At 35.5% G+C, this 57199-nt stretch overlaps 4 protein-coding genes across 7 annotated transcripts; 3 read left to right on the forward strand and 1 right to left on the reverse strand.

The window, feature by feature from the left end:
* Positions 1-2507: 2507 nt before the first annotated feature.
* On the reverse strand, positions 2508-4319 carry LOC131658475 (uncharacterized). The gene is made up of 3 exons (XM_058927764.1): positions 3533-4319; positions 3269-3405; positions 2508-3188 (listed from the first exon to the last, which is right to left on the reverse strand). Exons 1-3 carry the CDS (start codon positions 4317-4319, stop codon positions 2508-2510), a joined length of 1605 nt encoding a protein of 534 aa, XP_058783747.1.
* A 229-nt stretch (positions 4320-4548) lies between these two features.
* Positions 4549-27699, forward strand: LOC131662133 (uncharacterized). 4 transcript variants are annotated; one of them, XM_058931829.1, is made up of 22 exons: positions 4549-4848; positions 4934-4977; positions 5157-5220; positions 5651-5765; positions 5851-5927; positions 6017-6114; positions 6190-6361; positions 7197-7416; positions 9001-9112; positions 9568-9677; positions 9805-9900; positions 13047-13175; positions 13328-13461; positions 13800-13889; positions 14010-14083; positions 23584-23713; positions 23820-23891; positions 25231-25270; positions 25769-26055; positions 26617-26794; positions 26865-27076; positions 27191-27699. In XM_058931829.1, the coding sequence occupies exons 1-22, from the start codon at positions 4750-4752 to the stop codon at positions 27485-27487; spliced, it is 2850 nt and encodes a 949-aa protein (XP_058787812.1). In that variant the 5' UTR covers positions 4549-4749; the 3' UTR covers positions 27488-27699. The 4 variants fall into 4 exon arrangements, with proteins under 4 accessions (XP_058787812.1, XP_058787813.1, XP_058787814.1 ...); XM_058931830.1 differs by having other exon boundaries at positions 9808-9900; XM_058931831.1 differs by having other exon boundaries at positions 5860-5927.
* Positions 27700-37684: 9985 nt separating this feature from the next.
* Positions 37685-38269, forward strand: LOC131658476 (uncharacterized). Its single transcript, XM_058927765.1, has one exon. The coding sequence runs from the start codon at positions 37685-37687 to the stop codon at positions 38267-38269; it is 585 nt and encodes a 194-aa protein (XP_058783748.1).
* LOC131658477 (uncharacterized) lies at positions 38269-38772 on the forward strand. The gene has a single exon (XM_058927766.1). It carries the CDS (start codon positions 38269-38271, stop codon positions 38770-38772), a length of 504 nt encoding a protein of 167 aa, XP_058783749.1.
* Positions 38773-57199: the final 18427 nt, after the last annotated feature.

A 57199-nucleotide genomic window follows, 5' to 3' on the forward strand; every position in this document is an offset into this window, starting at 1 on the left:
TGTGTTTAGAAGACTAAACAAATGACAAAAGCAACACGCTGTTTACAGTAATGTTTCATAATACTTGTGCTACACCATTACAAATATTTTATTTTAACCATTTTCAAACATGGATCCTCTCTAACTTTCCACGCATCTTCGACTGGTCATATGAGGATGAATACAATGAGGTTCGGCCACATGCTTGCTCTTTCATCTCGCTCAGAGGGAATCAGATGATCAAGCTATTTCAGATATTTCTTGATCATATTGTAGCAGATGATATACGCTACATACCGTACAATGGTCACCGTCAGACACGTCCCTTGGATGATATAACCTTCTACCATGGATGATTGGCTTGTGGGTCATACTTAAATTATTCGCATATGCTTGAGCGATTCATGAGCTACTTCGGGTTTCTACAAAGTATTCCAAAAGACTCTACCATATATGCTCCTCCCACACTCTTCCACATATATGTTAACGCGATGTTAGATGATTTCTTTAATCATTTGGTACTAGAAGAAGCACGAATATGCCAGCTCCTCAACTATGATGTAGTGTGTTATGCTATATTCAATGGTATTTCAGAGTGTCATATCCTTACATGATAGTAGATGCTCAGGGAGATCCACCTAGGCTACCTCGTCTAGAGATATTAGAGGATTAATATGCTATGGCAGATCATGTCGTTGATGTGTTACCTACACATCAATGTATTATGGCTATTGTGCAAGCATGTAGAAAGAGAGGAGAGTTCCAGGAAGACACTCTTGTGAGGGCCATTATAGAGGTTGTTTTAGTCGAGGCACAAAACGCCTTGCAATACAGGAGGTAGAGAAGGAACCAAAGGGGTCAAATATACTCGATAGCTCACTTTTACTTATATTTTGATAATATTTGTATTATGATTTCTATTTTTTAACAATTGATATTCAATCGAAGATTTAATTGAATAAATATATGATATTTTAATTAAATCACATTAATGTATGATTTAATTGAATAAATATATGATATTTTAATTAAATTACATTAATGTATGATTTAATTGAATAACAATTATGTATACTTAGTATAATAGACATAAAATATACGGTTTGTTAAAAAATGTCAAATTTATAACAAATATACTGTCTGAGGATTATTATGGAAGTATACTTTCTAATTATTCTCTAAGTTGTGAAATAACCATACTACCACGAGTTCAAAATATGTCAATGGATTATTACCGAAGTGCACATACGAATTCACCCTTCCATCAGTACGGTGATACACTTCCAGACTAGTTTTTGGCAAAATGGAGCAGGTGACTCACTTACAAATGAATGTGATGTATTTTGGGTACGTACAGAAGTATACTTTTGGATTTGGAGAGGACAAATTTGATTTTTACAAGGGCTACTCTTCGCCACTAAGACTAAGTTTGGATTGATGAAACATAATAAAGCGGCAAAGAATTTAACATAACAAAGTGGAATAAAGCGAAGTGAAATGAAATATAGATCCCACTCCATTATTTGATTATTTTATTAAAAATGTCTCATTCCATTGCATACACCCCAAATTGTATGGAACAAAAAAAATGGAGAATTAGATGAAATGAATTATATCTAATTCCATTTCACTCCATCCATTATTTACATATACAAATAATAAAATCTCATTAGATATCACTCCATTCCATTTCATTCCATCTCATACCACCAATCAAAACCTACCCTACGCTAGAAATTTTCTCAATTTTCTAAAAGAAATTAAGAACTCCATTATTATAGTTTTATGTGTATAAAGTCAGATAAATATTAATTATATGTCGCATGTCTTAGATATACGTGTTTTATACACATAAAACTATAATAATGGAGAGACAAAAAAATAAAGAGGATCTTAACCCCATACGAGTCATGTTTGAATATTATAAAATGAACAAAGCAGAATAAAGCAAAGTGAAGTAGTATGGAAGAGAGCAAAACAAAGACAAAATAAAACAAGTTCCGACCAAAGGAAAGAGAATGAATATTATGATAAATGATAAAATATAAAGAAATTGATACCACTTTATTCTACTTCGCTCAATCTCATTTTAAATGATCCAAACAATAAAATATTCCATTTATGTTCTAGGATAAAGCTAGCACGTGCCCTTGGGGCACATGTTAAGAAACTTAAATATAGAATTTTTTTTATTGAAAAATGTAATAAACATATTAATTATTAACTTTTAATTAAAATAAGGAAAAAATGGATATGCCCTGACAGTGTAAAATAGTTTTACACTGTCAACCAATGACAATCATGAATCAGGACAAGTCAGATTGAAAATTTAAAAAAATTTGTATGACATGACAGAATGTTATATTCTTACACTGAGTGCATAACCATTAGCTCTTAACCTATGCCATAAAGACACATGTTAATATTGTTCTATTCCACTCGCTTCCATTAATTCAAATAAAAGGATGTGAGAATTTTCACCATTTTAATTTCATTTATGTTACTTTTTTTTTTGACAGAATAAACACTTACTTCATTTCATTAATAATAAGAGAAAGAATACATGTTGGTATATCGGTAAAAACCTGAAAACTAGCAAAAAATGTAGCCGCCCGAGCTAAGACATGAGCAACTTCATTAGCTTGTCTTCTAACGAACTTAACATGAGAGTTCCTAAAAGAAGATACTAGAACGCGCTTACATTCTGAGGTAATAGCACCACAATCCGTATTATTAGGACTGCTCCTATTCACATTATCCACAACGCTTTTTGCATCCAATTCAAAATCCATATTATCGTAACCAAGCTCATTCACCCATTTGATAGAAGAAAGAAGTCCCAAAGCTTCACCTACGGCAACTTCGGTAATAGGTGAGAACCACTCTGTTCTGGCTGCAATAAAGGAGCCTTTGTCATCTCTAATGCAAGCACCAATACCCACTTTATTGTTGGAAAAGGAGGCATCAATATTACATTTGAGGCGACCAATTGCCGGCTTTCTCCAAGTCGTATCAGCAGAAGAATTAGATTGAGGATTGGGCGGGTTTCTTGTCGTCTGGGCCTTTCTCCAACCGACTAAGAGGTTCATAGCTCGATTACATATGTGGTATTTGGATTCTTCTGTTTGATTCCATATCAGATTATTCCTGCACTTCCATAGGCTCCATAAAATTGTGGAGAAAGTGGCTTGTTCCTCTTGGTTAGCAACCTGCAAAAAGGAGAAAACAGTCGAAGCTACAGAATTTTGATTATCCTGTATAGGATTTAATTTCGGCCATAACCCCACACTTTCCCAACACTCCACGCTTTTAGAGCACTTGAAGAAGAGGTGATGGTAGCTCTCTTCCTCCAAACCGCAGATACCACACGTATTCGGGCAATCAATACCTTTATCTCTAAGTCAAGCTCTAGTGGGTACAGAGTTTCTGCAAAGCCGCCATATAAAATTTTTAACTCTTGGCGGAATCTTTATACTCCAGAGCAACATCCAATTCCCATCCACTACGAGGTGAGAGGTATCAATAACTTCGTTGATACAGTAGCGGTACGCACTTCTCACAGAGTAATTGCCATTTCCGTCAAGCTTCCAAATCATTCTATCCGCGTGGACCGCTTCGAATAAAGGAGTATTTAAGATTTTGTTCGCAACATCCCTCCCTACTAACGGTAGAATCAGATCGGGGGACCAGGACTTTGAGTTTGGGCTCATTAAGTCCGCAACTTTCAGCCTAGTAATAACTGGGTTGTTTGGCCACGGATTAATCAGAGAAGAGCTGTCATGTAACCAATTTTGTCCCCAGACGGGAATATTATCTCCCGACCCAATGCTCCCCTTATGCCCACTTCGAATCACAAATTTAGAACTCCATAAACTCCTCCAGACATAGCTTGGATTATGCCCAATACCTGAATCCATAAAAACGCGATTGGGAAAATATCTTGCTTTAAACAATTTGGTAACAAGTTTATCAGGATTTGTCATGATACTCCAAGCCTGTTTACCTAACATAGCATAGTTGAAAGCACTGAGATTTCTAAAGCCCATACCGCCGTCTCTCTTAGGAATTGACAATTTATCCCAAGACAGCCAATTTAAACCTTTGCCTCTAATTCGGTTATGACCCCACCAAAAGGAATTCATCATTTTCTCAATTTCGTCACTTAAGGATGAAGGAAGTAAGAAAATACTCATAATGTATGAAGGAATAGCTTGTAGCACAGACTTGATGAGAGTTTCTCTACCTGCTTGAGAAAGACTTCTGCTACTCCAAGAATTTATCTTTTTCCAAACTCTATCTTTGATATACTTGAAGGTGTCTTTCCTGCTTCTACCAATCATGGAAGGGACACCAAGATAGTTACCTGTCCCTAACACTTGACGAACCCCTAAGGTATCGGCCAACGTATTTTTAATATCCGTTGGAACGTTCAAATAATTCAGATTTTTGCAAATTATAATAAATTGCATTTATGTTACTAAAAAAATGCAATTTATAATAAATTGTCTAACTTGACAATTTTTATTTTATTTTGCTTAAAAAATAAAAATAATTTTATTTGATTTGATGGTTTCACATTCGGATCTGAACTCTCAAGGATGATTGCGGTATTTTGATCACATCGGAAAAGAAAAAGGAAGAAAAAAAAAAGTGAAAGTGAAAAATCAAAAAGTTTTTCATCTTCATAACATAACATATCAATCAATAACAATACAGAGTACAGATTCATGATTTTGCTCATTGCGTGAACGTTTTCATATCTCGGATTCGATGGCGTCTTCCTCCAACACTAGCAAGAAGATCCAAGCTGATTCTACTGATGAAGAACACACCGAAGTAGAAGACGAGGATGAAGAAGAAGAAGACGACGTAGGTTTTAAATTAACACACAATTAATATCGAATCGAATTTTGATTTTGATTTCACTTTACAACTGATTTTGTTGATGATGCAGCTCGAGCATTTTGACGATTTCACCCTTGCCTCGTCGTGGGAACGGTGTGTGATGTTTCTTCGATTTTCCTTTTTCACATTGTGTTCTTAAGTTTGTTTTGAATTTAATTTTGATTAATTTAGTTTAGTTTAGATGGATTTAGTTTATATTTTGATTTTAATTTTTTGATGAAATTAGTTTTATGTAAGTTTTATTTTTGGTGTTAATTGTGTATTTTTTGTAGGTTTATTTCTGAAATAGAGGCTGTTTGTCGGCTTTGGATGTCTGATGGTCCAAAGAATTTAATGGTAATTATTGAAACTCACTGAATTTGGCATAATTGGAATGCTGATGCTCTACGTAGCACCGACACCTCTGAAAAGAGACGTTATGTGTCAGACACTAGATACTGGCCAAGACACTCGTGATTACGTTTAATTAATTTATTTTTTGAATTATTACCGGTGTTGCTGTGTCAGTGTCAGATGTCGTGTTTGGGGTGTCCGTGATTCTCATGCAAGAAAATCTTACTTAAACAGTGTAAACACGTTTGTTTTTGACGTGGTTTCTTCAATTGTGTTTTTGCTGCACGGTTATGACATTGTGTTGGTGGAAAGAGTGTGGGTGTTGTGTTTCAAGCTAACCTTTTGTTCCTGTTGAAACTTGAAAAATGATGATTTTGTGCCATTTCTTTTTGGACTGGAATGAACAATAACATCCTCTGTAATTTTGTTCTAGGTAAAAGGTGCGGTTCTCTTGGATGATTCTGGCAATTTGTACAAGGTGACATCTGAGACGAAGTATGCCATGAAAAGTTACAGCATGGAGTATTACTTTGAGACCAACTCTGCTGGTACTTTTTGTTTTGGGTAGAAGATGATTTATAGATTCAGATAAATTCAGGAAATTTTTCATTTTTAATTTATTGTGGTATTTAGTTGATGCAGGCAAGCCTGCGAATTGGAATTTTGATTTGCACGATCTCCAGTTATGTTTCGGTGTAAAGGAGTTTTTGGTATGGTTTAATGTTGTGTTTTGACTTTCACTGAAAGTTTATTACTTTCACAAAGGATAAGAAATCACTTCTGTCTTGTATATCATTAGGTGATTGCTCCTCAGAGTGCAAGCGGCGTGGTTCTTGATGCGCCAGAGGCTAGCAAGCTGTTGAGTGCTGTTGCAATTGCTTTGTCAAATTGTTCAAGGTAACTATTGCTTGTTGTTTATGAATAGAACATAATGAAACAGTATATTATTTATTAATAACTTTGGCTTCAAAGTTTGTGGCCAGCATTTGTTCCAGTTCACGATCCTTCGCGAAAAGCTTATATTGGAATTCAGAGCATGGGCACTGTATTTACTAGAAGGTTTGAAGCTGATCGAATTGGTAGTCAGGTTCCAATAAAACTTATGCATTTGGAGGGGCTGTACGAGTTATTTGTATCTAAGTTTGTGAGTTCATGTCTCTAGTTGCTTAATTTAAACTTCATTTAATTTTCAGATGTTAGGACTATACATACATTTTTCATGTGATATCCCCTTGTTGCTTTATGCTTCCTTACTTTGCTTTCTTTTACAAAACTGGTGCATTAATGCTAACATGCAATGATACAATTGGTTTACCAGTTAGTCTTATCTTACCTCTTCCCCCATTAGTCTTACCTTACCTTACGGGAAGGGAGATCTTGAGATAAAATATATAAGTGGATATATGAATGACCACAATATTTGTCGCATTTGACCATTTCACACAGATTAAGAAAAAATGATAAATATAAGAGAAAGATAATTTTACCCATCTGCCCATTCAACTATTGATCTATACCATATCATGGGTTGGTAGTGATGCTCATACCATTAATTTGAGGGTACAATTGGAAAGTAGGCAATTAAAGTTGCATTGGAAACTAAAAGTTACAATCATTTTGGAACAAATTCTTTTTACAAATGTGATAGTTATTATGGGACCAAGGGAGTATGTATTACTATGGAGAATGCAAGTATGCAACAGCTTTTTATTTTATTGTTGCGTTAATATTTGTATAAAGAATTGGAATTTTATTCCGAGCTCTCTTTATTCTTTAAGAACGTTATGTGTGTGATATATTCTTTTTTGTTTTCCATATTCACTTTTCCCAAATATGTTGGTTGATTCCTTGCAATTGCATCCATAATGACCTCTTCTTAATAATTTGTTAGAACCAGTTGTTCGCCTATGTAAATTTTTGACTTGTCTGCACTGTTCTTTAAACTTCTGCCTGTAATTAATTTTCATTTGATAATGAAGGCATACTCCACACTGGATCTATCTGTTCATAATTTCAAAGTCCGAATTGCAATGAAGCTTACATTCAGAACACTTCCCTTTGACGATGACTATATGAAAGACTTTGATGCTAAAATGATCAAATCAAGAGAAAATCTTTCTGGGGAAACATCCAATGGGACACAGTGGGATGACGATTGTTCTTGGAGCGAGTGGTATTCTGCAGAAGATCCTGTTAAAGGTAATTGTTATGATAAAGGAATTTGTTGGTAGTAATGGCTTTAGGTAATTAGGTACTTGCTTCGATGCTTTAATTAGAAAGTACAAGTTTTAAGACTTGGAGATTCCTTATAAATATGTTTGTATATCCTTATGTATTCATTCAGGCATGTAGAAGACTAGTTTGGGATGGACAATGATTTACAAAAAATGGAAAATAGGGGTCCGTTTGCATGCATGATCAGAGAATTTTGATACATCAAGTGCTTTTAGCTCTTTTCAGTATAATGTGAATTTTATTAAATTTTTATCATGGCATCAGTATTTATTATACGATATTAAAACTCACGCGTTGCAAGTTTAAAATACAACACCCCTTGCCCCCTAAAAAATTTGAAGTTGAGGCAATTTTCAAAGTTTATGCTGTAACACAATTCGTCTGTCAACTTAGGTTAATCATGGAACTGTTGAATTTTAACTTTAATGGTTTGCTGGCTACATGTCACTCCTGTCATCTTTCCTTTCTTCTATTTTATCCTTTAAAAACTGCGAGACAGGCCTTAGTTCCTGTACCAGTAGCATGTGATTCATTGTATTATACAAGCAACATAAAGTCATGCTAACATATTGGCTTTTTTACCATTGAGAAGAATTGTATAAACATAGAGGTAACTTCAGACTTTTGTTTTATGAAGTATACTCAAGTAACTCGAATACAATCATCAATAGATGTTACAAACCAGCGGCCACCTGATATATTTTAAATATTAGAGGGACCCTATAAATCAGTATGAATTAAACAAAACGGAGAGGTTTGAGTAGGCTAAGAGGATCTCAAAAGGGCCTGAATGATGGCAGAAAAACAATAAAAACCACAATGAAGGCTTAAAAACAAAAGAAACCCCAAAGACAATGGCTAGGGTTTATGCGGAAGCAAGGCCCCTTAAAATCGGGCACTCTAATGCCATGTGAAAACTGAATATATTTCGAAGTTATGAATTGTGTACAAACACTAAACTGTTTAAATAGGCAATTATAAACCTAATGGGCCTAACCAGTGAACTGATGGACTAATGAACCAAATGCAAATTACTAATCATTATAAAAATACATTATTTACAACACCTCATTGATTTTTGGACCTTTCTTGTATATATTTTAAATTTACAGCAAAAAGAAGATATAAAAACCTTTGCAAGAGTGTCCTGAAGATATTGAGAAAGAGACACCGACAGCCCCCCACCCCTCTTGATGCATTTGGGTGGCAGAAACACAATTTTGCTCCAGAAAAAAAAACCTATTGCTCATTTTGTCTATGGGTAACAAAGGATTTGCAAAAGTTTAACCAATATTTGGAAAATAGAGGACACTGTATATACTTATTACTTAGTCCATTCTGTATGTCTAGCCTTTCTGAATTCAGATAGACCTTAATTCCTTTACTTTCATTTGTCTTTTTGAGAGCTTTGTTTAATGACCTGGGACATTTCTGGTGATTTCAGATTTTATTTTTTAATTAATAAAAGCTCTTCAAACTTTGCTATTTTCATGAATCTTTCTAGTTTCAGTTCCAGTTCTGTTTAATTTATATATAGGTTGCATGCAGGTTTTGAACTGATCGCAACATGGTCAGAGAAGATGGTTGAAAGTTCTATGGAAATGGCTGAACTGGAAAATGCTTCACCTCATGAAGCTGAGAAGTGGTCAATCTCTCTAAGGTTTACCCCAAACATTAACTTTTAACCCCGGTAGAATCAAAAGCAAACATGATGACTTGATGCTATTGATTGAATCAAAACTTAACATTAAGTATGTAATGATTATCTTCTGCTTAAAGTATATGATTGAATAATAATCAGGTTTAGTATGTGGGTCACATCAGTGGTCAATTTATAGCTGTTACCCAGAAATGTCATTTTCATCAGTGTCAAACTGAATGTTTATAACATGTAATGGTTAGGTAGGCTATACATCTACTTAACTGTTGTCCTTTCATTTACACTTTTAAAGCACCTACCGAGAGTCCTTGTATAATAACATGATTTAAAAAAGCTTCATTATTTTAATGCTAGCGGAAATACATTTAATTTGTTGTATATTTCATATACAATTACTATGAAAACTCGTAACCAAGTTTGACATACGCTTCTTAATCTTATTGTTATGCATATAGACTTGAAGGTTCTAAAGAGAGTCGGATTGGATTTGCATCCCAGTTGCATCTTCTTGTTGATGCATTGCAAATGTCATTCGAGGCACAATTTATAGAAGATTTTGTTTCAGGTTCAAATTTGTTTTCGTACATTATATAGTAAATTCCAATTATAAATGCAGCCTTTATGTTTCATAGTTAGTATAACTTTTCAAGTTCGGTATATAATTCAGCATTTTCCCTTGTTGTGTCCTGTAGCAGCTGAAAATCCAGGTTCCGATAATCTGAGATCCTCGTTGGTTATACCTTCACCGACTGTTAGAGATCGTGTGCTGAAAGAACTGTTTATTGAAGGTACGTAGATCTTCAGCCTCTTATATTGTCTTTAATTTTAAGTGTATGCTCTAGTACTCACACTGTTGATGATAGTTTATTAACCATTAGTCTGCTCTTACATTTACATCCTGTTGGAGTTTTCGCCTTAATTGCGGTTCGCCCTAGTCGCCTTAATTGCGGCACTTTGGCTTGCCTTTATTGCAGCCTCCAACACCTTCATTGTGTTGGATTTGAAGGGGTGAATTTAGTCCCACATTGTTTAGAGATATGGCCTGTGTTGTGTTTGTAAGTGGGGGACAATCCTCACCCTACAAGCCGGTTTTGTAGGAATGAGTTAGGCCCAACCCAAATTCTGAGATGGTATTAGAGCCTATCCTAGATCCATTGTTGGGCTTCTCGCATCGTCCATGCTTCGGGCTCATTGAGGCCCAAGCGCGAGGGGGTGTTGAATTTCCGCCTTAATTGCGGCACTTTGGCTTGCCTCCATTGCAGCCTCCAACACCTTCATTTTATTGGGTTTGAAGGGGTGAATTTAGCCCCTCATTGCTTAGAGATATGGCCTATGTTGTGTTTATAAGTGGGGGCAATCCTCACCCTACTACAAGCCGGTTTTGTAGGAATGAATTAGGCTTAGCCCAAACCCAAATTCTGAGACATCCTATATATGGTCAATGAATCTGCCACAGGGACAAAATGCTGGAGTCTTAGGGCACCAAAGAGTGAAATGAAATATAAATGATTTTTGTCCGAGGCACCGAAGAATGAAACATAAATTATTTTGGACAGTGGAAAAATAGCATGGCTTGAAAACGAGATAATTGCACAGGCAGATATTGTTCCTTGGGGGATTGGTTACTCTTTAGAGTTTAGGTTCAGCTTAATTCAATCCAAAAATGACCTGTGAGGTAAAAGATGTCCACCATATTAACATTATTTCAAGCCATTTCACATTGAATATGGGACTCTTCAAGTCTCAATACACCTTCGTCACACCTAGAACTGGACATTTGAAACTTGGCCCAAGTGGTTTGATAACGAGTGGCCCAATAGATCTATGATAGACTTTAACACCATAACAGAATTTGGGGTGGGTCTAACTCAAAACCTGCTTGTAACGTAAATGGTGCCTACTACTTATAATTACATTTTTAGGGTATATCACATCTAATGTGCTCTCAACATCTATATCCACACCATGACAAATTCGCTGAATCACCCTTTCAAGTCATAATATGAGGCGCATTCTAGTATGTGGTATACTTTTGTTTCAGTTCATTGAGGAACACAAATTTGGACAGAAACAGCCAATCATGTTCCGACTACGTATTTTCATTTTATGAAAGAGACTGTTCTCTCCAACCAATACAAATAAAAGAGGGGATATGGGGCAGGGGAGTTTACAGATATTAGTGGAACTTAGGCGAGGGCGTGGTTTTATTATTTTAACCATTAGGCGAGGGTGTGATAGATTAGACATTTTGGAACGTACACTAATTATAGGTAATAGCTTATAGCTTACATATTAGTTTATAGGGTTAAATAAGTTTTTTGTCCCTATAAATAAACCAACATTTAATTTTAGTCCCTAAAAAATTTTCCCTCAATGAATGGTCCTTCTAAAAATTTTTTTCATGCATTTTTAGTCCCTGCTATTTTTTAAAATTTTAAAAATTGTTTAATTACCCTTTAATTTTTAAATTTTTGAATAATTTTTTGTATACATGTTTAGAATACTGTAAAATATTTATTTACCAAATTTTAGAATTTTTTAGAATGTCATGAATTAAATATGAATTTTTTAAATTTAAAAAAATAATAATAAAAGTAATGAAAAATCTCGACTTAAAAATTAAATTTTGAGTTTATTTTTTTCAAGGAACTTTTTAAAACGTTCTTAACATATCTCCAAAAGAATCATTCAAAAATACACATTGGTTTAACAATAGAGACTAAAACTACGTGCATAATAATTTTGTAGGGACCAAAACATGTCATTTGTTTTTATAGGGACTAAAAGATACTTGCTTGTTAGCTATCATTTTCTTACAAGCTTATATCTTATTTTTCTTGGTTTATTGTGTTTTTTGATAAGCTAATTCAAGTAGCTTATAACTTGTCATTTTCTCTCTCAATTTTACCCTTGTTATCTTAATTGAAAATATTAAATATTAATTTAACATACATTTTTTATGCTATTTCAAATTTATAAGCTAGTTCAACTGTTAATTTTACTACCAATTTTACCGTACTTTACAAATTAAATCAGCTAGCTTATCCGCCATCAGCTAGCTTATCAGCTATCAGCTATCTGCTATTAGCTAGCTTATTTGATATCCACTATTTTTTACCAAACATAACATGGAAAAACAGTGGGAAGTGGACCTTTGTCCATCACGGGGATACTAGAAAGGAAAAAGTGCAACAAATGAGAACTAGCACTTGTACATATATTGTTAGTATTACTTCAAAAATCATTAGTTTTTATTTTTATTTGATTATTCAGTTATATTATTATTAAAATTATTATATTTAACCATATTATATTATTTTTTTCTATGATAAAAATTTAAATTATTAATAGAATATTTTTTGAGTTTATCATATCAATAGAATATTCTAAATTGTTCTATTTTCCATTTTTTAGTATTTGTTAATTTTGAAAATTTCTGAATACACACATACTTATATAAATATTTGTTGTTGACGATCTTGCTGTTGTTGTTATTGCTATTATTATTATTATGCTATGTGGCATTTTCTAAAATATATATTGTGTACCTTTTGATATTTCAAAAGCATACCACTAACTCAAAGAATACCAAATATGGATACATGTGCTCGCATTGGTTACTGAGAACAGTAGGTACCGTTTAACTCCAAGAAGAACAATTATGAGCACTCTTTTCACATTCTTGAAAAGAAAATTTGCTTTTGTCTTGAACGTAAATAAAAAAATTGGGGAACATTTCTAATAATTTTAAAATCACTCCTTTATCAAATCTAAGTCTAAAACTTAAGGTCTGGTATTTACTAACTTAGTGAATAATTTTGATTTCAAGTTTCCTCGTCATTCCTGGCTGGACATGCTGATATATTTTGCTGGTTAGAATTCGGTTTTGATGTCTTACATTATTTTTGTGTAACCAGTGATGTAATCTCTGCAGGTGTAAAATTCTCAGATTTCTCTGATGGGGGATATAAGACTTCGCGAGCTGTAAAAGGCGCACCTCTTGAATCGCTCTTTGCACAATTTTGTTTACATTCTCTTTGGTTTGGCAACTGCAATATACGTGGTATAAACCAAAAGTAATTAGGGTTTGTTTGTTCTGTAACCTCAACCTAGAGTAGGAGAGAACTGATCACCTATGTGTAATTGATTTTCTTAGACATCACTTTTGTATTGTACTAATCATTTTGTATCATTTAATTTTATTCTCTTTGACAGCTATATCTGTGCTATGGATAGAGTTTGTTCGAGAGGTTAGGTGGTGTTGGGAAGAGTCACAACCATTACCTAGGATGCCACCTAACGGATCAATCGACCTTTCTACTTGTTTGATTAATCAGAAACTTCATATGGTAATTTTTTGTCTTGAGAGGATGTTTGCTAAAATTTTCTCATTGTATGCTTGTAGGCTATACATATTTTACATGAAATTTTATGTTAAAATTGATTTTTGTGCGTGTTTTCTAGAACATTTTAACATACTTTTTAGCTAAAAGAAAAATAAATCTTAACTTTTTTTTCCTCATTTTGGAATGACTTATTCTTTTTTCATTAGTGTATTGAATACACATATATTGTTGGTAATTTTGTTATGTAATTTCCCCTTCCTTTGATGTCTTGGTCTCTGTATACTGTAGAATACATAATGATATGGCTAATTGGTGATACAATTTTATCCTTTGGTATTCAGCTTGCAATATGCCTCGAGAGGAAGTGTCAGCTGGTTGATGATTTTCAAGATTGTATTGGAAGTAATGATCATATAGATTCTATATCTGAGGTGACATACCATTTTCTCCTTTTGTTTTTAGGGATTAAGTCGATTGGTGTTTTGTTGCTGTTACTATTTCAACAGTATGCTTTGTATTATTTTTGTAAATTGGTCTTATTTGAATTGCAGGAAGAAAGTGTGGTTGGGGATGACTTGTTGAATACACAGACACCCAGTGAGAATTTTTCTGGGAAAGTTGACAGGTGAACTTAGCAAGTGAGAACCTGCTCGGTTGATAAAAATTATAACTTAAATCTAGCTGCTTAGTCTTATTAGATAAGAGCTGCCTCTCTTATGGCTATTTCATCCATTACTATGATTCATATTACCAATTATCTCCAATCTTAGTTGTTGAATCAAACTTCTATAGTTTTTTATTATGTTAGAAACTAGAGTAGGTGAAGATGAGATTTTCATTTCTCTAAGGCTTTGTTTGCGAGTTTGGAGGAGAGGGGAGGGGAAGGCTTCCGAAAACGAAAATTTTAAAAAATATAGGAAAATATTTAACTTTTTTTGAAAAAATGATTTTGTTTAGAATGATAAAAGAGTCATTATCATTACTATATTTTTAATTTTCAGAGTAATATAACAATCTAAAAGATATTTAGAAAATTTATGGAAGCCCTCTAAAACCCTCATTCAATACAATTTTTTAGTTCCCCCATTTTAGGGGGTTTTTGGTGATAAATAAAATCAAACCCTCCAAAACCCTCCTACTCAAAATCTTTCTATTCTTTCTCCCCAATCCTTCATATTTTCCAAAGCCCTTCCCCCCCTTTCCCTCCAAACTCGCAAACAAAGCCTAACTGATAACTGAATTCTGTTACAGTGGAAGTCAGTTACATATGAGGTGGCACCTTGTTACTGTGGGTGATATTTCTCTATACTGACAGCTGTCAATTGCAGTATATAAGAGGACTACCCTTTTTACTGCTACCCAATAAGCTTCAAGTAGATGTGCCGTGAATTGTCACACCTTATTCACTGCATAAGCAATGTCAGGCCGTGTAAGTGTGGCTTATTGGAGGGCACCAACTACAAATCTATACATGTAGGGGTCGACAAGTTCAGGATAGCCAACTTTGATGAGCTTGCATGTAGATTGAGAGTTCACCCTTTTAACTTGAATGCCAAGGAAATAGTCAAGCATGTTGGTCTTTTGAAGAAGATCCTTAGCATACTTGGAGTGAGTATGCAGTAGATTGAGAGTTCACCCTTTTAACTTGAATGCCAAGGAAATAGTCCAAATCACCTAAATGCTTGAGAGAGAAAGCCACATTGAGTTTGATGATTATGGACTATAGGAGTGATGTAGAACTGCCAGTGATAATAATATCATCTATATAGACCATTAGATAAACAGTGTAACCTTCTGAAAAATAGGCAAACAAGGAAGGATCACATTTACTTGGTTTGAACTTAAGCTGTACAAGAGCAACTTGCAACCTTTCAAACCATTGCCTTGGAGCCTGCTTAAGACCATAAATAGCCTTATTGAGTTTACACACCAGATTAGGATTAGGACTTTCAAACCCTTGAGGTTGGACTATATACACTTCTTCATCTAGCAATCCATTGAGGAATGCGTTGTTCATACCAAGCTGTTGAATGGACCACCTATAGGTTAGGGTAAGGGAAAAAATAGTCCTGATGGTGATTGGCTTGACAACTAGAGATAAGGTTTCATTGAAATCAAATCCTTCCCTTTGGTGGAATCCCTTGGCCACAAGTCTGGCCTTATATTTGTTTACTGTGTCATCTGGATTTTCTTTTATCGAAATCCCACTTGCTCCCAATGGCTTGTCTGTGAGGAGGAAAAGGCATAAGTGTCCAAGTCTTGTCGGACATAAGAGCATCATATTCAGTTTGCATTGCTGCCTTCCACTTTGAGTCACAGAGAGCCTGTTTAGCATTCTTAGGCTCAGAAGCAGCTAGTAGTAATCTAGGTTCCAGCCTTGGCTGAGTGAAGCCAGATTTGGCCCTAGTTTGCATAGAGTGGCTATTGACAGGTCTGGCATCAACTGGAATCGCTTTAAGGGGAATATAGACAGATATGGAAGCATCTGAATTCTGAATTATAAGGGCCACTAGATTCACCATGAGATAGTGGAGCTGTGCCACTGACATAAGTAGTGGATGTTGAGGCCTGAGGAGTGTTGGACACGTGAGAATTGCTATTGGAATTGACAGTATTAGAGAGAACAGGTGAAGCACTAACTGGTGCAGATAAGCTGATATTGCTGGAAGACTCAGGAAAAACTGGGACTTCTGCAGATGGTGGAGAAGAACTGTCATGAGGTGAAGCTGAGTCAAGAAATGAAGTAGAAGCTGAGGGTGTGCAGGAGAAAATTGGTAAGGGAGAAAGAGAGATAGTAAATGAAAAATTATGAGTGACGGTAGGTTTGGGAGATTGAAAAAGTTCAGGGTATGGAAACCTTGACTCATTGAACAGTACATCTTTAGAGATGTACAGTCTACCACAAGGAGACAAGCACCTATCACTTTTGTGAGAAGTGGAATATCCCAGAAAAATGCATTCATGGGATCTAAAGTTAACTTTTTGGGTAGAATAAGGCCTTAATAAAGTGAAGCATGCACTCCCAAACACTTTAAAAAAGGAATAGTCAGGCATGGTGCCAAACAAAAGTGAGTCAGACACCAAATTAACAGAGGCTGAAGGAAGTCTGTTAATGAAATAGGCAACAGTGGAAAAAAGCAAAGTTCCAATATGGCAGGGGTAAGGAAGCTTGGCTAAGCAAGGTTAGAATTGTATCCACTATGTGCCTATGCTTTCTCTCTATAACATCATTCTGATGGTGTGTATGAGGGCAAATGATCCTATGCATAATGCGTAACTCTTAGAGATACTTGTTGAAAGGTCTAAACTCCCCACCCCAGTCAGATTGAAAGGCTTTGATAGCAAGTCCATCTTGCAACTCAACCATGTTTTTAAACTGTTTAAAATATTCAAAGCCTCATACTTATTCTTAAGAAAGTAGATCCAAGTAAACTTAGTACAAGCATCAACAAAGGACATATAATACTTGAAACCTAAGGTAGACCCATTAGGTGAAGGTCCTTATAGGTCACCATAAATCAATTCCAATGGCTTAGAGTGTATAGTGTGTGATGGTGAAGAGGGAATTCTATGGGACCTGCCCATACAACAAGCAGTACAAAAGGAAATACAATCTTTATTATTGAATGAAACATTACAACTGTTTAGTACTAGCTTGAGAGTATGCATGCTAGGGTGGCCGAACCTCAAATGCCACTTATTAGTAGTGCTAGAATTAACAACAACAAATTAATACTAGGAGACACTATTTGAGAACTGGAAATGGTAGATGCCTCAGAACTGGAACTGGACAAATTGATTGAGGAGAATTCATACAGGTCATCAGTTCCAACAGATCCTTCAAGCAGCACTTTATGAGAAACCTGAGGTTTGACAAGACACTTGTCATAAGTAAACAGAAAATAGACTGCATTATCACGACAAAACTAACCGACACTAATTAGGTTCTTGGTTATAGATGGAATTAGTAAAAGTTTATGAAGTGTGAGTGGTGTGTGAGACTGTGTTAGGGAAGTAAAACTACTAGAGCCAAAAAAAATTTATTTGCAAACCTTGGCCATTGCCAATGAAGATCTGATCATGACCTTCAAAGGGTGTCACTTGCTGCAGATTCCTAGGATCATTGGTGACATGAAAGGAGGCGCCAGAATCAGGACACCACGATGTATTGGGAGAAGCAAACGACATGGTGTTAGCCACAAAGGCACTAGGCACAATTAGTGCAGGAAGAATCCTGTTATGTTGAGGAGGTTTGGTCCAAACATTGGTAGATTGCATGGAAAGGGATTTGGAGAAGCAGTCCAGGGTTGATTGTTGTAGGTTGCACCATAGGAGGATGTAGACTGAAACTGTTGATTAAACCTATGCCAGCAATTTAGAGCAGAGTGACCTACCTTAAAACACTTGACATTGCACTGTGGAGGAAGAAAACCTGCGACCTCTACCTCTGCCAGAGCGTCCACCTCTTGAATTACGACCACCACGAGAGTGATGAAAATCTGAGTCCGATGTTTGCACAAGTGCCTGTGTATTCTGATCTGAAGCTGTAGAGATACTATCCTCAGTAGTAGAACCCATGGAAGCTACATGTGTGAGATTAAGAGAGACCAGATCTGGCGGTGGTTGCTTTTTGAATTTGTTCAAATGCAGTTAATGTGTGTTGAGAGTCCCACATCGGACAATATATGGCGTGAACATGTCTTTATAAGTGGGGGCAATCTTCACTCTACAAACTGGTTTTGTAGGGTTAAGTTACGTCCATCCAAATTTCTTAACATGGTATCAGAGCCTTATTTAAGATCCGGTGGGCCACCTGCTATCAGGTTTCCGCTATCGGGTCACCCACCATTTATTTCCACGCTCCAGATGTCCAGTCCTGGGCGTGAGAGGGTGTGTTAAGAGTCCCACATCAGACAATATATGACCTGAACATGTCTTTATAAGTGGGGCAATCCTCACCCTACAAGCCAGTTTTGTAGGGTTGAGTTAGACCCATCCACATATCTTAACAATGTGCAAGGAGTAGAATCTCTACTTTGTCAAGATCCATAATAGAGTAGTGGTTACATAATAGAATATTATGTGTGTCAATAGAATAGTGGGCAGAGTAGTGGAGGATGCGTTCCACTACCACTGCTGAGCTGGCACAAGTTGTTAGAAGTTTTGTCAGTATTTGATTACCTTTTGCTTGCCTATATATAGCAAGTTCCTTGTATCTCTCTATTCAAGAAATACAATGAATATTTCTCTTATCTTTTCTATTCTCTATTGCTTAACAAACTCTATCATGGTATCAGAGCTTTTTTTTTTTTTTTTTTTTTCGTTTCCTTCTTTTCCGATCCATGGAGTCCCTTTTTCTTTCCTCTCAGGTGAAACTTTCTCACCTGATCTCTGTTAAACTCGATGACAAAAACTTCAAACAATGGAAACAACAGATTGATGGGGTTGTCCGTGGACACCGTCTTCAACGGTTCGTCACTGTTCCGGTGATTCCTTCATCATCTCCTTCAGATCCTGCATCTCACGGTGTATTTCTGGAGTGGGAGCAACATGATGCTCTCATCTGCACTTGGCTTCTTTCCACCATCTCTGATTCTCTTCTTCCTAAGCTTGTTGAGTGTAAACACGCGTGGCAAGTCTGGACAGAGGTCCACCGCTACTTTGACACCCTTCTTTCAACTAAAGCTCGTCAGCTACGTTCTGAGCTTCGTTGTCTCACCAAAGGTTCGCTCACGATTGAGGAGCTTCTGAAGCGTACTCGTGAGATCAGTGAGTCGCTTGTTTCGATTGAGGATCCTGTTCCTCTTCGGAACCTAATCGAAATAGTTCTTGATTCTCTTCCTGAAGAATACGACTCCATTGTCGCCGCCGTCAACAGTAAGGATGAGCTGAGTTCCTTGGATGAACTTGAGTCTTCTTTGCTTGCTCATGAGCCGCGTCTTGAGAAACATCGCAAAGCTTCCGTTGCGGAGCCAGTGACAGTGAATCTCACTCAAACTGCGTCGTCTCCTACGACTGTTACCACTGGTCAAGCCTCTACCGAAGCTTTTCCTCAATACCTGCTGTATTGGCAAATCTCACAGATTGCCTTCCTCTTTATCCACTACTGTCTATACTCATCCCTTTGAACTAGTTGTGTGTGATCTCTGGGGTCCAGCCCCTATGCTATCTTCAAGTGGCTACACCTACTTTCTAACTTGTGTAGATGCTTTTTCTAGGTTTGTTTGGGTTTTTCCTCTCAAACTCAAGTCTGATACTATGCTTCAGTTTATCCAATTTAAGAAAATGGTTGAACTACAGTTTAATTGTTCCATCAAGTGTGTCCAAACTGATGGAGGAGGGGAGTTTAGACCTCTCACCAAGTATCTAACAAATTTAGGAATCGTTCATAGATTCACTTGTCCTCATACACACCATCAAAATGGTCTTGTTGAACGCAAACATAGACACATTGTTGAGACTGGTCTCACTCTTTTAGCTCAGTCCACTCTTCCCTTGAAATATTGGGATCATGCCTTTGTTACTGCAGCCTACCTTATCAACAGAATTCCCAGCCCTACTCTTCACAATACCTCACCCTACTTCAAATTACTCAACAAACCTCCTGATTATTCCACTCTCAAAGTTTTTGGCTGTGCATGTTATCCTTTCTTGCGTCCTTATAATTCTCATAAGCTTGATTATAGATCTCAACAATGTATCTTTCTAGGCTATTCCTCATCTCATAAAGGCTATAAGTGTTTGGCTTCTGATGGTCATATCTACATCTCTAAGGATGTTGTTTTTCATGAATCTTTGTTTCCCTATTCCTCTTTATTTCCAGACTCTTCTAACACTTCTGTCCCTTCATCTTTTCCTCTTAGTACTTCATCTGTGCCTCCCTTTCCAGCTGCTGCTAGTCAGTTCCCAACTCCTCTCTCTCCATCCAACTCTCCTTCCCTCTCTTCCTATAATCCTGATACCACTCACAGCTCTACTTCTGGTTCTTCCTCTTCTCCCCATACTGCTGTTCCCTCTCCTGAATTTTCTGCTTCTGCCAGCCAGCAGTTGTCAAATTCCATTCCTCAGCCTCTCACTGCTATTCCTACCTCCTCTCCCCCTATCTCTCCTGCCCTTATCCTCAATGATCCTGCTGAGACCAGCACCATTTCTCCTACTTCTTCTCATGATCCTTCTGAACATTCTAGCTCAAACTCAAATCCCAGCCCTCCTGGTTCACCTTTACCTTTCATTCATCCTGAAAATGTCCATCCTATGCAAACTAGAGCCAAAAGAGGCATCACTCAACCTAGATTACATCCTACTCTCCTTTTAACCCACATGGAACCCAATTCTGTTGGTCAGGCATTGGCAGCTCCTCATTGGTTTCAGGCAATGCAGGAAGAATATCAGGCACTGCTGAGAAATCAGACCTGGACATTGGTGAAAGCTCCTATTTCCAGGAAACCTATTGGCTGTAAGTGGGTTTTCAGAACTAAGGAAAACCCTGATGGATCTATAAATAAATACAAGGCCAGATTGGTGGCTAAGGGATTTCATTTAAGAGCTGGCAGTGATTTTCAAGAGACTTTTTCCCCTGTTATTAAACCTGTGACTATCAGAATTATTTTAACCATTGCTATTAGCAACAAGTGGACCATCCAGCAGATAGATATCAATAATGCTTTCCTCAATGGCACCCTTGAGGAAGAGGTGTTTATGCAGCACCCTCCTGGCTTTGAAGCAGCTGACAAGTCACTAGTGTGTAAACTAAACAGGGCTATTTATGGTTTAAAACAGGCCCCCAGGGCCTGGTTTGACAAACTGAAAAGTGCTCTTGTTCAACTTGGTTTTCAAGCAAGCAAGTGTGACCCTAGTCTCTTTCTATTGCATCAAGGCAAGCTTCAAGTCATGATCTTGGTCTATGTTGATGACATCATCATCACAGGCAGTTCAGCTCCCTTTATCACTTCTCTAATCAACCATCTCAACACTAAATTTTCTCTAAAACAATTGGGACAACTTGACTATTTCCTAGGCATTGAAGTCTCTCATCTTCCAAATGGTTCTTTGCTTCTGTCCCAAACCAAGTATATCTCTGACCTCCTAACCAAACTCAATATGCTCAATGCTAATGGAATGCCCACTCCCATGGTTTCCAGCAGCAAACTATCTAAAATTGGCTCAGCAGCTGCTGAAGATCCCACTCATTTTAGGTTAGTTGTTGGTGCATTGCAATATGCAACTTTAACCAGACCTGAAATTTCCTTCTCTGTTAACAAGGTTTGTCAGTTTTTATCCAATCCCTTAGAGGATCACTGGAAGGCAGTCAAAAGGATCTTAAGGTATTTAAGTGGTACACTGTGTCATGGCTTACTTATTCAACCTGCCCCTGTTCAGCAGCCTATGCAACTATTAGGATTTTGTGATGCAGATTGGGCATCAGATCCTGATGACAGAAGGTCTACTTCAGGGGCCTGCATCTATCTTGGTCCTAATGTTGTTTCCTGGTGGTCCAAGAAGCAGCAGCTTGTTGCCAGGTCTAGTGCTGAAGCAGAGTACTGCAGTATGGCTCAATTGGCTGCTGAACTCATTTGGATACAGTCTCTGCTTCAGGAACTCCACTGCTCTATTCAGGTGCCTAGGATTCTATGTGACAACTTGAGCACTGTCACCCTTGCTCATAACCCCATTCTCCACAACAGAACCAAACATATGGAGCTGGATATATTCTTTCTAAGAGAGAAAGTTCTCAGCAAACATCTCTCTGTAGCTCATGTTCCAGCTCAAGATCAGTGGGCTGACATTCTAACCAAGCCCTTGTCTGCTGCTAAATTTGTACCTTTGCGTTCTAAGTTGCGTGTGTTAGACAAAATCACTTTAAAGCACCCCCCAGCAGTTTCTAAGGGGGACTAATAGAGTAGTGGTTACATAATAGAATATTATGTGTGTCAATAGAATAGTGGGCAGAGTAGTGGAGGATGCGTTCCACTACCACTGCTGAGCTGGCACAAGTTGTTAGAAGTTTTGTCAGTATTTGATTACCTTTTGCTTGCCTATATATAGCAAGTTCCTTGTATCTCTTTATTCAAGAAATACAATGAATATTTCTCTTATCTTTTCTATTCTCTATTGCTTAATAAACTCTATCAATCCATTACACCAAACTTGCTCTCAATAAACAACAGGAGCAAATTCGGATGGTAAGCCTTCAAGAATAACATTAAATACTGATCGAGTCTGATTCGACCCCAAAAGTTAGCTCTTGGACAGAGGGCTTCCCATCACTTATAACCACTAATTTGGCCATATCACTACACTAGTCAACACGAGATCTCAAAATCCCTCCTCATGTCTTGGACTTGATATCTAGAGTGTTGAGTTTGCCGAACTAGACATCGTTAAGTGACCCAACAATCAGATGGCCCAACAACAAATATAGGAAATGCTTTGATATCTAATAGGAATCAGAGGATAAATGAAATTTATTGACCTTGAACAACAAATTCTCTCACAACAGAGAATGAACTTTTAGTTCTCTATAATTTTGAAAACAAAAACAGTAATATACTTATAAACAAAAATGTAATGCATCAAATGCTCCTGAAGAGGTGATAATAGAAATAAGAAAATAGCACAAACTCTTATGAAAAAGAACCTACTTCTTTGCTCAAACCATCCCCAAATTTCCTTCTCAATTTGCATGTTCCCTTTTCTCTGAAGTTAATGATGCTCCACTTTTAAAAACATTGTTTCTGATTCTGAATATATTGTTGCTTCTTTGGTTCCATTGCTCTGGTCTTTTTTATAATAGAAGAATTTAGGTATGTTGCGGGAAACAATAGGCTTTTGATCTTTGGTACCCAATATAATCAAAATGATAAATTGCAGGTTTGCGTGATGCATTATCTATGCCAGTAGTATGCCTTTTGCCAAATTTTCCAAAAACCATTTGTACCTGCTGCGCTCCATGTTATGTAGTTCTTGCATTGTTCTTCTGTTAAGAACAATATTAGATTTTGCACCGCAAGTTACAAATTTGTACCATGCTCTTGGAAATATTGAGTTTTTTTCTAGCAGACATGATGTATAATTTTCAACTTCTAATAATTTACACTGTTCTAATGAAAAAACCACTTTTAACAGAAATCCTGAAGATGCAGACGTGTCTAATAACGTAAAATCTTCAGACTTTACTAGGAGAGGTTCAGCTGGTATTGTTGATTCTATGATGCTTCTCAAGTCACATCAAAGTATGCATGCTCCATACACACAGGTTTCTCCAACATCCAGGCAACATTTGGCTTTATACTCATAACATACTACTTTGCCACCAGTTGTCGCAGAATATAAAGCTCGTGATCTTTTTATCTATGCTACAGGAACCACCTCTTATGACAGAAGACATGCATGAAGAGAGGATGCAAGCTGTTGAAGCCTTTGGTGATTCATTTGTAAGCTCAAACTTATATACAATGTATACAACAATAGTCATTGACTATAAAAGCGGAGAGCCTTAAAGGACCACATAGACCTCTTAGATATTTTAGCTAGATAGCTTCTTAAACTAGTTACCAACCAACATGAGCCTATTTATTGACACAGGTATTGGTGTAAATTGGTATGAATTATCTGTGCCTGTCATGCAGTAGCCACTCATTTTCTTGGTATATAATAAATTAAGTAGTTTACATACTTGAGTAGTTGCCTGACTTGGCCACTAAGTTAACATTTTATAATAAAAGCTATAATTCCACATATAATGTTGTATCATAAAAGGTGGTTTTACTTGACTTGAAAAAAGATGATGCCTTTTGTTAAGAGTCCCACATCGGATAATATATGAATTGAACATGTGCTTATAAGTGGGGACAGTCCTCACCCTACAAGCTGGTTTTGTAGGGTTGAGTTAGGTCCAACCACATTTCTTAACATGTATCAGAGCCTCATTTAAGATCCGGTGGACCACTACTATTTGGTTTCTGCTATCGGGTCACCCACCATTTATTTCCACGCTCTAGTTGTCTAGTCCTGGGCGTGAGGGGGTGTGTTTAGAGTCCAACATCAGACAAAATATGGCCTGAACATGTGCTTATAAGTGGGGGCAATCCTCACCCTACAAGTCGGTTCTGTAGGATTGAGTTAGGTCCAACCACATTTCTTAACACCTTTCATTCCCAATTTTTGACCTTAATTATTCATTTGAACCTTTTTCCACTGACCTTTTTATTCTCATCTACCTGAATAGTGTTTTCATTTCCCCCTTTGAAGTAGCTCTGTAAAGTTTTATAGGAAGTATCATAGGTTATTGACTTATCGTGGATTAAATGCTGTTCCATATATTTAAAAAATTGTTCAATATACTATGTAATGTGATGTAGATGCATTCTTTGGATAGTTTATACCTCTGGGCTGACAGAGAAATGAAGAGACTAAATAGTGGAATTTCTTATGTACAGATATAGTATATAGTGTTATGTTTATGTTAGATTCCCTTTATTTCACTTTAGTATTTAGCAAAATATCAGTACTATAAGTAAGTCAGGTCTTGTGGTTTCTGAAAATGCAAGGACACTATGTAACTCAATCATGATTACAGAATGAATGTTGATTTTGTGACTAAATAGCCGTCTTCTATATTGAACATTTTGAAACTTCTTTCTCATTTGAATTTGGTTGATTATTGCATAAATTGATTGTGAATTTTGAATTCTAATAAAACTTGCAGTTGAGTTATATATGTTCCATTGCATATATCTTATTTTAAATCACGATTGCACCTTTTTTCTGTAGAATTTTTCCGCTCAGTTGGAAAAGGATATCCTTACTTCAGGTAAAAACTTATACTGTTTTTAATCATGCCATAAAATTATTAATCATGTTCCTAGTTCTTTTTTTATGAGATAATCTCGTTGATTTTTATTTCTGGAAGCCGATGTTTAATATGTTAAAAATAATATAAATGTATATACTCATACATTTCTAAAATTTTCATGCATCATGATGCTCTATGATTGGTGTTGATAAACCTATGCCAGTAACTAAATGGAATGATAGACATTTGATAATAGTTTCTATTTTAACATATATTGATCAAGTACAAATTGTTAAAATATATGAAAATTTTAAGGTTATTGATCCGCAAAATGAAACTTAATCCAAAAGTGAATTTTTTGTGAGACAAATCATTTAGTGATTTGACGATAAATAAACTATTTGTTTCACCCTTCTTGGTAAACTTTTTCCCTTTATGCTTCATAGTTAGTAGTGCACGCCAACATTGTTCAATACTATAATATGTGACAGAAAAAAATGGCTTTGGTGCTATTAGATATGTCAGCATTTAAAGCAGCGAATCCAGATGCTATTTTTGAAGACTTTATTAGGTGGCATTCACCCGGAGATTGGGAAGCAGATGATGATCCTGAGAGCAGTGGACCAGCATCATCCAATGTTCTTGACATTAATAAGTCGAAAGATAGTTGGCCTCCGCATGGGAGGCTTTCTAAGAGAATGTCGGATCATGGAAATTTGTGGAGAAAGATTTGGAATAGCTCACCTGCTCTTCCTGTTTTGGAACAGAAACCACTTCTTGATCCAAATAGAGAAGGAGAAAAAGTGAGTATTTAAAAAGAAATTCTTCTTGTCTTTTCTTTTTTATATTATGTAACATATTTTAGGATTGCTATAGCATAGAAATTACTAGTGAGAGAAGTGGTATAGGCAGGACTGAATGCATCCGATTATAGCCTGTCAAATTCATGGTTATCAAGTCAAGATTCAAATTGTGATTCACAAAACCTTTTTTCTGTAACGTGAATCAAATATTATTAGATTTGTAAGATGCATTGTCAATAAAAATGTCATCTTTAAGTAAGATAATAAGTGACATAAGGTATTGTTTTTCATTAGAATGAATCATGATTCATCATAGTAAAAAAGGATGGGATTCATGTCCAAATATTTTCACTCTAGAGATTCGTATCAATTGGTTTCAGTTAAGTATTGAATCGAGATCCGACTTGTATGTATCGTAAGATATTGATAACCATGTAAAATTTAATTTGATTATGAAAGGAAAAGGACTACTTGTACATATTTGTGTTGCTTGAAACCTTACAACGACATCAATTGCTTGAATAAATGATGTCTAATGTTTATGTTGTCAATTTTTTCCAGGTTCTTCATTATCTTGAAACCTTACAACCACATCAATTGCTTGAACAAATGGTGTCTACTGCCTTCAGAGCGGCAGCCGACACAATAAGTCAGACTAGTTATGGAGAACTGAACCAGATGGAGACTAAGATTCAACAACTTTATCCTACCATGGCATCAGCTTTAAGGCCTCTTCAAGGTATCTAATTATTCGTTAATTTCGCTCATGTGAAAAGAATAAATTTTAACTCATATCCTTTTTGTTGCAGTAAATCGATTGTCTGCAGACAGCGAGACTATCGAAGACATCAGACAATTGTGTGTTGTTTTTGAAAGTATTGAAAAATTACTGACTGTCGCAGCTTCTCTTCATCGCAAGCTTATACGAGCACCACGCCTCTCAAGAGAAATTTTTAATGATTACTACAACTTTTATATTCCAACAATGGGAAAAGGCTTGACAGAAGAGGTTGTTGAAAAGGTAATATGCTTCTATAACTCAAAGCAACTCTTTGATTTGATAATATTCGGCACAATTTATTTCTTACCTTTTTAATACATGCATTTCATTTATCCTTCATGTATTCTTGCCTAGGAATTTGACAAAAAACAAGAAGTAAGGGACAATGAAAGGGAAGTGTTGTCAAATATGTTTGTTCCTCCCACTGCTAACCAGTCTTGGAGAAAGGTTTTGAGCATGGGCAATCTTCTCAATGGTCACGAACCAATCCTCAGGGAGATTATTTTTTCGCTATACGATAAAGTGAGTGGTAATCACTATGCAGCTCGTAGTGATAGTGTCTCTCAACAAGATATTGAAACTTATAGAATGTATATATGTGGAACATCTAATGACCTACGTGTAGCACTTTCTGTTGCATCTTGTGATTAGTTTTGTGTTATTTATAGGTCAGAATGGTTTTAATATTTTTAAGGAATCAGTTACCTATTGCATTGCATCTAGTTGTTAGCTAAAATTCTCCCCTTGAAAATGGAAGAGTTTGGTACCATCTCATCCTCATCTTCATCCATAGAATCGTGCACGCCTTATTAAATTGAAGTCTCTCAATATTTTTCATTCAAACATATGATTTTTCTGCATCATTTCATCTCTGAATGTTAACGTTTTTTTACTGGTTGAAGGGATGTACCTAAACTGTAGTTGTGTAGAGAGCATAAATTGATTTTACGCAGCATTAGGCTATGGTTTAATAGAATCACTTATGCACTTCCATTACATTCTTAACCGACAATATTTTCTCAAATAACATTGCAAAATTGAATTTTCATTCAACGTGTTCCCAATTTAGCAGTTTAGTTTAAGTGTATATGGCTCAAAGATCTATCCAATTAATTCATATATTTGTAATTGAAAGGTTTACTTTGGTAAAATAAATTATCATTTAAATTATTAATGTACATTTAAGTGTATATGTCTCAAAGATCTATCCAATTAATTCATTTTATATCTGTAATTCAAAGGTGTATTTCGGTAAAATAAATTATCATTTAAATTATTAATGTACTTTCAAAAATGCCATCTGTTAACCCTTTCTTAAAAACAAGTGGGAGTAGTTTTAAAAATATTAACTTTAGAAAAAAGTTATTACAAAAGTTTATTTCTAAAATATAAATAAGCATATCGCTAGAATGAGTTTGCTTTTTTATTTTATTTTTTAGTTTATAATTTTTTTAAGGAATGAATGTTTACAAGTTATAATATATTTCTTTTTAAAATATATTTCGAAAGATAGAACTTGTAAAGGTAGTTTTTCATGTAAAAATTAAGTGAAATTAGTAATCCTAAATTTCACTCTTGAATGTTGTATCTTAATAGAAACAAGTATACTATATCGTGAATTTAGTCACAAAATTTCTATTTTTTTGGGTGTAATTTTCCACTTTAATTGACTTTAGCTTTTTAATATACTATCTCCTATTGTGTTTGATAAAAAAATCTCATATTGGGATGTACAAATTTCAATAATATGATAAACAAATTGATTTTATTCTCAAGGCAGTCACATGATGAGAATCAGAGACCCACTACTAGAAAATAAATATATTTAAAATGGTGTAATAGAACAAATATTCAATTTAAGTAAGTTATTGTCAAAGATACAAAAGATAAATTAGATTTGAGGAATAATGCTTGTAAGGCCAAGTGGCAACAACTTTCTGATATAAATTTTTTTTTTTTTAAGATTGTTATAGGACTTTCTAAATGTACATGATAGATTAAGAGTTTATTTGAATGAAATTTAGTTTTTAATTTTAAAAATTATTTCATAAATTAATTTTTTAAATTTAATAAAATAAATATTCTAAAATAAAATTATTATAAAAAATGAAATACAAATAATATAAGTTTACTTTTTTTAATTTTAAAATATATATTGAAAACAAATCTATCAAACAATTACTTTTCATTTTTTCATCTCTAAAAGAGTTTTTAAAGATAAATTAACGAACATATTATTTTATCTTATTTTTTTACTATCTTTACCTTGTTTTATTAAGTAATTTACGTGATAACTTCCGGTTAAACTACCATTATTAATTTTCATATAACTTGTACTATTAACCTCCACATAACTTTTTATTATTAACTTTCATGTGCTATATATTTACGTAAAATATATCGTTTATGTTTTTAGTTTATATTTTTGCTGATGTGCATTAAAAAAATTGGACAGACGGACGCGTAAATACCCGTCTGAACGTTAATATTTATATAAAAAAAAAACTGCAGATCAAAAGACAAAATATTGAGTTTATTTTATTTCATTTATGCTTACTTTATTTATGATTATTTTTATTTAAAATGGTAGATTTATAAGAGCTAGACAGGTGGAATGAGAGACAATTTTTATAGTTTGGATTTGATAATCTAGCATCAAAGCATATCAAAGCATAATCTAACTACTAACAAATTCGTATAATATTTTTCAAATGAACCTGTGTTTCAAAGTCGGTGATTGACTTTTAACATTTAGAATGTTAGATGACTTTAATTTTTTTGATCAAAAGTCGAAACTTTTCTCCAATCTATTTTAGAGAGTTAGTGGAAAATGAAACAATAAAACATTGCATACAAACTTCAAGGCAGAACACAAAACTCAATCTTTGATTTCATTGGTATCACAGACATAAGTTTTGAGTAAAAATTCTTAAAATTATCATATTCAGTTTAATATAGGAAGCACTCAGGGCCTGTTTGTTTCAGTTTTAAAAAATGATTTTTTTCTTTGTATTTTTTAAAATAGAGTTTTTAAAATCGTTTTTTTGAAATATTATAAATGTTATAAAATAAGGAGAAAGAAGATAAAAGAGAAGAGAAAGATGAGGGCAATTCTGTATTATTTTATGAGTGTATTTCTACAAAGAGATTGGTCCTATTTATAGGACAATATCCAGACAATGTAATGAATACAAATGGTTATAAATAAGGAATAAAATCATTGAGAAACAAATATCAAATTATTCATAGCACTTCCCCATGGATGTTTATTTTGGATATGCCTCGTTAAAACCTTTACTAGAAAAAACTCATTAGGATTGGATTGGTTAGCACTTAATGATTTAATTAATATACTTAATGATTTAATTAATATGTTGTTGTGCGAATGACATATGATTATCGTTATGTGTATTTTGATTTGGTGAAATGTGTATAGCATTTGTTGGCACATTATGTGATATGATATACATGATGTGTGTGAATATGTATATGCTATTTGGATGTGTTTGTTGAGCACGAATACTTGATGCATTTTGTACAATTGGTGGATAATGCAATGTGTGGAATTATTGTGGTATGCGGTATGTTAAGATAGTATGGATAATCTTAATTGCACATGTTTTGTGATAATTGTACATGCATTCATGGGGAGATTGTACTCCGGTTGGCTTTGATCCTTGTGTGCAAACATAAGTGACTTTGTTCCTTTTGTGGATTCGGAAGCGGTGAACTACATATTCATATTTTGAGGACTTTGATTTTGTCCGGATCTGAAGCGTGACTCTGGTTTTTAATCGGAAGCGGTGAGCTTGATACTCACATGATACCACATGCACAAATCACATTAATTGCATTTGAGTCACATTGATTGTTATGTGATTGTTTGAATTGATTTGTTTGTTTGTGTGGTGATTGTATATTGTGCTATGCGTGATATTTATGAACTTGTTCAAATTATGAAGTGTGACGAATGATTATGCTATGGTATGCTATGTTCATTGATTAGGTAGTGAGTCAAATGCTCTGATCATGTAATAATGGGGTTTTGAACTCATGTTTTTAATGTTTGGATATTGATATCTTTATGGTGTTTAACTTGATATTTTGGATATAATGTGTTGATGGCTATGTTGCCAAATGTTGAATTCATATGACATGTATATATATGAGTTGATTATGTTATATGATTTGGTAGATGGATATAGTATGTGATATATTCATTGAAATTACTTGAGATTTATTATTCTGCGTGCAATATGCATAATGTATGAAAGTATGAAGTTTCAAATTGTGTTATAAGGTGATCAATACATGTTTGTATGTTTTAATTTGGGTTTTCATTACGGTGGAAACAACATGTGACGCCCTTTTGTTTAGGCATTTATTTTACTCCGTGTATATTTATTTGAATATTATTTGGGGTTAGAAAAGAGGTGTTACATGGTACTCCCTCCGTCCCAAAATATAAGAGAAAAAAAATGCATTTTTCTTGTCCCAAAATATAAGAGAAGAAATCATCTTTCATTTCTTTCGAGATAAAATTAAATGCAAATTGCATTTAATTTACATTCTCTCTCATCATTTTTATAACCAACAACCAATTAGAATTTTTTTTACATTTTCCAAAACACTTTATTTCAAGAAAACTATAAATTAAATGATTGTGTTTTTACTTTTCTTAATAAACGTGATTTTGTTTTTTCCTCTTATAATTTGGGACGGAGGGAGTACACTATAGTTTCACCATTTTTCATGGTTAGTGAAAAAAACAAGTTAATTAAATGCATAATTGATGGAAAATAGGTTATAGAAATTAAATGCATAATTGAATGGAAGATATGCATAATTATTTTTCCATAACCTATTTTTATGCATTCAATTACTAAATAATTAAAATAAATTAGTATAAAATAAGGTACACCTCTTTTTATGCATTCAATTATGCATTTAATTTTTATAACATATTTTTCCATTAATTATACATTTAATTAACTTGTTTTTTCTATAAAAAACAGTGACACTACAGCGTACCACATCAGTACTCGTGCGAACGCACGAGTATCTCACCAATATCTGTGTGTGCGCACGAATTACTAGGTCAAAATAAGTGTGAACGCACGAGTAACATACTAGTACCGAGTGAATGCACGGGTAACCATGCCAAAATCTGTGCGAACATATAGGTAACACACCAGTACCATGTGAACGCACGGGTAATCAGGCCAAAATCCTTGTGAACGCATGAATTATTATATTTCTTTACAATTAAAGAAAATAAAAGTAAATATATTTAAAATAATGTATGAATCCAAACACGAGAATAATGTGTTTTTTCTAATTACTTATGTATCTAATATTTTTTTCTACAATTATTTTTAATTTGATATACAATAATTTTTAAGATAATCTATGAATAATTGAAATATATATTATTGATGTATTTCTTTTCAAAATTGAAAATTTGATACAATTTAGTTTTTTATTTTTAAAATGTCTTTCATTTAGAAATTATGACTACTTTTGTAAAACTATTTTGTTTTTCTTATTTACACCATTATATTTTGAAGAAAAAAAACGTGCGTACCACACCAGAACCCATGCGGACGCACGTGTATCCCACTAGTTTTACATAAAACTTCAAATTAAATTAAATAAGTACATACTACATACTCAAAATGATGGTAACTCATCATCAAATACAAATAAATTCATATTACATATTTAAAATGATGATAGTTTGACATCAATTACAATTATCAGTATTTTGAAATTACATTCATTAAAAAATTAAAAATACAATCAAAATAAAATTATAATTCATTTCTAAATATGGAAAAGAAGAAAAGAGATAGAAAACTAACCAATAAAATATAAAATACAAAGACAACAACCAGAGTTACAATAATGGGGGGGGGGGGGTGATGTGCGTTGTTATAATTACAGTGTAGAGTGAAAAGCATAATGAGAGAGAAGAGAAATAGAGAGACAGAGAGAGTAACAAAATTTGTAATTGCTTAACTAATTCAACTACAACAGATTCCCTTATATAGAAGGGATAAGGGATAGAAGTGGAATTAGACAATAGTCTAATTCCCTTTGCTAGTCTATTACAAGATTACTCTTATATCTCTAATACTCTCCCCTCAAACTTAGGGTGGTTGATCAAGTTTAAGCTTGTCAACAACTCTAAGTTTGCTTATGAGAAACAAAAATCTACTAGTGGAGAGAGGCTTAGATAACACATCAGCCAATTGATCAATTGCTGGAAGATGAGAAACAATAAAACTTTTGCTGATCACTTTTTCCCTAACAAAAAATATGTCCAATTCCATATGATTTGTCCTTGAGTGGAGAACTGGATTATGAGCTAGAGAGACAGCACTTAGGTTGTCACAAAATATCTTGGGAGTTTGATGCCTAAGATGTAGTTCCTGCAGCAGGGATTGGAGCCAAAGAATTTCTGCTGTGGCAAGGGCTAGACTCATGTATTATATTTCAGCACTAGATCTGGCAACCGGTGTCTGTTTCTTTGCCTACCAAGTTACAAGATTTGGACCTAGAAATATAAAAGATCTAAATGTAGACCTTTTGTCATCAGGATCAGAGGCCTAGACTACATCACAAAGTCTTGTGACAGAGTGGCAGAGTGAGATAAGTAGGTGAGAGGAGCAGGCCGTGTGAGACTGTTCCTTGAAGGTACCTTAAGATCATTTTATAGTTTTCCAATGGTATTCAAGAGGGTTGGAAAGAAACAGACACACTTTATTAACTACAAAGGTGATTTCAGGCCTTGTGATTGTGACATATTGAAGGCCACCTACCACAGGTCTGAAGTGTGTGGAATCAATCACTTGAGCAAACCTAACTTTGGAGAGCTTGGTACTGGAGGCAATAGGAGAGGCTATACCTTTTGTAGTAGCCATATTGGTTTTGTGAAGTAAATCCTGAATATATTTACTTTGAGATAGCAAAAGAGAACGATTGGGTAGATGAGTAACCTCTATTCCCAAAATGTAGTCCAACTTGCCTAGATCTTTGAGGGAGAAAGCCATGTTGAGTTTGGTAAACAGTTGCTTGATGAACTTTGAGGAGGAACCATTGATGATTTTATCATCAACATACACCAGAACTAGAGTGTAGCAGGAGGGTGTAAGCAGCATAAACAAGGAGGGATCACACCTACTGGCAGTGAAACCTAGTTGTAGAAGAGCCCCTTTGAGTTTATCAAACCAGGCCCTAGGAGCCTGTTTAAGACCATAAAAAGCCTTATGTAACTTGCATACTAGACCTGGCTCACCTTTCCCAAATCCTGGTGGCTGCACCATATAGACCTCTTCATCGAACATTCCATTTAGGAATGCATTATTAACATCTATTTGCTGTATGGTCAATTGCTTTGAAATAGACAGTTCATGCTGTAATAAGTTTCACAACTAGTGAGAATGTTTCAGTATAATAAACACCTCAACTTGGTGGAAACCTTTTGCAACCAGGCTTGCTTTATACTTATTTATAGATCCATCAACATTTTCTTTTACTCTGAAAACCCATTTGCAACCACTGGGTTTTCTGTGGGCAGGGGCAGGAACCAATGACCAAGTGTGATTGTTAATTAAGGCATCATACTCATGTTCATAGCAGTTTTCCACTCAAGGATAGACAAGGACTATTTATGGGAGTTTGGTTCAAAATGAGTGAAAAGGAGAGTAGGTTGGGGCCTAAGTTGGACAATGCCATTTTTGGCTCTAGTAATCATAGGGTGAGTGTTGAGAGGATGAATAAGAGGACCAGAAGAGGAATTTTCAGTGCAAGATGAAGAAGACTCAGCAGAAAATTTAGGAGACACAACTGGAGAATTTTTATGAGAGACCTCATTCTAAGTAGAGTGGAGAGAACCGACTTCTCAAAATTGCCTAGATCAACACATTGATGAATTATAAACAGAGCTTTATAATCTTTCTTCTTCAAATCTTTGTGTGCAGTCTTTTCTTCATCCGTCATGTCTTCTGCATGCGGTGTTACTCCTTCCTTCACAAGATCCCATAGATTTTGATAATAGAAAACAACCTTCATCTGTTTGCATCAATTCTCATAATTCCGACCCTTCAAAATTGGGAGACTTGCTGAAAAATATCCATTCATATGATTCATGACCAATGTGTTTCGCTTCCCACGAATCGCTCAGCTAGTGCTCTAGATACCAGATGTTGGAATTACATCAAACCTATGGAGAATTTCAAATCAATCTTGATGAACAAGATTTAATCACACCGATCAAATTCTCTCTTATTTTCACTCTTCACTCAAGTGAATCAACCAACCTTGGTTGCAAAGATGATTCCGCTGCACAATTGTTAATGGAAGAAGAAAGAAAGATGAATTGGGAAGAAAGGGAATTAGGACCGAACAAAATAAGGGGAATAAGAAAAATTTCTGCAGAGTTTCTTTCTGTCCTTTAAACTGAAGTTTATTTACAACTGCAAGTATTCAAGAGTGTGTTTACAAAATAGAGATTACTCCCTATTTATAGATTTTGAGTTTGTTTTTTTCCTAAGCAAAGTCCAAAATACTTAATTATGTTAACTACAAAAATAGGCTTAAGTCAAAATTCTGTCGAGGCAAATTCTCCGACAATTCCACACACACAAATTTAACATAGATACAATAGACTAGTTCGACACGACTTTGTTTATATTGAACAACATACTTCGACATATAGAACTATTATAAATAATCTAATCTTATATAATGTCAATGTTTATATGTTCAAATAACACCGTTCTTAAAAAATTAATAAATGAAAACTTAAGAATTTAAAATTTATTTAACAATTTTATTCTTGACTGTATAAAGTTGCAATATTAATGATGATAAAAGTGCAGACTAAAATCCTTGAACTAAATTAATGATGGACTAATTCACTTAGACTTTTTTATTATTTATTATATTTTACTTGAAAGAGATTGTGAGTAATTTGTTAATGCGGTTTGGTGGTTTCGGTGTTTACCATTTGGTTTCAATTATCTCATATTTGCTTGATTTTGATGATGATAATTTATTTGTAGGTTTAACCTATGGTTGTGACCTTTTTTATTATTTTTTTAATTAAGAATAAATTTATTACTAGGGTGCATCTTAAAAAAAATAAAAATAGAAACCACATTCAAAATAGATTGGAGCCAAAATTACATTAGATATGTCCTCTATATCCACATTCCATGGTTCTCACTTCTCAGTTAGGACAAAATTATTAAACTGATATATTAAACTGATATATTAAACTGATATATCATAAGATGAATAGTTTTGTTAATATATTTTGCCTTTTGGAAAAAAATATTAAACTGATATATTAATTTATTAAAGTATATTAAAAATAAATAAATAAAACTAAAAACAAAGGCAATGATTGGAGGCACCGAATAGTGAATACTCCACTTATATATTAATTCTTTTTAAAAAAGCATAAGAAAACAAAATAGTATATGACCCATGAATAATCGTAAGGGATTTTTTAATAGAAAAATCCAGAAGAATCCCTCATGGTAATATTATTTTTCTTATGATAGTAAAATGGAATAAATTCACTTCTTTTTACCATTGGAAAGTCACGGACTAAGAATCATAATAATCAATTATATTTATTTGTTTATTTGTATAATATAGTACATAGAGTGTTCAATCCACATCAATTGTTTAATGAGGATATACAAAAATGTCATCTCAATAAATTTGATAAAGTGTCTTTATGAATACATAATATTTGAAATCAGATTCTCTCCAGTCTTAAATATGTTACATTAATATTGATATATCTTATATTTTTATTTTTATATGTGTTATAAATATTTATACTAGTGGATATCCATCCTCTTCTTATTCTTCATCTTCCTATTCCACTTTAATGTACTTAATTTTCTATATCCCTTGGGTCCTATAAATAAGACTCATGTTACAATGTAAAGTTCACCCTTGAGAAGAATATAATACAATATTGCTTGTTCTCTTCTCTTCCTATCTTTTGATCTCTATATAGTTTTAGTTGGTTTTATAATACGTTATCAACACGACGCTCTCAGGTATGATTTGGAGGAGATAATTGTTTTTATTTATTTATGATATTCAGTAAATATAATAATATTAGGACATTTAAAATTTTGTAATTTTATTGTTCAATGATTTTATTGTAATTTTATTTGTCATAGAATTGATGTATGTTTAAGAATATTATATATAAAAAAAAAATCTCAGGTAGCAACTCAACTTTAAGTAAGATGGGTTGATGTTGTTGAGGTTGTGGATAACACATGTGGCTTTACAATGATCCCAATTTTGATGGATAGTGCACAAATAAATTTAATTGTGTCAAAGGATTAAAAGGTGGATTTGGCTTAAAGCATGAAAGAATTATTTTTGTTTATTCGGTGGAATTGAATTAGAGAAAGAAGAAATAACTTTTTGCATCCCAGAATGATGGTTTTAATTTTAACGCATCCCAGAAGGATGGTTATAATTTTTAGATCATTGTTTGTAACAAAAGCAAGGCATCCCTGAAGGATAGCGAAATAACATTGTATAGTTCATGAAGAACTCATAATACTTTATTTATTTATTTTATTTTATTGTATATGTAAGATGTATTTTGTCACTAAATTGATTTTTTTTATAAAAAAAAAAACAGATAATTTTAAGACTAATGTGACAATCTAGTTTACTATTGTGTTATTTCTAAATATTAGAATTTACAAAAGTATTATTTTAAATATTAATATTTAATATTTCCTTTATGATAATTATCTCATTATAATATTTTTATTTCTTTTATTTTTTATCATAGAACTACTAAGTATGTCAAATCTTACAAAATTGGATTTTGGGGCTCTTGATATTTCGGGAAAGAACTATTTGACATGGGCCCTAGACGCCCAAATTCATTTAAGCGTAGAAGGTCACGGTGACACTATTAAAGAAGGAAATAAATCATCTGATCAACAAAAGGCAAAAGCCATGATATTCCTTCGTCGTCACCTTCACGAGGATCTTAAAAATGAGTATCTTACCGTAACTGACCCACATGTCTTGTGGAAAAATTTGAAAGATAGATATGATCATCAAAAAGCGGTTATCCTACCAAAAGCTCGATATGAATGGATGCATTTACGTTTGCAGGATTTTAAAAGTGTAAGTGATTATAATTCTGCAATGTTTAGAATAACTTCTAAGTTATTATTATGTGGAGAAAAAGTAACTGATGAAGATATGCTAGAAAAAACATTTTCCACTTTTCATGCATCCAATGTGCTCCTGCAGCAGCACTATCGAGAAAAGGGGTTTATTAAATATTCTGACCTAATATCTTGTCTTCTTGTGGCTGAGCAAAATAATGAACTATTGATGAAAAATCACGAGGCCCGCAAAATAATGAACTATTGATGAAAAATCACGAGGCCCGTCCCACTGGTACAACTCCATTCCCAGAAGTGAATGTGGCAAGGCACGACCACTATAGGAAAAATCGTGGTCGCGGTCGTGCATACGCACGTGGACATGGTCGTGGTCGTAATTATGCTCATGGTCTTGGTTTTGATCGTGGTCGCAATGGGAATCATAAAAACACATATTTCCACCCGAAGTGGAAAAATGTTGAAAAGAATGAAAAAGAGGGTCAGAGTAGCAAAACAAATGAAAATATTTGCTATCGTTGTGGAGGAAAAGGTCATTGGAGTCGCACTTGTCGTACTCCAAAACACCTTGTTGATCTTTATAAAAAATCACTGAAAAATAAAAAGGAAAAGATCGAGACTCACTTTGCTAATGAAGATGATGATCCAGATTATGGTAATATGGATGTTACCCATTTAGATATTGGTGACTTCTTTGCTGATCCAGATGGAAAAATTGATCACCTTATTGGAGATGGAAGCGTCAAGAAATAAAATTTGTGGAAATTTTCTTTTTATGTTTTATGGATGTTTTGAATTTTATTTTCTAATAATAATAAAGTGTGTTTTCTACTTGTTTGTTTACATAATTTACTATTTAAATAATTTATGTTTTTAATGTGCGCTTATAACTTATTGTTAAATTTTTTTTATTATTGTTCTTAGAATGAATATGGACGCTAGCTCCAGTAATGAAGATATGTGCCTTGCTGACAGTGCAACAACCCACACAATTCTCAAGCATAAAAGATATTTCTCTAATTTAGTGAATCGAAAAATTGATGTCAGTACTATTTCTGGCACCTCAAAAATAATTGAAGGCTCTGGAAGAGCCCATATGTTGTTACGTGGTGGAACAATATTGCACATTGATAATGCATTATATTCCCCCAAGTCCCATAGAAATTTATTAAGTTTCAAAGATATCCGCCTAAATGGATACCATATTGAAACAGGAGATGATGGAGGGATTGAACATCCGTGTATTACAAAACACAATTCAGACACAAAATGTGTAATGGAAAAACTATCGGCTTTATCCTCTGGCATGTACTACACTTATATTAGTACAACTGAAGCACATGCAACTGTAAACCAGAAGTTTACAAATAATGATAAATTTCTAATTTCGCATGACCGGTTGGGCCACCCCGGTTATATAATGATGCGAAAAAAAATTGAAAATTCATGCGGTCATCAATTAATGAGTAAGGAAATTATTCAATCGAATAAGTTCTCATGCAGCTCTTGCTCACAGGGGAAGTTGATAATTCGGCCATCACCAACAAAAATTGGAAATGAATCTATCAATTTTTTAGAGCGTATACAGGGTGATATTTGTGGGTCAATACACCCATCATGTGGACCATTTAGATATTTTATGGTTTTAATTGATGCATCAACTAGATGGTCACATGTTTGTTTGTTGTCAACTCGTAACCAGGCGTTTGCGAGATTGCTAGCTCAACTGATTCGAATAAGAGCTCATTTCCCCGATTATCCTATCAAGAAAATTCGTCTTGATAATGCTGCAGAATTTTCATCTCAAGCATTTAATGAGTATTGTATGTCTATTGGGATTGACATTGAACACCCAGTAGCACATGTTCATACACAAAATGGACTTGCAGAATCATTTATTAAACGAATAAAATTAATTGCAAGACCACTGATTATGAGATGCAAGCTCCCAGTTTCTGCTTGGGGACATGCAATTTTGCATGCTGCAACATTAATTCGCATCAGGCCAACGAGTTACCACACCTCTTCCCCTTTACAATTAGTTTTTGGTAAAGAACCTAATATTTCCCATCTAAGAATTTTTGGATGTGCAGTGTATGTTCCAATTTCTCTACCACATCGCAATAAGATGGGTCCTCAAAGGAGGATGGGAATATATGTTGGATATGAATCTCCGTCTATTATAAAGTACCTTGAACCAACAACAGGAGATTTATTCACTGCTCGTTTTGCTGATTGTCATTTTGATGAATCAAATTTTCCAGCATTAGGGGGAGAGAATAAGAATCTGGAAAAAGATATCAGTTGGAATGAATTATCATTATCTCATCTTGATCCTCGAACAAAACAATGTGAACTAGAAGTTCAAAAGATAATTCACCTGCAAAACTTAGCAAATCAATTGCCAAATGTGTTCACTGATCCAAAAGGTGTGACTAAATCATATATACCAGCTGCAAATGCTCCAATAAAAATTGATATCCCTGTTGGACAATCTAATGAGTCTCAACCACGCCTGAAGCGTGGTAGACCAATCGGTTCCAAAGATAAAAATCCTCGAACAAGAAAGGGAGCTAAGAATAAAGATGGCCCAAGTGAGGATATAGGAAATCTAAAAGAATCGTCAGACATAATAAACATTTCATCTCTAGAAGAGATTGATCAGGTACCTGAAACTCATGAAAATAAAGAGATCTCGATAAATTATGTCCAAAATGGAATACAATGGAACCGAAACGAAGTCGACATTGATGATGTTTTTGCATACAATATAGCGCTGAATGAGATAAATGGCAAAGAGGATGAGGAACCAACGTCTATCAAAATTTGTAGACAAAGTGAGGACTGGCCAAAATGGAAGGATGCAATTGAAGCAGAATTAAACTCACTCTACAAAAGACAAGTTTTTGGACCTGTAGTCCGAACACCCGAAGGTGTGAAGCCAGTTGGATACAGATGGGTTTTCGTACGAAAACGAAATGAAAAAGGTGAAATTGTGAGATACAAAGCTCGACTTGTCGCTCAAGGATTTTCCCAAAGACCTGGAATTGATTTTGATGAAACATATTCACCTGTAATGGATGCAAGCACTTTTCGATATCTAATAAGCCTAGTAGCACATGAAGGGATTAATTTGCACATGATGGATGTTGTAACAGCTTATCTGTATGGTTCACTTGATAGTGAAATTTACATGAAACTCCCTGAAGGGTTCAATGTACCAGATGCACACAACTCCGAATCTCGAGAACGCTACTCCATAAGATTGAAAAAGTCTCTTTATGGGCTGAAACAGTCTGGACGAATGTGGTATAATCGCCTCAGTGAATATTTGCTTAGAGAAGGATATACAAATAACTCCATTTGTCCTTGTATTTTTATAAAAAGATCAGGAAAGGAATTCGCAATAATAGCTGTCTATGTGGATGACATAAATATTATTGGAACTCCTGAAGAGCTCCCAAAAGCTATGAGTTGTTTAAAGAAAGAGTTTGAGATGAAGGACCTAGGAAAGACAAAATTATGTCTAGGTTTGCAAATTGAACATTTGGACAAAGGAATACTTGTACATCAAGAAGGCTGTATAGAAAAAGTGTTAAAACGCTTCTATATGGACAAAAGTCATCCGTTGTCTACTCCAATGGTTGTTAGATCATTAGATGTGGAGAAAGATCCTTTCAGACCTCGAGAAAAGGATGAAGAATTGCTTGGTCCTGAAGTACCATATCTCAGTGCAATTGGAGCACTAATGTACCTTGCTAATTATACACGTCCTGATATATCATTTGCTGTAAATCTATTAGCAAGATACAGTTCTTCACCTACACGAAGACATTGGAACGGAGTCAAACATATACTTTGTTACCTTAGAGGTACAATAGACATGAGTTTGTTTTATAAAAAAGTATCCCAATTCGAATTAACAGGTTATGCAGATGCAGGTTACTTGTCAGATCCTCATAATGGTAGATCACAAACTGGTTATTTGTTTACATGTGGAGGTACAGCTATTTCATGGAGATCGGTGAAACAAACCATAGCAGCAACATCATCTAATCATGCAGAACTTTTAGCATTACATGAGGCAAGTCGAGAATGCGTTTGGTTGAGATCCTTAATTCAGCACGTCCAGAATACTTGTGGTTTATCTTTTGAAAAATTAAATACAACGATCATATATGAAGATAATACCGCATGCATCGCTCAATTGAAATATGGTTACATTAAAGGAGATCGGACAAAACACATTTCCCCAAAGTTCTTCTTTACTCATGATCTCCAAAAGAATGGTGATATAAGCATCCAACAAATCTGTTCATGTGATAACCTTGCAGACCTTTTCACAAAGTCACTCCCAGGCAGAATTTTTAATCAACTAGTACACAAGATTGGTCTTCATCGAAGAAATGACTGTTCAACTGAGGGGGAGAAATGAAAGGATATTGTACTCTTTTTCCTTCACTAGATTTTTTTCCCACTGGGTTTTTTCTAGTAAGGTTTTAACGAGGCATATCCTCAATGGACATCCAAGGGGGAGTGTTATAAACATTTATACTAGTGGATGTCCATCCCTCTTCTTATTCTTCATCTTCCTATTCCACTTTAATGTACTTAATTTTCTACATCCCTTGGGTCCTATAAATAAGACTCATGTTACAATGTAAAGTTCACCCTTGAGAAGAATATAATACAATATTGCTTGTTCTCTTCTCTTCCTATCTTTTGATCTCTATATAGTTTTAGTTGGTTTTATAATAATATGAGTATTTATTTAAATTTTAAGGGATTGTTTTAGTAATAAAAAAAAGAGAGAGATTTTCAATTGAAAGTTGTATATTTGAATTTAGTAATAAAGGTTGGAAATCCACCGATATTTATAATGAATTTCTATTAATTTTGATGAACAAGATAGTTACTACCACACAATGATAATGAAAAATATGGAAGAAAAAATGACAACAATTTTCTACAAAGTTTCTCTCTGCCCACGAACTGTGAAAAACTTCTTATTCACTTGCAACTGCAAATTGCAAATTCTGTGAATATAACTTGATTACTAAAATAGGGGTTACTCCATCTATTTATATATTTAGGCTAGCTTGCTCTTTAAGCCAAAAGCCAGAACTATAAAAACTCAAAATACCTATTTTAAAACTAAATCAAATCAAATCAAATCTGTGTGTAACTAAATCAAATCTAACTAAATCAAATTTAGTTCGACACACACATTTTTGGCACTATGAATTACAATTTAACACACCACCTAATTCATTATGTCTAAGCTATCAACATTCATCATAGCTCTTAGTCTTCTGAATATTTCGACCAGCACTCCCTTCATAATGATATCTGCAATCTGATTCTCAATTTCGCACTGTTACAAATTCATCTTTCCTTTGGCTATCTGCTCTTGAACATAATTAAACCTCATTTCGATGTGCTTGCTTCTGCCATGTGCTATCGGGTTCTTCGCCATATTGATAGCTGACATGCTGTCGATCTTCATGGTAATTGCTCCATGATCTTTAGCCGTTATCTCTTCGACCAAGTTCACCATCCATGTTGCTTGACATGCACAAAAAGAAGCAGCTATGTACTATGCTTCGCACGATGATAATGCAACCACTTGTTCCTTTCTCGGACTCCAAGCAACGGATGCACCACCTAACATAAACACATAACCTGCTGTAGATTTTCGATCCTTAGCATCACTACACCAACTCGAATCAGTGTATCCCTCTAACTTGCATTCTTTTCCTTCATCACGTGCAGGAAACAAAATACCATAGTCGAGAGTTCCTTTCAGATACCTCAGTATCCTCTTCGTCGCTGCTAGGTGTGATACCTTTGACTTCTACATGAATCTACTTACCATACCTACACTGTATGCTAAGTAAGGCCTCGTATGACAAAGGTATCTTAGTGACCCAATAAGTTTTCTGCATTGAGTTGGGTCAACATCATCTTCATTAGCATCTTTTGACAATTGCAGTCTTAGTTCTGCAGGTGTCGAAGTCGAGTTGCATTCTTCCATCTCAAATCTCTTGAGAATTTCTCCTGCATATCTTCTTTGATGCATCATCAAACCTCTACTGCTCTTGTAGAATTCGATGCCAAGAAAATATGAAATGTCACCCAAATCCGACATTTTGAATTCCTTGCTGAGTTCACCTTTGAAGTCTTTGATCTCCTTCTTGCAGGTACCTGTTATCAACAAGTCATCGACATAGAGACATAGTATAAGCAATTCACTCTTGCTTCTTCTTACATATACTCCATGCTCAGTTGTGCACTTCACAAACTCCTCCTCCTTTAGGAAACTTTCAATCTTCTTATTCCAAACTCTTGGAGCTTGCTTCAGTCCATACAAGGCTTTATGCAGCATGTACACCTTTCTCTCTTTTCCATGTTTCACAAACCCAACTGGTTGTGCAACATAGACTTCTTCGTCTAAGGGTCCATTCAGGAATGCACATTTAACATGCATCTGACACATGTGCCAATTGTTTATGTTCGCCAGACCAACAACCAACTTGATTGTTTCGGTTCTGGTAACTGGTGCAAATACTTCACTGAAGTCGATTCCTTCCTTCTGAAGAAATCCTTTCGCCATAAGGCTTACCTTCTATTGAGTCACTTCCCCATTGGGATTACAATTCACCTTGTATACCCACTTCACATCAATTGCCTTCTAGCCTTGAGGAAATTTGACAAGTGAACAAGTGTTGTTATCTTTTTTGGACTTCAATTCCTCATTCATAGCTTTCACCCACTTCGAATCCTTCAATGCCTCAGCTGCATTGACAGGTTCGACATATGCGTAGAAAGCATAATGTACCAACCCACCTTTTTTATCGACCATATCATCTGATGTAATCACACATTCTTGCAACCTTGCAGGCACGTGTCTTGTTCTCTGAGGTTTGCTTGGGCTTGCATCACCTCTGCCTTCTTCTTGTCGAACTTCTTCTCTTTCAACTTCAGTGGATGGTTCTTCATAAAAGATTGTCACTGAATCCTTTTTGACATTCTCAGTCCAATCCCATTATTTAAGTTCATCTATGATCACGTCCCTGCAGATCACTACTTTCTTGTTCACTAGGTCGAACAACTTATATTATCTAGTCAAATGATATCCTATTAGGATCATCTGACTCGACTTGTCATAAATTTTTCTTCTCAACTGATCTGGCACATGTCTATGTGCTATATATCCAAATACCTTCGGATGACTCAATCTAGGCTTTACACCAGACCAACATTCTTCTTGAGTAATTCCTTATAGCTTCTTTGTCGGGCACATGTTTAGAATATATGTTGTAGTCGACACAACTTCACCCCAATATTCTTTAGGTAAATTCTTGCCTTTCAACATACTCCTCACCATATTCGTGATGGTTTGATTATTCCTTTCTACAATTCCATTCTGTTGTGGAGTGTAAGGTGGCGCCACCTCATGCATAATCTCTTCTTTCTCACATAACATGTCGAAGTCTTTCGACACATATTCTCCACCACTATCAGTTCTCAGAACTTTGAGCTTTCTCTCACTTTGTCTTTTGACCATAGATTTAAACTTGGCAAATACCTCGATCACTTCACTTTTCTTCTTGATCAGTTAATTCCACAATTTTCGACTGAAATCATTTATGAATATAACAAAGTATTTGTTACCTCCATTTGAATCCATCTGGATTGGACTACATACATCAGAATATATGCCTTCTAGGATTGTGTTCGACTTGCTTCCTGTATCCTTGCTGAAGATGTTCTTGTGCTGCTTCGCTTGTACACATTCCTTGCACATTTCTCTTGGAATGTCGATCTATGGTAACCCAAAAACCAATTTCTTCTTTTCAACTCTCTGATGTCATTGAAGTTTATATGGCCTAGTCGATAGTGTCGTATCCTTTTATCTCTGCTAGTTGCAGTTGCAAGGAACTCATGCTCCATCACATTGACCTCCATCTTGTATCGATAACTCTCATCATCTTGTCTTTGATCGACACCTTGTAGTTCTTTTCGACCAACTACCCAGTGAAGGATAGAAAAACACTTAGAAAGGGGGGGTTTGAATAAGTGTAGCTTTAAAAACTTGACCGATAAAAATAAATTGCACAGTTATTTTTATCCTGGTTCGTTGTTAACTAAACTACTCCAGTCCACCCCCGCAGAGATGATTTACCTCAACTGAGGATTTAATCCACTAATCGCACGGATTACAATGGTTTTCCACTTAGTCAGCAACTAAGTCTTCCAGAGTCTTCTGATCACACACTGATCACTCCAGGAACAACTGCTTAGATACCCTCTAAGACTTTCTAGAGTATTCTGATCCACACGATCACTTTAGTTACAACCTGCTTAGATAACCTCTAAGACTTCCTAGAGTATTCTGATCCACACGATCACTCTAGTTCCTTACAACTTAATGTAATCAATTCTAAGAGTATTACAATTGCTTCTTAAAAGCTATAATCACAAACTGTGATATTTCTCTTAACGTTTAAGCTTAATCTCACTAATATATTACAACAGCAATGTAGTGAGCTTTGATGAAGATGAAGATTCTGAGCTTTGAATAGAACAGAGTTTCAGCAAGTTAATATGAGTTGTTTTGTTCAGAATCGTTAACCTTGCTTCTCATCAGAACTTCATATTTATAGGCGTTGGAGAAGATGACCGTTGAGTGCATTTAATGCTTTGCGTGTTCCGTACAGCATCGCATTTAATGTTATACGCTTTTGTCAACTACCTCGAGCCTCGTTCACGCTGTGTCTACTGACGTTGCCTTTAATAGCTTCTAACGTTCCTTTTGTCAGTCAGCGTAGCCTGCCACATGTACTTTCTTCTGATCTGATGTTTGTGAATACAACGTTTGAATATCATCAGAGTCAAACAGCTTGGTGCAAAGCATCTTCTGATCTTCTGACCTTGAAGTGCTTCTGAGCGTGATACCATCAGAACTTCAGTGCTTCCGATCTCATGTTCTTCTGATGCTTCCATAGACCCATGTTCTGATTCTGCTTCGACCATCTTCTGATGTCTTGCCAGACCATGTTCTGATGTTGCATGCTGAACCCTTTGAGACAAAGCTTCTGAGCGCTGAATTACGCATACTCTTTATATATTTCCTGAAAAGGAAATTGCATTGGATTAGAGTACCATATTATCTTAAGCAAAATTCATATTATTTGTTATCATCAAAACTAAGATAATTGATCAGAACAAATCTTGTTCTAACAATCTCCCCCTTTTTGATGATGACAAAAACATATATAAATGATATGAATTTGCGATCAGAAAGAGCAGTCGGCAAAAGACAAATTACACAGCTATAGCATAAGCATGTGAATATGTCTCCCCCTGAGATTAACAATCTCCCCCTGAGATAAATAATCTCCCCCTGAAATAAATACTCGAAGAACTTTAATAAAAGACTTCCCTGATTATTTCGGTAGAGACGATCACATAAGCTTCTGTCTTCAGAGAATTCATAGCTTCTGACTTCTGCTTCCATTGGACAGCTTCAGAACTTGAATTTCTTTAGATCCCTAGAACACTCATAGCTTCTGATTCCTGCTTCCATTTAGGACAGCTTCAGAACTTGAATTTCTTTGATCTTCAGAACATTCACAGCTTCTGATTTCTGCTTCCATTTAGGACAGCTTCAGAACTTGAATTTCTTTGATCTTCAGAACATTCACAGCTTCTGATTTCTGCTTCCATTTAGGACAGCTTCAGAACTTGAGTTTTCTGGATCTTTAGAACATTCACAGCTTCTGATTTCTGCTTCCCTCGGATAGCTTCAGAGCTTTGAATTTCTACCAACATCACTTCATGCTAGATTTGTATCAGAACATTGTTGAATGTACCAGAGCATCATCAGAGCATCTCTACATCCTGAAATGTTACAGAACAAAACTAAACGACAAAAGTCAGCATGAACGAGTCAGAACATAAAATGTATATTAGAACACATGATATGTATCAGAGCCATATAGGCTAAAATAATGTATCAGAGCAAATAGAATTTTGTCAGAACAAATAGACAAATATGGATCAAATTCTATTATCAGTGCTTCTGATTCTGAAGCTTGACAGCACTCAGCTTGCTTCAATTTCCATAAGCTTATTCTTTTTACAGAATAACGCTTCTTATGGTTTTGCTTCTTGTGTGCTTTGAAGATTCTCTTCACTTCTTTATACCTGCAAAACACTTAAACCATATAGAACTTGCAGTTCTTGTTAGTAAATGTGTGGGAGCTTTACCCAGCAACTGATAGATTAATCAAATCATTTATCATTTATCTTCTCCCCCTTTTTGTCATAACATCAAAAAGCATAAAAGATTCAGATGCAAAGCAAGAGACAAAAGGAAAGAAACACAAATAACTTTTCATTGATTTCAACAAGAAAGATTACAAAAGAGGAATGCAGGAAAAACAGATGCAACAAGGAAAGAAAACTATAAAGACCAAAGGACTAAGATCCTAGCCTACGCAAAATCCGCGCCAGAACATCATGAATCCCGTCAGTGCTTGTAGCTTGCCTTGCCATGAAGGAGCGAAACTCAGCATTGGCTACTTCTTGCGCGTCCAAACGAGAAGCCAGCATAGCTTGATTCTGATGAAGAGCTTCCAAGGTCTCCATCAGAGCTGAGGCTTCACCAGAAGAAGAGGCACCAGAATTTCTGCCAAAAGGGACAGCAATCTCAGCAGGGTGATCTTCTGGAAGGTCTTCAGCTTGTGCATCTTCCATCTCCTCATCTGAGTCTGACTCAGAAGTAGCCTTAGCATATTCTGGTTCAGGCAGCTCAGAAGTTCCAACTTCCAACGCTTGAAGAATAGCTGCTAGGTTTGTTGGAGGAGTAGGACCAGCAACTTCAGCAGGATAAACCACTACTGGAAAGACCATGTGAGGTGCTTTTTCAGAAGGGTTCATTCTGAACCAGTTAAACAGCCACTGAAAATCTCCAGTCAGCATAGGAAACCATGGTCTCCACACCACGATGTCTCTGCAGAGATTTTCTTCTTCCAACTCATCTGCAGGTATCTTCGCCTCAAGAACTCTTCTGTTCCTGATGAGATGGTGATAGCTGCTTTCACCAACTTCCAACCGAAGACCACGAACACCAGGAGCTTCAGACATGATCCTTCTCTGAGTGTCTGTAGCCCTAACCAGAAAATCCTGACGAAAGGTATCCCAAAGGTTGCTTGTAGCATACTCATCCAGATGGTTAAGGTGAGCAGCACCCAGAATCTCCAACCAGCCATTTACATCAGAATGTAAAAGCTCTAGAAATGATTGAGTGGTAGGGGTTGGAGGGTTGACAGTGAACCTGGAGTCGGGAAAAACAACACTGTAGGGGTTAGGTGTTCTGGTGGGAAAAGGGTGTGAGAGAGATGAAGAAATATCTGATGGATGGGTTGAAGGGGAGGAGATATCAGATGGTGAAGAAGGTGGTTCCGAGAGGATGAATGAGGAGGAAGAGGTGGTGGAGGTCTGTGAAGAGGGAGGTGATTGAGGGGTACCGTCAAGGGGTTGATACACACGTCTAGAGTAATTTCCAGACATCATAGCTTCAAACGGGTTCACTTTGAGAGGGTCATAGGTGATCCTTACTCTTTTTGGTTTGGTTTCTAGTTCAGCAGTTGCCTTTCTCTTTTGTTTCCGATCATTATCTTGATTCCCAGAGCTTGACGATGGATTCATGATGAAGTTGCAGATATTGGAAACTGCTAGGGTTTATGATATGAATGCAAAGAGAGAGAACGAAAAAGAAACTGAATGCAAAGTGAGAGAAATATAAGAGGGAAAAGAAACGTTTGAAGAATATAAAAAGAAAACTGAAAGAGAGTAAATGATGAAAAGCATTTAATGTTACGTGACGTGAGGAGAGATAATAATGACAAAAGACGTGATTTGCACAATTACCTAAGTAGACGTCCCCTCAACTGCACGCACGCTTGTCCAGGAATAGTGAACACGTGTTTACCATCTGGATAGCCAGTTACAGCTGTTTTGCTTTTAAAGAGATTCTGAATCAACTTAGACAATGAAACGTTAGTAATAACTGAATCACAATTTCTAATTGATTTCAATCAGAACTTCTTATAAAAAAAAACAATTTCATTTCAGAAGATACTCATACATAAGAACTTCTCATCTTCTCATTCTGGGCATAAATCCATACTGATGTTCTTCAGAATGAACTTAAACCTATCTTCAGCCAGGGGTTTTGTAAAGATATCAGCCCATTGATGGTCTGTATCCACAAAGTTTAAAGATAGAACACCCTTCTGAACATAGTCCCTTATGAAATGATGTTTAATCTCAATATGTTTAGCTTTTGAATGAAGAATAGGATTCTTAGATAAACATATAGCAGAAGTATTATCACAGAATATAGGAATGTTACTCTCATATATCTGATAATCTTCTAGCTGACTCTTCATCCAGAGCATCTGTGTACTGCAACCAGCAGCAGCGACATATTCTGCTTCTGTTGTTGAGAGAGCAATAGTTGCTTGCTTCTTGCTATACCAGGAGATCAAATGACTTCCAAGAAATTGGCAACTTCCTGAAGTACTCTTTCTTTCAATTCTGTCTCCAGCATAGTCAGCATCGCAGAATCCTACTAAGTTGTATTCTTTAGATTTTCTGTAAACTAAGCCAACATTAGTAGTACCTTTCAGATACCTTAGAATTCTCTTAACAGCAGTTAAATGAGATTCTCTAGGATCTGATTGGAATCTAGCACACAAACAAACACTGAACAGAATGTCAGGTCTAGAAGCAGTCAAATATAGAAGAGATCCAATCATACCTCTGTATAACTTCTGATCTACCTTCTTACTTACCTCATCCTTACCTAGGATGCATGTTGGATGCATAGGAGTTTTGGCTTCTTTGCAGTCTAGAAGATTAAACTTCTTCAGAAGTTCCTTCACATACTTGGTTTGGTGAACATACGTTCCTTCTGATGTTTGATTTATTTGTATTCCAAGGAAATACTTGAGTTCTCCCATCATGCTCATTTCAAACTCAGCCTGCATAGACTCAGCAAACTCCTTTCCAAGTGTAGCATTAGATGTTCCAAAAATAATATCATCTACATATATTTGACAAATTAAAATATCCCTTTTAAAGGTTTTACAAAAGAGAGTAGTGTCCACTTTTCCTCTAGTGAAACCATTATCCAGAAGGAAAGAACTTAAGCGTTCATACCAAGCTCTGGGAGCTTGTTTCAATCCATACAACGATTTCTTTAGTTTAAAAACATGATTAGGAGACATAGAGTCTTCAAAACCAGGAGGTTGATGGACATAAACTTCTTCATCTATATAACCATTTAAGAAGGCACTCTTAACATCCATCTGATAGAGAGTGATGTTATGTTGAGTGGCAAATGAAACTAATAGACGAATAGATTCTAACCTGGCCACTGGTGCAAAGGTTTCTGTATAGTCAATCCCTTCTTGCTGACTATAACCCTGAGCCACCAGTCTGGCTTTGTTCCTTACCACTTCACCTTTCTCACTGAGCTTGTTTCTGAAGACCCATTTTGTACCGATTATATTGAATCCATCTGGTCTAGGAACAAGATCCCAAACATCATTCCTTGTAAACTAATTCAGTTCTTCTTGCATAGCAATTATCCAGTCTGGATCTTCTAGAGCATGATCAACAGAAGTTGGCTCGATCAAAGATACAAGACCTAATTGACAGTCTGCATTGTTCTTAAGGAATGCTCTTGTTCTGATTGGATCATCCTTCTTTCCAAGAATGACATCTTCTGAATGACCAGAAATGAGTCTGGATGATCTTCTGACAGATGGTTCTTCAGAAATGCTTAGATTCTCCAGAGAAGCTGATACTTGATCTTCAGATTCTTTGCTTCTGAGAAGCTCTGCTTCTGATGCGTTGCTTCTTGGCTCAACAACTTCTGATATATCAATATCACAATCTGCAAAATTATCAAACTGCTTTGGTTTTTCAGAACCAAGCTTATCATCAAACCTGATATTGATTGATTCTTCTACAATCAATGTTTCAGTATTGTATACTCTGTAGCCTTTTGAGCGTTCAGAATATCCAAGAAGGAAACATTTTTGTGCTTTGGAATCAAACTTACCAAGATGATCTTTAGTGTTCAGAATAAAACACACACATCCAAAAGGATGGAAATATGAAATGTTGGGCTTTATATTCTTCCACAATTCATAAGGAGTCTTATTTAGAATAGGTCTGATAGAGATTCTATTCTGAATATAGCATGCAGTGTTTATTGCTTCTGCCCAGAAATGCTTAGCCATATTGGTTTCATTGATCATGGTTCTGGCCATTTCTTGCAGAGTCCTATTCTTTCGTTCTACAACTCCATTTTGCTGTGGAGTTCTAGGACAAGAGAAATCATGGGCAATACCATTTTCTTTGAAGAACTCTTCAAAGAATATGTTCTCAAATTCACCACCACGATCACTTCTAACCTTTATGATTTTACACTCTTTTTCAGATTGAATCTGAATGCAGAAATCAAAGAACACTGAATGAGACTCATCCTTGTGTTTCAAGAATTTTACCCATGTCCAGCGGCTATAATCATCTACGATGACTAATCCATATTTCTTCCCTCTGACAGATGCTGTTTTGACTGGGCCAAACAGATCAATGTGCAAGAGTTCTAATGGCCTTGAGATAGAAACAACATTCTTGGACTTGAATGCAGGTTTGGAGAACTTGCCCTTCTGACATGCTTCACAAAGAGCATCTGATTTGAATTTCAGATTAGGGAGTCCTCTGACAAGATCCAGTTTGTTAATCTGAGAAATCTTTCTCAAACTAGCATGACCTAATCTTCTGTGCCAGACCCACTGCTCTTCAGAAACAGACATAAGACAAGTCACCTTCTGACTCATAAGATCTTGCAGATCTGTCTTATAAATGTTGTTCTTCCTCTTGCCTGTAAATAGGATTGAGCCATCCTTCTGATTTACAGCCTTGCAAGACTTTTGATTAAAGATTATATCATAACCATTGTCACTCAATTGACTGATAGATAAGAGGTTATGTGTTAATCCTTCTACAAGAAGTACATTTGAAATGGAAGGAGAGTTACCAGACTTTATAGTTCCAGAGCCAATTATCTTGCCCTTCTGATCTCCTCCAAACTTGACTTCTCCTCCAGACTTAAGCACCAGGTCTTGGAACATAGACCTTCTTCCTGTCATGTGTCGTGAGCATCCAGAGTCCAGGTACCACGACATGTTGTGCTTTGTCCTTTTTGCAGCCAAGGATATCTGCAATAGGAATAATCTTATCCTTAGGTACCCACATTTTCTTGGGTCCTTTCTTGTTAGATTTTCTCAAGTTCTGATTGAACTTGGGTTTAACATTGTAAGCAATAGGAGGAACAACATGATAATTCTTAATGTGAGTTTCATGATATTTCCTAGGTTGTGTCACATGCTTCTTAGTGTGTGTAATGTGAAAACTTTGAGCATGTGAAGTGTGCCTAATATCATGGGAGTGGCCATACTTGAACTGATCATACAATGGCTTGTATGTGATTTTCATTTCATCAACAGGTTCAAGTTTGTATGGGGTTTCACCCTCAAAACCAATGCCGACTCTTTTGTTTCCAGACACAGCATATATCATAGAAGCTAGCTGACTTCTGCCAATACTTCTAGATAAGAACTTCCTGAAACTTAAATCATATTCTTTCAGAATATGGTTTAGACTAGGAGTGGATTTTTCTGAATCAGAAGAAGATCCAACATTATTGGATAATTTTAAAAGTTTTTCTTTTAATTCAGAATTCTCCAACTCAAGCTTCTTTGTTTCAAATTCAAATAGCTTTTTCAGCTTTTTGTATTTGAGACTGATCTGAGACTTGAATTCCAGAAGTTCTGTTAGACTGGAAACTAACTCATCTCTAGTAAGTTCAGAAAATACCTCTTCAGAATCTGATTCTGATGTAGATTCTGATCCGTCATCTTCTGTCGCCATCAGCGCACAGTTAGCCTGCTCATCTTCAGAGTCTGAATCATCTTCTGACTCATCCCAGGTTGCCATAAGACCTTTCTTCTTATGAAACTTCTTCTTGGGATTTTCCTTCTGAAGTTTTGGACATTCATTCTTGAAGTGTCCAGGCTCATTGCATTCATAGCACATGGCCTTCTTCTTGTCAAATCTTCTGTCATCAGAAGATTCTCCATGTTCAAATTTCTTTGAACTTCTGACGCCTCTGAACTTCCTTTGCTTGTTCTTCCAGAGTTGATTTAGCCTTCTGGAGATCAAGGACAGTTCATCTTCTTCTTCAGATTCTGATTCTTCAGGATCTTCTTCTCTAGCCTGAAAAGCGTTAGTGCATTTCTTGATATTGGATTTTAATGCAATAGACTTACCTTTCTTTTGAGGCTCGTTTGCATCCAGTTCAATTTCATGACTCCTCAGGGCACTGATCAGCTCTTCCAAAGAGACTTCATTTAGATTCTTCGCAATCTTAAATGCAGTCACCATAGGACCCCATCTTCTGGGTAAGCTTCTGATGATCTTCTTTACGTGATCAGCCTTGGTGTATCCCTTGTCAAGAACTCTCAATCCAGCAGTAAGAGTTTGAAATCTTGAAAACATCTTTTCAATGTCTTCATCATCCTCCATCTTGAAGGCTTCATATTTCTGGATTAGAGCAAGAGCTTTAGTCTCCTTGACTTGAGCATTTCCTTCATGAGTCATTTTCAAGGACTCATATATGTCATAGGCCGTTTCCCTGTTAGATATCTTCTCATACTCAGCATGAGAGATAGCATTCAGCAAAACAGTTCTGCATTTATGATGATTCTTGAAAAGCTTCTTCTGATCATCGCTCATTTCTTGCCTTGTCAGCTTTACGCCACTGGCATTTACCGGATGTTTGTAACCATCCATCAGAAGATCCCATAGATCACCATCTAGACCAAGAAAGTAACTTTCCAGTTTATCTTTCCAGTATTCAAAGTTTTCACCATCAAATACCGGCGGTCTAGTATAACCATTGTTACCGTTGTGTTGCTCAGCAGAGCCAGATGTAGATGTAGACTTTGCAGTTTCATCAGCCATCTTTTACTGAAGCGTTTTTCTCTTCCTGAATCTTTTCTAAACACGGTTAAGTGCTTGCACCTTAGAACCGGCGCTCTGATGCCAATTGAAGGATAGAAAAACACTTAGAAAGGGGGGGTTTGAATAAGTGTAGCTTTAAAAACTTGACCGATAAAAATAAATTGCACAGTTATTTTTATCCTGGTTCGTTGTTAACTAAACTACTCCAGTCCACCCCCGCAGAGATGATTTACCTCAACTGAGGATTTAATCCACTAATCGCACGGATTACAATGGTTTTCCACTTAGTCAGCAACTAAGTCTTCCAGAGTCTTCTGATCACACACTGATCACTCCAGGAACAACTGCTTAGATACCCTCTAAGACTTTCTGGAGTATTCTGATCCACACGATCACTCTAGTTACAACCTGCTTAGATAACCTCTAAGACTTCCTAGAGTATTCTGATCCACACGATCACTCTAGTTCCTTACAACTTAATGTAATCAATTCTAAGAGTATTACAATTGCTTCTTAAAAGCTATAATCACAAACTGTGATATTTCTCTTAACGTTTAAGCTTAATCTCACTAATATATTACAACAGCAATGTAGTGAGCTTTGATGAAGATGAAGATTCTGAGCTTTGAATAGAACAGAGTTTCAGCAAGTTAATATGAGTTGTTTTGTTCAGAATCGTTAACCTTGCTTCTCATCAGAACTTCATATTTATAGGCGTTGGAGAAGATGACCGTTGAGTGCATTTAATGCTTTGCGTGTTCCGTACAGCATCGCATTTAATGTTATACGCTTTTGTCAACTACCTCGAGCCTTGTTCACGCTGTGTCTACTGACGTTGCCTTTAATAGCTTCTAACGTTCCTTTTGTCAGTCAGCGTAGCCTGCCACATGTACTTTCTTCTGATCTGATGTTTGTGAATACAACGTTTGAATATCATCAGAGTCAAACAGCTTGGTGCAAAGCATCTTCTGATCTTCTGACCTTGAAGTGCTTCTGAGCGTGATACCATCAGAACTTCAGTGCTTCTGATCTCATGTTCTTCTGATGCTTCCATAGACCCATGTTCTGATTCTGCTTCGACCATCTTCTGATGTCTTGCCAGACCATGTTCTGATGTTGCATGCTGAACCCTTTGAGACAAAGCTTCTGAGCGCTGAATTACGCATACTCTTTATATATTTCCTGAAAAGGAAATTGCATTGGATTAGAGTACCATATTATCTTAAGCAAAATTCATATTATTTGTTATCATCAAAACTAAGATAATTGATCAGAACAAATCTTGTTCTAACACCCAGTGCTGAGAAAGTTGCTCTTCATGCCTGGTATGTACAACACATCGGAAATTACTTACCTTTTTCCATCTTTCCTCGTAATCATAACATCACCAATACCTTCAGCTGCTAGAGTATTGTCATTTGCAAATTTTACCATGTTCTTCATTGAGGGCTTTATGTTGACAAACAAATTTTTCCTTCCAGACATGTGTGATGAGCATCCTGAATCCAAGTACCATTAGTCCTTGAATTTATCTTCATATTTTGTTATGACCATCAACAACGTCTCTTCTTCTTCTTCTTCTTCTTCTTCTTCTTCTTCTTCTTCTTGTTTTGCAAACTTTGCATCACTTTCTTGATTATTTTGCTTTTCTAGACAAACTGTAGAATAATGACCATACTTCTGACAATTGAACCACTGAATGTGACTCTTGTCAGGCTTTCGACCACTACATTTTCCTCTACATGCAGTACCACCTCTTTGGTTGCTTTGGCATGAGGGTCTTCTATGATTCAACCAGCTTCCTTCTTGTTGACTTCGACTAGTCGAATTGTTGTAGTCACCTCTACCTTTATTTACATTCTAACTTCCTTTGCCTTTCTTTTCGTTTGCTGACTGAGCCTGCAGAGCCACATCGCTCTTCGACTTACCTGCAACTGTTTTATTCATTCTTTGTTCATGAGATTCAAGCGTCTCTTGAAGCTCTTCTTTTGTCAATTTCGACAAATCTTTTGATTCTTCAATGACTACTACTATATGGTCGAACTTAGGAGATAGCGACCTCTAGATCTTTGCG

This window comes from Vicia villosa, linkage group LG3 (genome assembly GCF_029867415.1).
Source record: "Vicia villosa cultivar HV-30 ecotype Madison, WI linkage group LG3, Vvil1.0, whole genome shotgun sequence".
In the NCBI taxonomy this organism is placed as follows: Eukaryota; Viridiplantae; Streptophyta; class Magnoliopsida; order Fabales; family Fabaceae; genus Vicia; species Vicia villosa.

What these genes read in the sequence shown, in the direction of transcription:
- LOC131658477 (XM_058927766.1), top strand. Translation starts at nt 38,269, where the DNA reads ATGAAAAATCACGAGGCCCGTCCCACTGGTACAACTCCATTCCCAGAA.
- LOC131662133 (XM_058931829.1), top strand. Translation starts at nt 4,750, where the DNA reads ATGGCGTCTTCCTCCAACACTAGCAAGAAGATCCAAGCTGATTCTACT. An exon ending in TGGCAACTGCAATATACGTG is followed by an intron (nt 13,176 to 13,327) that starts GTATAAACCAAA and finishes TCTCTTTGACAG; the next exon opens with CTATATCTGTGCTATGGATA. An exon ending in TGCATGCTCCATACACACAG is followed by an intron (nt 23,714 to 23,819) that starts GTTTCTCCAACA and finishes TCTATGCTACAG; the next exon opens with GAACCACCTCTTATGACAGA.
- LOC131658475 (XM_058927764.1), bottom strand. Translation starts at nt 4,319, where the DNA reads ATGATTGGTAGAAGCAGGAAAGACACCTTCAAGTATATCAAAGATAGA. An exon ending in TGGCAATTACTCTGTGAGAA is followed by an intron (nt 3,406 to 3,532) that starts GTGCGTACCGCT and finishes GCGGCTTTGCAG; the next exon opens with AAACTCTGTACCCACTAGAG. An exon ending in AAGCGTGGAGTGTTGGGAAA is followed by an intron (nt 3,189 to 3,268) that starts GTGTGGGGTTAT and finishes TCCTTTTTGCAG; the next exon opens with GTTGCTAACCAAGAGGAACA.
- LOC131658476 (XM_058927765.1), top strand. Translation starts at nt 37,685, where the DNA reads ATGTCAAATCTTACAAAATTGGATTTTGGGGCTCTTGATATTTCGGGA.